Here is a 60948-nt window from a genome sequence, read left to right on the forward strand (position 1 = left end):
ACTGTATAATCTGGACGTGGTTTATGCTTGTGTGTATATATGTTACTAATTGTTGCGTTTTTTTTTAAATAGATATTTATGATTTTCTTAAAAATGGATTATAGGAAAATGAATTCCTAAAAATACAAAAACTATTTGAAAATTCTTTTAAATGCTTGAAAATGATAATGAATATCTTTTGAAGTTTTTAAAATATTAAAAATATTATTTTTGTTAAAGTTTGATGTTTAAATATATTTTCTGAATGCAACTAATTTCAAGATTGCGTATAAATTTCGTAAGTACTCGATAAATCTCAAAACTTTTATTTTATTAGTTTGATAACATTCCGGGATTTATAATAGTATTTCGATGATTTTTCGAAAATATTTAACTACGAGATATACCGATAAGTCAGTTAAATGCGAGTTGAGTAAATTGGTGAGTCAACACATAATTACCTAGAATTATACCACGTGTCCTGATACGTGTTTACATTTGGTTTCTTCCCCAATTTCTTTTCTCCCCTCTCGACTCTCCACTCTCCCTCGACCTCAACCTCTCTCCCTCTCGTAAGTCTCTCTCATCCCTCTCAATTGCTTCTGACTCTGTCTCTCACTCCAACAGTATTGCTCCGTTTCCCCGGAGGTCACCGTCGTATGGTCGCTACCACGTTCTTGTTCCACTTTCCGGCCACTACCGAACCATCGCACCACCACGGCTTCGATTTCAATTGGTATAACCCAGTGTTGCTTTATAAATCAGCTGTTTAACCGTTTATTTCTATTCAATTTGAATTATTCAATTGGTTGTTATGTGTGTTTCAGTGTGAATTGAGCAGAAAATTCTGGGCAGGTGTGTCCTATTCCAGGCCCTGTTTTGCTACTTTAAACTCGAGATTTGCTTCTGAAATTTTTACTGGAGTTAGATGTTAGTGTCTGGAATATGTCATCAAAATTTTATACAAACAGACCAATTTTTCTATTTATTAAAATTCTTAGCGTGGGGCTGGTTCTGCAGGACAGATTCAGATTCCTGACTTGCAGGCCCTGTTTTACTCCCTTAAACATGGAATTTGCTTCTGAAATTTTTATAGTAGATTGGAATAATGTTTAGGAGTGTCTCATAAAAATTTTGTATTAAAAAGATAAATTTTCAATTTATTAAAAATCATAGAGTGAGGGCTGTTTGAACTATTTGTTCTAGTTTTCTTTCTTTGATTAGTGCATAGGAGGAGGTTATACTTGGTTGATCAGTGTTAAACATGTTTAATAGTGATATATGATTTCAAATCTAGCTATGTAAGTGTGCATACTGTGATATTGTGTTTTAATTGATATTGGTCCATTACTTATTGGTTTATTGAGTTGGTTACTTGTTGAATAATATAAGAAAATAGGTGAATAGTCTGATAAATAGAGGAAGTGCTGTTGAATTTTCGTTAGAAACTATATATGTTTTACTTGTTAAAGGATATTAAATAGATAAGAATAAGGTGACATGGTTAACTGAAACATGTTATATGATAACTTATCAATATTGACTTTTAATAGCTATAAAAGTTAATTGTTCAACTATGTGCTATGTGTTTGTCTGACTATGTGGTATGTATATGCGAAGGGTAGATATATGATAGGTATTAATGCTTTTCGAGCTTAGTTAATCCGTCTGATCCGACGACTGAAATACTATTTTGCCATCGTATAGAATTGAACGAGACGTTGATCGAGAAGTGATTGAAATGGGTATTCAAAAATAGCTAAGTTGTGTTGCAAGTTGAAGTTAGGCAGAGATTGCTATAGATAGAATCTTGTCAGAAGCTGGCAGAAAGGAATGATATGGCACTACATAGTGTTATTAGAAATCTGAGCTAGACACCGGAGTTAAGGCAAGTATATATCCAACCTACTTTCTCTTTAAATGATTTTGCTCCTGCAATGCTTTTGTTATGCTTTGAATATTGCAAAACTCCTTATAGAATTAGACTTCTACTAATTACGAGTATTCTGGAATTACCCAAGTATGAAATGGAATACCTTTTGTCACTTATATCTTGCAAATGTATCAACTTAATTATCATCCTTATCTTCTTCAACTGCTAGTTACTTATTATTGAGCTTAGAACCTTGTTTTCTTACCTCCCTTTTAACTACAACAAATTGTGTTCTTGCTTATAAAAAAAACTAGTTCACTTGTTTGTTCCTGACCCAGAAATGAAACCCCATTTCTTGAAAGACCTTAGTTATCATCATACAACCTACCCTGCCATTATTATAAAATACATTGATACACTTGATTCAGTAACCTATACCCTTGATAAAGAATACTTAATTAGTAGAAATCTAATGCTAAGGTGTTGAAATGAATATTTGGTTGAGAATCAATGTTGCTTAGAGATTTTGAACCTTGGTCTTAAAATGAAAAATGATTTGATTTATTTGGTTTAGAAAGGGAATTGGATGAAAATGTTTTATGACCGAGGCGCCGGTCCCAATTGAATTATTAAAGGCCAAAGTGTGCCTAGGATCCTTTATATTTGAGAACTCGTATTGAATATGCGGGTTCGGAGCTATGTCGTGGGCTGATCACTCAGCTTAGCTCGTAGCGTCTTATCTGGTTCCAATTCCATAAAGGAGAAACTTTTTTGTTTAAATCATATTGTGTTGGTATCATTATCTTTATATCATTGTCAGGTTTTACATACTGTTTGATTTATTGTTGGTTTGGATATTATATACTTGCTGAGCATTCTTTTGTTCATTCTTGCTATTTCTTCTAACCCCTTTCAGATAATGTTAAAGATGGTTCGCCTATTTAGGCTAAGCATAAGAGTAAGGCTAGGCGAGGATTGCAAGTGACTAAGTTTCAACCTGATGGTCAGGAAGAGTATCCAAGATCGAGTCTTTGGGACTAGTGGTAATTAGAGTTGTCTAAATTTGATTTAGTTGTAAAAACATGTAATAGGATTTATTAGTTTTACTTTTCTGATTTCAATACTATAGCCTGTTTGCGATCCTGTTTTAAAGGGGGTTAAACTTTGTTCTTTTAAATCTTTTATTAAAGCTTTTAGGTTTTCAAATCTTTGATTTTTATTAGTTTTTCAACAATACATGTTTCAAAAGTGTAAATCAACTTTTTTTAATATCCAGGTTTGAAATACTTGTTTTTACTTTCTTTAGAAAAAAAAATACAGGTTTTCAATTGTTTTTCTTTTAGTGGCACCAAATCCAGACCCCCGGATTTGAGGGCTGTCACACTTCTGGACAATCACAGGGTTACGGGAGATATAAGGGTAGGAGATGTGAATGGACGCCGGACGATCACAATCTCTGTTGATGATGTGAATCGTGTTTTGGGTTTCCCCCGTGCTAACTTTGTTAATCCTCCTGAAGAACCTGAGTTGATGCAGTTCTTCGAAACTATTCAATATCAAGGGGAAATTCATTTGTCTAAGATGACGAAAGGGAAACTAAAGCCAGAATGGGAGATCTTCTTCGACACGCTTGCTAAGGTGTTCTCTCCCACTGACAGGAGGAACTTTCACAACATATCCAACATACTGCAAGTATTTGGAGTATGTATTGCTTTTAATCGTCAAATTGACTTTGGCACAATTATCCTGAAGGAAATTCTGAGGAAGATGGGACCACTTGGAAGTCAGAACGTGGAAACTAATGATAAAGTTGAATGCTTTTATCCACGATTCCTGATGCTGCTTTTAAATGATAAGATGACGGAAGCCGACAAGAACTTCTACTTCAATGCTGAAAGACTCAATGTCAAACAGACCAGTCTTAAGTTGATCAACAAACTGGCTAAAGGAAACAAGTACAACGAAGTTCCACTCATTGTTACTCCATTTATGTCGGAAAGGTTCAATGCTCAAATTGTTCCTTATCAGGTTCAAGTGGCTCAACAACAACAACAACAACAACAACAACAACAACAACAACAACAACAACAACAACAACAACAACAACAACAACAACAACAACAACAACAACAACAACAACAACACGATCAGCACCTTCAACTTCAACTCCAACAACCACCTCAACCTCAAGATCAACAACAACAACAATCACCACATCACACCCCTGAACAATCACCTGTTCAATCACCTATCCCCCAACGACAATTTCCATCATATGAAGATGAGCCTCTACCATTTGATTTCTTCGAAGCTCAACCATCTTCATCTGCACCCACACAACCTACTGCTCAACCACAATACTCTCCACCAAGTCAATCAACCTCACAACCACTGCCATCAGATTCAGCTATCGATCCTGATCTTCAGGCATTCAGAGATGACTTACAGGCAGCTCAGGTACTTACTGACTTCTCATCTAACTTTAATATTGATATATCTGATTATGGTTGTAACTTTGACTTGTTTTGCCAGCCTGCCAGCAATGAACCTGACAACACACAGGTTCATAACCCTGCTGATGATTCATTTCAACCAACTGTCTCTTCTCCAAACACTTCAACCAACACTACTTCAAAACCTGTTAAGAAGGTTGCCAGAAAGAGGAGTTTGAGTAGTTTGATGGATCAACCCGCAGCTCTGTCTTCTCAAAAGAAACAAAGAGTAGAAGCCTCGGAGACAACTGCAGCCACATCCTCGCCTTCCCAAAAGGGCTTGGACACTGATATGGCAATACAGTCTCTGGATTCATTCTCTCAACAGAATGAAGCCATTGAAGTTGACCGTCCAGCCACGGTATCCTGTACAGAGTCTAGCACTGCTCTAGCACTCACTCTAGTGCAAAATCAAGCCAATACACAGGTTACTACACTTTCTGAGAGCACGGTTTTTCAAAATAAAGTTACTATGTATGAAAACTTTGCTGATCACCCTTTCTTTCATGATTAGGAACTGCTTGGCAATGTGCAAGTAGATTTGCCGTCACTGGCTTCCGGAGGACAATTTGTTCCTCCACTACCTTTGAACCCATTTCAGGGAACATTGGTAGTATACACTGGTACAGCTGGAGCTATGAGTGAATCGAGAGATGAAAGGCAAACACCGAGCGATACACATGCACGTGAGGCTAGTGAAACAGCTTTGAGTGTACGTGAGGTGAGTGCACACACTAACCCAGCTCCATTTGAGGAACAAATTGCAAGGTTACAAGCTGAACTTGCCCGGATGATTGCTGAAAATGAAAGATTGAAAGGTGCACAACTGGTCACCTTAGAGAAGAAAGTAGAGGAGGAGCCATCCAGTTCGTACAGGGATGAGCTCAAAGCTGATATCCATTGTTTGACTGTCGAAATGAGATCAAACCATGAGCTCTACATGTCTAAATTTGATGAGATCGACAGCAAATTGGATCAACTTCTCAGGAACTCCAAGTCTGATGCTCCAACCTCCGGAGAGGATCCCTCAACTAAGGGGGAGAATAGAGACAAGGGAGGAGAAGACAAAGGAAACAACTCCAACCAGAGTAACAAAGGGAACACAAACACCAACACTTCTGATTCTGCACCTGGCAGAGAAACTGAAAAGTCAAAAGGCAAACAACCCATGCATCAACAGGAAGACAAATATGATGCCCTTCCTAAGGAAATGGATGATGATGATGTGTTTGATGCCACTCACTGCCAAAATCAAGAAGATGGTGCATTTGATGAAGCATATCTGTTCCAGACTGAGGAGGAGGCTGTAGACCTAGAACATGAAGAGCTTGTGAGAAAGTTTAAGCTGGAGAATGAAGCTAGAAAGAGAAAGCTCAGGGACTTTCAAAAGCTTATAGAGGACAAGCTGATAACTGAGGAGGAAATCAAGAAGGAAAAGCAAAAGATCTATGATGCTGCCTGTGTGCAGAAGAATCTTGATGTTAAGCATAAAGTTGGTAAGAGTTGGGACATTGCGCGCAGAATTTTCAATGGACCTCAGAGGGAACACTTCGATGACAAGAAATTCATGTCTCTTATCTATGATCTAAGGTAGGTAAACCCTGATGAGGATTTATTCATGCATGCCCTTTATCTGGAGTTGTGGTACATTACTGTTGCAGTCAGGAATCTGCTAGATCAATGGGAGCTCATCATTTACACAAGGAGAAACGGGACATTCAGACTCTCAGTTGAATTCTTAAAGTCATTTACAGTAACTGAGCTCTGGGTGCTTCGTAACAAAGTCAAGCGAAGCTCTAATTTGAATGAACTCCTTCGAGACAAGCTGATGGAATATGCTGATTTCAATAGCCCTCAGATTGTCAAGAATCCTTATTGTCTGAAGTTCATCAATGAAGACGTCATAAATACCTTGTATCTGAATGATGAGTCCTTTCCCAAGTACCCTGTGAACCAACTGATCCTTGCATCTACTCTCCTTAGAACCAAGGGATTCGCTTCGAAAGAGAAGGCTGATGTTGATAAAGTTATAGTTGACTACTGTCTTCGGAATGGTATTTCTAAATACACAAGGAAGATGGAGCAAGTCACAAAGACTCAGCCTGCTGACTTTCAGGAGGACCCTGTGGATTTGGAAGTTATGCACCAACTGGCTCTGGCTAATGAAAGGAAGAAACGTGGTGAACCCACTACTGCAGAACAGCCAACCAGGAATGAACCTTCAACTCCTGTTCTTCACAGTTCTGATACTGAAGAAGGAGAAGTTGATACTTAGATTATATGGGGTATTGTAATATATGTTCTAAATGAACACCCCTTTTGTAATCTACTGTTTATGTTTGAATCTGGTGAATGTTTAATGAATACCAGAAACTTTTGCTATTTATCTTTCAATGTTGAATCCTTTGTCTTATCAGTTAGTTGAGTTATCCTCTCGATAATTTGCATGTTATGTTAACAAACAAATAGGGGGAGATTGAAAGGCATATGTTAAGCCTATTTGTAATTAAGAGGAATCAACTCAACTCTGATAAGAAAGCAAGCAAATAGCAAGTACTGTTATCCGGAATCCGTACGACAAACGTCAAATGATTTATTGAAGATTTTATGTCAGAAAAATTTCAGGATGCTGCTGCAAACCACTGGAAGAAGTTCATTAATATGATCAAGCCTCAGTGTACAAATAATCTTTTGTAGCACGTCCAGAAGATCAGAAGGTATAAAGTTTCAATACTTTGTTTATTCAGAAGATTCCATCATTGTGTCTACAAATGAAGAAGAACTAAGAAGACGAAGAATCGACGAACAAGTCACAGCTTAATTGTTTAAATGACAAGGAATATTTAATTGAGCTAGTTACAGATGAACCAGACATTACATTTGTGTATCAGCTCATCAGATTATTTATTCTACGTCAAAAGAAAGTGGTCGTTCATTCAAGTCGAAGATCTTAATTGTCTACAGAAGACTGAAGACTCTGAATAAGAAGAAAAAGGATAATTGATTATCTAATTATTTAATCCACTTCTCAAAATAATTATATATGATGTGTAATTTATTTATTAAATTAATTCTATCTCGAATTAATTTAATTTAGGAATTTATGCATTTAATATAATTAAGTGGATGTTAATTGGTTAATTAATTAATGAAATATAAGCAATTGTTTTGTTGGAATACAAGGTAAGACAATCAGGATGATTGTCTTGCATAAACAACAAGGTAAGACAATCTTCCAGATTGTCTTACCGTGTAAATCCTCTTCTAACACACAGTAAGACAATCTGTCAGATTGTCTTACCGTCCCATACAATTGTCTTACCGTGTGGAGTGTAAGACAATCTGTCAGATTGTCTTACCGTCCCATACAATTGTCTTACCGTGTGGAGTGTAAGACAATCCTACAGATTGTCTTACCGTGCCCTAATTGTCTTACCGTGTCCCTGGGATTGTCTTACCACTTCAGATTGTCTTATTAAGCTATAGACAATGCTTATGATTGTCTTACCTTGTGTTTTTCAGCAAGACAAAGTGCTTAATTGTCTTAGCAACCACTAGATTGTCTTTGCCACCATTGTCTTGCCTAGTTCTTGAGATTTGCCTATAAATATGGTTCATTCCCATTCATTTGTAAGTGTTCAAAGTGCTTGTAAGCTTTCAAGTTGTGCTAAACTTGCTATTCGTTAAATCCGCAGTTTACTGTGCTTTGATCATTCGGTTGTTTTGTTCCACTAAGTTAGAATACTTTCTGTCAAATTTATTCTACGAACTAGTGGACATTAAAACGAACCATATTAATTATATAACGACTTAAAACATTGTTATATTAATTAATCTTAATCTGATTAACAAGTTACATTCCAATCAGATTTATTCCGCCGTGATTATTTTTAAGTGACGATTGTATTCAACCCCCCCTTCTACAATCGTTCCAGGACCTAACAATTTATCCTGATGAGAAATGAGTAATCTTACATTTGTTCTGTGTGTGATGCTTCCTTTGGGAAGTAAAGTGTGATACTCATACCAATTGTTTAGCTGGCCGGGATCCCCAACAGTAGAACGTGTGAACTTGTGAACGTGTTTGAATACTCATACTCATCTTGATATGTGAAACTGTTTTGATAACTATGATGAATTATTGATTTGGATCACCAAGTTTTGTGAATAACACTCAATTGAAATGTACGTATATGCTTACTGGGTTTTATAAGCTCATCCTTTTTATGTACTAACTTTACAGGGAAGAATCCGGGAGAAGGATATTTCAGGAAAGGGTAAAAGTGTGATGAATTGAAGTGCTAGACTTGATTGGATTTGCACGTAGAAATTTAGTAGAAGTGTTGTTCCTGCTAGATTTTGCGGGGTTAAATGCTAAAGAATTAAACTAAGAATGATAAAGTAAATAGACAAAGATTGGTGACGCGGAAAACCCCCGAAGAGGAAAAAACCGCGGGAAGGTTGAAACCTTGCCAAAAAGGTGTTCCGCTATAATTAGTAAGTTGCGTACAAGTGATTGGATGAATGTGTTTACAGTAGAATTGATTGCCTTATCCCATATCCCTAGCCCTGTTTATATAGATCACATGCTAACTAATTATCCTACTTCTACTCCACGTGGGTTTATGGCTTATCACGTACACCAGACTTGCATGGAGATAGGTCAATGCTTATCCACCTGCTTGACCGATTCTTCAGGGATTCAATAGCTCTTCTGCCTTCATGGTTCACGTCTTGTCCTGTCAGCAACCCTTCATGTCACGTCTTGACACCTGCAAATTCCTGTTATAACAATAGCCCCAGATTTTATTGATTTATTTAATCAATTTAATCAATAAAATCTCTCTTAGTGATTCCATCTCCGATACGTTCTTAGATCATATAGCCGTTCCATGTCATACGCCATCACCCACTCTTATTCCGTCCTGCAGGCTCCTTAGACCACTTTGGCTGCTCGTCAATCTTTTAATCAGAATCTCCACTCACTTCAAAGAGCTCGAGGAAGAACATAGTGGTTGTGCTTCTAGATCCTTGTCCTTGATGGATTGGTTGAGTTTCATGCACAGTTTTCGCAAGTTGTTCAAAAAAAGCTTGATGACTTCATTCTTTAAGGCTAAGTGTCCTGAACGTGATATGCGTGTTGAAACCTGATGATGCTCACGTTATGGGTGATCCGAAAGATGGCGATGAGGATCGTCAATCTGCTAGATACGGGATCACCAAAGGCGTCCAGTCTTAGACAAGTAGCTTCTGATATATTTCTTTACGTGATTTTGACGTTGTTAATTGTCGTTACGTTCGTTAATATATTAAGCTTTTGTAGAATGAATGATGTCGCACATCTTGATTGTTTGTTCATGGGAAGCCCCAGTAAGTTTGTTGTCTACAACGTATAACATATGTTGGTCATCGATATGTCGGATGTTGATTTGTAGTATACAATATCTAAATTCAAAGTAAATTATAAATTGTTAAATAAGTAGTCGACAAATTTGATAATTTTCAAATGTTGATGCACGTCATATACGTATTCGACAAACGCATAGTTTTCAATCGTTGTTGTATTCGACATGTTAGATATAATTGATGATTACTAATGTTCTTAAAGTTTGTTTTAGAACAGGAGTCATCAGAGTTTGAGCTGGAAGCTGATCAGAGTTTGATGTAGCTGATCAGAGTTTAGTAAAGTCTGACAGAGTTTGATAAAGTCTGATCAGAGTTTACATAGTCAAGACTCGTCAGAGTTTACACGTGGAAAGAGCTCAGAAGCGGATATACTTCAAGGAAGGATAGAAGCTGAGGAGTGATTTGCTGACTATGGAAACTAAACAGAAAACTGGAGCAATCTTTGATTGATAGAATACATAGCTGATTTATAGGATATCAAATCAGAGATTGATTTTGTAACTGTGTCTATATAAACACAGATTAGGGTTACTCTATAGGAGTTGAGTTATCGAGTACATTGTTAAGAACCCTAGCAGCTCTTAGTGATACAATATAAATCACTGAGAGAGTTTTTGTAACCATCAAAGCTTTGTGAATATAACAGTTTACTACTTTCAATCTCTCATATTGTCATACTGTGTTACAGATTGTGATCACTATATCATATTATATAGTGAGTTAATAGGACCTAACAAGTGGTATCAGAGCCAGCTCTGTTAAGATTACTACAGTGAGATCTTAATCACAATCATGTCTGAAAAATCACAAGCTTCATCCTTTAGAGTTCCAATCCTTAAGGCATCTGAATATCCGGTCTGGAAAGAGAGAATGATAATATTCTTAGACTCTGTTGATCCAGAATACCTTGACAGGATCTTTGATGGACCACATATGCCCACCAAGCTCTCTGTTGGGCTTGCTGATGAACCTCAGAAGATGGTTCCAAAAGAAAAGAAAGATTATACCCCTGAGGACATCTTGTCAATTGGTAAAGACTCCAAGGTGAAACACCTTCTGCACAGTGCCCTTGATAATGCAATGTCTAATAGGGTGATTGGGTGCAAAACTGCTAAACAAATCTGGGATGCCCTGGAAACCAGATGTCAGGGAACTCAGGCCATAAAGAAAAATAGAAAAACAATCCTTACACAGGAGTATGAGCACTTTGACTCAAAGTCTGGTGAGTCCTTGACAGATCTGTATGACAGATTTGTCAAACTGCTAAATGACTTATCTCTGGTGAACAAGGAATATGATCTTGAAGACTCAAACCTCAAATTTCTTCTGGCTCTTCCTGAAAAGTGGGATTTGAAAGTCACCACAATAAGAGACAATCTTGATCTTGGAGAAATGTCTCTTGATGATGTTTTTGGAAGACTGAAGACCCATGAACTTGAGATGGAGCAAAGAAGCAAACGTCATGGAGGCAAATCAAAGTCTGTTGCTCTGAAAGTTCAAGAGGAAGCTGCTAAGAGCAAAGGAAAAGCTCATGTCACAAAGTCTCACATTGAGTCATCAAACTCTGATGACTCAAACTCTGATGACTCAGACTCTGATGACAGTGATGGTGAAATGATGCAGTTAGCAGCATTGATGGTGAAAAGCTTCAAGAAGTTGGCCTACAAAAAGTTCAACAAAGGCAAAAGTTTTTCAAGGAAAGACAGAAACTCTGACAGAGTTTATGATAAGAAGAACTTCAAGAAGAATGAGGGCAAGGAAGGGAAAGCTGGAAAAGCTGACAAGTATACCTGTTTCAACTGTGGTGAAAAGGGTCACTTTGCATCTGAATGCAAGAAAACAAAGAAGGAAAAAGAAAAAGCCTTTATCACCAAGAAAGGAAACTGGACAGATACATCTGATTCAGAAGAAGAAGTCAATTATGCTCTGATGGCAAACACTGACAACAACTCTGAATCTACTGCAAAGGTACCTCATTCTACTCTTGCCTTTGATACTGAAGATATAACTGAGTTAAGATTGTTTCTTAAAACTTTGCATATCAGCTTTAGAGATCAGACTTTAGAAAATGAAAGATTAAAATCTGAAACTCTAAGTGTAAAGAAAAGGAATGATTATCTAGAAAAAGAATTAGTTCAGATGTTGGAAGTTCAGAAAGAAAGAGATGATGCTGTCATTGTCAAAGATGAATTATTAAAGAGGTATGCATCTCTTCAATCAGAACTTGCTAAGGAAAGGGAGATCATTAAGACATGGACTAATTCAGGCAAAACTACTCAGGATATCTTAGGTAGTGGAAACTGGAAGAAGGGACTAGGTTACACTGATAACTCAGAAGCTGAGTCATCAAAAACAGAGTTTGTTAAAACTCAAAAACCTAAGGTTAAACCTGTTAAATTTGTTGCTGAATCCTCTAAGTCTAAACAGAATAGACCAAAATCAGAGATTAACAACAATTTAAAATCTGATAAGCCCAAACAGGTTAACATAGGACTGATGACTCAGAAACAGCTTAAACATAAGCTTAAAGAGGTAAAGTCTGATGACAAAAACAGGGAGCCTAGGAAAAATAGAAATGGCAAGATTGGAATAGACAAGAGTAATAACTACATGCCTATTCCAAATGCACCTAGGAAGACATGCCATAACTGTGGAAATACTAATCATCTTGCTAATTTTTGCAGGAAGAACAAGGACATTAACTCTTTACCTACAAAGTCTGGAGTTAGAAAAAATAGTATTAGATATAAACCACAAGATCCATGTTTTCATTGTGGTAGTTTATGGCATTCTATCTATACTTGCAAAGAATATCATAGTTTGTATTATGATTATTATCAATTGAAACCTTCTTTAAAGGTTAATAAAAGCTCTGCAAGTACAAACTCTGTTTCTAGTACAAACTCTGTTGCAAAGTCTGTTAGCTCAAACTCTAATAATAATAAATATTCTGCTGCAAAAGCTAACAAACTTAATAAGGCCAAGGGATCCAAGCAAGTCTGGGTCCTTAAAACTAATAATTAGTGGTCTTTGTGATTGCAGGGCAACAGGAAGAATATTCTAGTCTTGGACAGTGGATGTTCAGGACACATGACTGGAAATAAGTCCCTGCTGTCAGAGTTTGTGGAAAAGGCTGGCCCAAGTGTTTCTTATGGAGATGGCAACATAGGAAGAACTCTGGGATATGGCAACATCAATCTTGGAAATGTCATCATATCAAATGTAGCTCTTGTTCAAGGGCTAAAACACAATTTACTCTCTGTCAGTCAAATCTGTGACAGAGGATATCATGTTGATTTCTATGGAGAACACAGTGAGATAGTAAGCAAGTCAACAGGCAAGGTGGCAGTGATTGCTCACAGACATGGAAATATTTATGAAATCCACCTGCCTACAAACTCTGAAGGAAAAGAAATTTGCTTATCTACAAGAATCTCTGCAGAAGAAAGTTGGAAGTGGCACAAGAAGCTCTCACACCTGAATTTCAACTCTATAAATGAGCTTATAAAGAAAAAGCTTGTGAGAGGACTCCCTGAATCACTACTCACATCTGATGGATTATGTGATTCATGTCAAAAGGCCAAGCAGAGAAAGACATCCTTTAAGAGTAAGACTGAATTCTCAATAAAGAAACCATATCATCTTCTACATGTTGATCTATTTGGACCAGTTAATGTACCATCCATTGCAAGGAAGAAATATGCTCTTGTCATTGTTGATGAGTATACCAGATACACTTGGGTATATTTTCTTCACTCTAAAGATGAAACAGCCTTGCATCTGATGGATCATGTGAAACAACTGGATCATGGATCTGAAGACAAAGTGAAGATCATTAGAAGTGATAATGGAACTGAGTTCAGAAATTCAACAATTGAAGAGTTCTGCAAAGAAAGAGGTGTAGTGCAACAATTTTCTGCACCTGGTACACCACAGCAAAATGGTGTAGTTGAGAGGAAAAACAGGACTCTTATAGAAGCTGCCAGAACTATGCTTGATGAGGCTAAATTGCCTACTTATTTCTGGGCAGAAGCTGTTCAAACAGCTTGTTTCACTCAAAATGCAACACTGATTAATAAGCATGGCAAGACCCCATATGAGATGGTGAAGAAAAAGAAGCCAAATCTGAAGTACTTTCATATATTTGGGTGCAAATGCTTTGTCTTGAAGACTCATCCAGAACAGCTTACCAAGTTTGATTTAAAAGCTGATGAAGGCATCTTTGTAGGTTATCCTCTGATAACAAAGGCCTTCAGAGTCTACAATCTAAGAACCAAGGTGATCATGGAATCCATACATGTGTCATTTGATGACAAGAAAATTATGGGCTTAACAGATATGGATGATCATGAAAAACTGCATTTTGAAAATGAAGAAATATTCTCTGATTCGACAAACTCTGATGAACAGTCAAACTCTGACTGTGAACAAAATACAGCAAACTCTGATGAAAATTTACAAGTTCATGATGATGAAGCACTTGCTGAGGGGGAGCATCAGAATGTTTCAGACTCTACCCAAGACTCATCAGAGAATGCTAACTCAAACTCATCAGAGAATACTGACTCAAACTCTGATAGCACAAATACAGGGGGAGCTACAGAGAATAATCAACAGAATCAGGAGAGCATGGATCAAGGGGGAGGATCCAATGATGAAAATAGTCAACTTCCACATGCTAGGAAGTGGACAAAATCTCACACACCTGATTTAATAATTGGAGATCCAGAAGCAGGTGTGCAAACAAGGACAGCTACAGCAAATGAGTGTTTACATCATTGCTTTCTGTCACAAACAGAACCTAAGAAGGTGGAGGAAGCTCTTCAAGATGCTGACTGGATTCAAGCAATGCAAGAGGAGCTAAATGAGTTTGAGAGAAACAAAGTATGGACCCTAGTACCAAGACCTAAAGACAGATCCATAGTTGGTACAAAATGGGTGTTCAGAAACAAAACTGACAGTGAGGGTGTCATTACAAGGAATAAAGCAAGGCTTGTGGCAAAAGGGTACTCACAACAGGAAGGTATTGATTATGATGAGACATTTGCCCCAGTTGCAAGATTGGAGGCAATCAGAATCTTTCTGGCCTATGCTGCTCACAAGAGATTCAAGGTATTTCAGATGGATGTCAAGAGTGCTTTTCTGAATGGAAAACTGGATGAAGAGGTATATGTTGAACAACCTCCAGGATTTGTGGATCCAAAACATCCAGACTATGTCTACAGGTTGGACAAAGCACTTTATGGACTAAAGCAGGCTCCAAGGGCATGGTACGAAACTCTGGCTCAATTTCTTCTTGAAAGTGGATTTACTAGAGGTACCATAGATAAAACCCTGTTTTATTTGAATCATGGTAATGATCTGCTTTTAGTTCAAATCTATGTTGATGACATTATTTTTGGCTCCACTAATGCTAAACTCTGTCAAAGATTTGCCAAGCTCATGCAGTCTAGGTACCAAATGAGCATGATGGGGGAACTCAGTTATTTTCTGGGTTTACAAGTTAAACAGACTGAAGATGGGATTTTTATAAATCAAGCCAAGTATACCAGAAATCTTTTGAAGAAATTTGGTATGCAAGACAGTTCAGCTGCAACTACTCCTATGGCAACAGCAACCAAACTAGACAAAGACACTGGTGCATCAGTGGATATCACAAACTATAGAGGAATGATTGGATCTTTGCTTTATCTGACTGCAAGTAGACCAGACATCATGTATGCCACATGTCTATGTGCAAGATTTCAGGCAGATCCAAGAGAGCCTCATCTGATTGCAGTGAAGAGGATATTCAGATATCTCAAGGGAACCACATCATTGGGATTATGGTATCCTAGAGAATCAGATTTTAGTCTAATTGGATACTCTGATGCAGATTTTGCAGGTTGCAAAATTGACAGGAAAAGCACAAGTGGGAGTTGTCAATTTCTGGGTGGAAGACTTATTTCTTGGTACAGCAAGAAGCAGAAGTCCAATTCAACATCAACAGCAGAGTCAGAGTATATAGCTGCAGGCAGCTGCTGTGCTCAAATTCTTTGGATGAAGAATCAACTGTTGGACTATGGGTTATCCTTTTCTAAAATTCCTATTTATTGTGATAACCAAAGTGCTATTGCTATGACAGGAAACCCAGTTCAACATTCTCTGACCAAGCACATCAGTATAAGATATCATTTTATAAGGGAGCATGTGGAGGAAGGAACCATTGAACTTCACTTTGTTCCCACAGAACAGCAGCTAGCAGACATATTCACCAAACCACTAAGTGAAGCAACCTTCACTAGACTGGTGAATGAGCTAGGAATGATATCAGGAACTGAGTAAACATACTGGTCAGATCTTTCAAATTTCAATTGTCAAATTATCATATGTATTGCTCACAAATTTGCCATGATATACTCTGATTGTTAAAATCTGATGACATTCTCTGATGATATACTCTGTGTGTTATACTTTGATGATATTCTCTGATCGTCATTCTCTGACGATATTCTCTGATGTTTGTAAACTCTGAATCTTGATTAATGATCTCATTTTTATTTCTCTGAGAAAACAAACCTGTGAAGATACTATGAAGCATGATATGAATTAGTAATCATGAATCTCAGTTCAGTTCCTTAATCTTGATCTCAATTTTGTGCTACTCCTTTACACTATATGCATGTTGATATCATTGAGACTCTATTACTTCACATATCTTAATTATAAGTGAGACTAACTAATTTGCATTTTCTCTCAGAAAAATTAGACAGTGATTATAGACTCTGATGCTATATACATACCCCTGCAAATAAGCATAGTACTCCTTTGAGATCTTAGATGTCTATATGACAGTGACTGGGAAGACCCAAACACTTACTGGTATTAAGTAATTGCCAAGATTTTATTGTCTATGGTGACCAGTCACAATCTCTGATTACTGGAGAAATACTGTTGCAAAATAATATTTAAAGGTCGTGATTCATTTACACTGAAAAGCGTCCTTGAAAAAAAAAAAAAAAAAAGGGGGGTAGCTTATTTTATATATTTTTCCATCAGAGTATGTCTGTTGTCTATGTCTTGAGAGTTTAAATAAATTATTTTTGTCTACCTTATAATTACGAAATTGTGAAATTCTCTAGTCTCTGATTTAATATGTTAAATCACACACATTATTTCACAAGCACATCATTGAGCTATGGATTTTATGACAAACTCTGATTTTTTGATGAATTTTCTAAAAATTATGTCTTTATTCTGAGGTATTTAGAATTTATTCTCTTTAATTTAAATCTCAGAGTTTAAAATTCGAGGGATTTGATCTTGATTTTCAAAACTCTTACACATTTCAGGAGTTCAAATATTCAGAGAATATGAAGGGAGTATTCCAAACGGGTGTATTGTTAGTGGGTTTACATCAAAAACATTTTAATAGGAGAACGTGTAATCAGCATTTATTACTGCACATGTTTTACTGCGCTCATGATTATTACTCTCTTTTCTCCAACCCACTAACATTCATCTACCAGTTAAAATCTGACAGGTGTCCAAGTGAACAAAGAGCCCAAGCGTATCCAGCTAAACAAAATCTGAAGAGTTTATCATCAGATTTTATCGCTCATTCTTCACTTATCTTTACACACACTCTCTCAACAAACTCACACTCTCTTCTCTCTGCAATTCAAATCTTCTCACACACACTTCCTCAAACACCTTCTTTCTTAAACTCTGTTCTAATGGCCACTACAGCATTCATCTTTGCAGGTGTGGAATTTGTTACCAATAACCATGCCGCTATTCTAAACACTGCCGACGCTCCAAGGGATTATCATCCCATGCAGCAATTTCTGGCACAGAGTGCCATTGCTACCGCTCTCACCGCTCCTGCCAGACTCTCAGGAAGCCAGATCATCAATTTCTGGAGGACGGGCAAATATGACAATGGTGGTGAAGATGGATCACCATCGATTGTGTTTTCATATGGAGGGGAGGAATATTTTGTTACTCCAGCCACAGTCAGAACAGCATTCAACCTGCCAGAACTAGACACTGCTTACATCACTAATGGAGATGCAAATCTGAGAACAATGATGACTGATTTGGGCTACAGTGAATCACTTGACAAATTGGGACAACTGAAGCGCCCAGGGCTCAGAAGGGAATGGAGTTTCTTTTTCGACTGCATCACCAGGGCATTTCAAAAGAAGTCTACAAACTGGGATGCCATTCCAATGGACATGCTGCAGATTGGGTATTCTCTGATCTACTCTACTAATTTTGATTTTGGTAGATTAGTTCTTAGAAATATTGGTGAAAGAATGCATGAGAATAGACAAGTCATATATTTCTCAAGATTCTGTCAATTATTGTTTAATACAACTGTTGGTGAGGTAGATTTTGGTGTTGATGATGAAATCAAGCCATTCAGGCTTCATAAGAGAGTGTTTAAGGACCTCATCTCCAAGGATGAGAAGTATCCAATTCAGAGACCTCTTCTGATTCCAGCTCAAGTTAGAGCTAGGATGGACATGCCCCCAGTACAACAACCACAACAACCTCAACCTCCAGTCTCTCCTACAATCCCCAAACAACCCAGAACTTCTGCATCCAAGTCCAGGAGGGCTGCACAGTCTGATGCAGCCCCCTCCACTGCCAAAAGAACAAGAACCTCTGTTGCTACACATGTTCTTAAAGCAAACTCTGATGTGCCGACAAACGCTGATGAGCCAGTAAACTCTGAGGCTCATTTAAACTCTGAGGCTCAAGTAAACTCTGAGTCTCAAGCAAACTCTGATATTCCAGTAAACAATGAAGCTGCTTCTCCTCCAAAGCAGAAAAGAAGGAGGCTTGTTGCAGGATATGAATATGATGATTTGGAACCTACTCCTGCAACAACCTCTGAACCTGTTCAAACTAGTCCTCAACCAAAGCCAGCCAGATTCAAAAGAAGGGCTCACAAGCCTGCAAGGACAAAGGTACCCATCACAGAGATAACAGATTTCACTCTTGAGGAAGAGCAAGCACCATCTACCACACTACCAGACCCTTCTCAAACTCTGATGGTTCTTCCTCTTCAGGCTGTTCCAATCTCTGATGGTGCTACAGCATCTACTACATCCTCTGAAGTAGATGAAGAAATAAGGTGTGATGAACCAGTTACAACTGAAGCTGGAGCAAAAATGTCTGATCCTCAAACTCCATTATCTGATCATGGCCCCTCCACTCCAATTCCTCATTCTCCAATGAAAATTCCTGAGGATGCCATTGTTCATGATACAGCTCCAGAAAACTACAAGTCTGATGTAGTTGATGAATCTGAAAACGTAGCTATGGAAGCTCTACAGTCTCTTGCTCAGGCTGGTGAAGAGCCTAGCAAATCACAGTCTGAAGCTCAAGAAAAATCTGCCCAAGATACTGTTGAGAAAGTTGCTGATCCTGCATCTGATAATGATGAGGATGATGAAAGTTCAGATGATGACAATGATGAAAATGATAATGAAGTTCCTCAGTCACATCTACAACAAAAGTGGGAGTCTACCAGCCAGTATAATGCCAGGCTACAAACTCTGAACACAGACTCTGAGCCACTTCCCAGGGATCTTCAGGTTGATCCACCAAATGAAGTATGGGATAAACTCTGGCTGAGCCACCAACATTCTCTGGAGCCAGCAAAAGCTGAAGATTTTCTATCTATGGCAGAGAATAAAATTTCAAACTCTGATGTTATGTCAAGCCTCAAAGGCACAATTCTCTATCTGAAGACATTTCATCCTGCTCATGCCCAGACATCTAAATCAATAGATGGTCTCAGAACAGAAGTAGCTAATATCAAGGAGACAAATGACATGGAAAAGAAAAGGACTCTGCTACCTCTGAAAAAAAATGTACAGAAGCTGGTGACTGCAAATGAATCTCTGGACAAGAGGATGACCATGATTGAATCAACTCAAGAAAGGATGTCCAAGCAGCTTGAAGCCATCCAATCTTCACTTTCTCTGATCACATCAATACTGATTCCTGATGAGGATGATGTCAAAAAGGGGGAGAGAGTAGCTAAAGTCAAATGCAAGTCTACTACTCAAACTCTGAAGAGAAAGAAGAAGGATGATGATGATGATGTTGATGATTTCACAAAGCACAAAAGATTTCAATCAGGAACTGATGGAAGAGTTTCAAACTCTGACAGTCAGAAACAGTCTAAGCAAAGCACAAAGTCTGCTCCAACACATAATTTCACATCTGGATCTAAGCAAAGACCAGTGACTGGATCAGACAAACCCATGACTGATGAAGAGCTTGCTAGATTGATTTTTGAACAAGAAAATCCAGAAGCCAATTTGGATTTGGAGTTGATTGCTGCAGAGGAAGCTGAGCTGAAAAAGGAACATGTTGAAGCTATAAACTCTGGAAAAATTCAAAAGCCTGCAAAATCAACTACCAAGCCAAAAGAAAAAGGAATACTGATTAAGGAAGCTACTGTTGCTGATCAGAGTTTACCAGTCAAAAAGGTATACTCTGAAGATGAATATACATCCAAGGGCAAAAGCAAAGTAGATGAGCACCTTGAGAAAGGCTGGGATAAGAAGAAGTCTACAACCTCTGACAAAGATCAAGTTGTAAAGGAAAAGAAATCAGAAGCTGCAATCTCTGACAAAGCTCATGTTGCAGAATCACAACAACAAAAATTAACCTCTGACACAGCTCAAGTTAATAAGAAAGCAAAGAAAGACACAACCTCTGACAAAGCTCAAGCTGTGTTCAAACCAACAACCACTCCATTAGCTGGATTTGCAAAGCCTAGTCTGATGACTGAGATAAGCTTTGAAAAGGGCTCAATTCAACCAATCTCTCATCGTAAAGCAGGAAGAGATAAAGGAGGGCTGGGATCTAAATATGAGAAATTTGATCAGAGTATAGGATCAATGTCTACAGACCCCTCATCTCTATGTGCTCCCAAGACTGGAGCATTACAAGAAAGAATGGACAAATTAGATTCAGTCCAGCTGGTGAAGAATGACAGAGGAGATAACATTCTTATCTACTTCATGTCTGATGGAACAGTGTTTAGAGTAATTGAAGCTGATCTCTATGCTAAACACTGGGAGGAATTGAGATATGTCTCACACATATTTCTTGTAAAGAACAAGTCAAGCCAACACATCTCCAACCTGCTCAAAGATCAAATCAGAAGAAAGATGGGTATTACAGGAAACAAAAATGCTGGACCTTTCATTCCTAAATACCTCAATCATAAAGGACAGCTGGTTGAGATGAAGAAAAATTCAGCAAAAATAGTGACAATAGCTGGAATCAGAACTCTTGCATTTAATGAAGAGTCTGATAAAGCTTACAATATCAGGCTCGATAGAGACTTGAGAAGAAATAAGATATATGATCTCAGAGCTGCAATTTATCAAACTGGAGTTTCAGATCCAGAGCTTAGAGAGATCAAGAGACAGATGATTACAGTACTTGAAGAAGCTGAAAGAGAACTCCTCAGAGGGTATCTAAAGACAGCAAATGGTGTCTATGAAGCTAAGGAGTAAAGTATCTGTAAGTTTTAAAAAGTTTTCTGTTATATAGCTAAACTCTGTTGCATTTGACTTATCTGTTTTGACATCATCAATTATCTGTTAACTTGCACATAACTTATTTATGCACAAGTTGGGGGAGATTGTTAGATATAATTGATGATTACTAATGTTCTTAAAGTTTGTTTTAGAACAGGAGTCATCAGAGTTTGAGCTGGAAGCTGATCAGAGTTTGATGTAGCTGATCAGAGTTTAGTAAAGTCTGACAGAGTTTGATAAAGTCTGATCAGAGTTTACATAGTCAAGACTCGTCAGAGTTTACACGTGGAAAGAGCTCAGAAGCGGATATACTTCAAGGAAGGATAGAAGCTGAGGAGTGATTTGCTGACTATGGAAACTAAACAGAAAACTGGAGCAATCTTTGATTGATAGAATACATAGCTGATTTATAGGATATCAAATCAGAGATTGATTTTGTAACTGTGTCTATATAAACACAGATTAGGGTTACTCTATAGGAGTTGAGTTATCGAGTACATTGTTAAGAACCCTAGCAGCTCTTAGTGATACAATATAAATCACTGAGAGAGTTTTTGTAACCATCAAAGCTTTGTGAATATAACAGTTTACTACTTTCAATCTCTCATATTGTCATACTGTGTTACAGATTGTGATCACTATATCATATTATATAGTGAGTTAATAGGACCTAACACGACAAATCTGTTTATTTTCAAACGTTGATGCATGCATTCGTAGGCTGGCTAAAAGGCCTTTCCCTCTTGAAACTCAGCTCGTAATTGTAATTGTGGTTGGATAATATCCTAGTGCATCATCAATTGTTTGTGGTGTCAGAAATAGTGTCGTTATCGTAGTCGAATAATTGTAATAGGATGGGTGATCAGCCCTCCTATTTTAAGTGGCATATTATAAATCTTATTCACACAATATCATGTCATAAGGAGTAAAAATTATTATGTCTAACATCTATGGTTTGCATGCAAATCACTCACAGGCATACATAATCTATATAGAGTAAATTAAAGCAAGTCATCAAATCATGCGAAGGAAAACACGCTGTTATTCAAAATCAACTAAATATAGCAATCATCACGAAACATAATCCGGGTGGCATAAGCCAAAGCACAAATAAATCTCCTAATCGACTTATTACGCTACTACTACTAAGAAAACAAAGGAAAGATAAGTCGCATTACATGTGATACTAGTTCAAATGTAAGGCGTTTCGGATTCCTGGTGTCTGAATTCCATCCGGGGTGATTGACAAACAGCTGTCGTGTCCAAGCGTTGCATTGTCATGGCAAGGCACTTTGCACATGTCGGCAGACTTATGGATTGTAGCCATTGTATCCCCCTGTGGCGACTTGAGTGCAAGCCCTTGTCATGTGCCGTTCTTGTCTGATGTCTCATCAGCGTCTGTCGTCTGGGATCGAGCTTTTACTCTTGATGTAGCCTGTTCATACTCTTCTCGTCGTAGTTGGCTTGGACTCAAGTCAGCCACAAAGTCTGTCAGATCCATATTGTCGATGCCGATTTCCATTGTTTGATTGATCTGCACTTGAAACATCTTGTTGATAAAGCTCTGATAGCTTTGATGAGTTCCCCCAGCATTCCGCAATCCAAATGGCATTGTCGAATAGTGTCATGCCCTCTTGTCAACAATGAATGTTGTTTGCTCTGGATCTGACGATTTCATCCGGGTCTGAGTGAACTTATTAGATGTGTCGAGAGGCGTCAGTGATTTTGGTGTTGTTGTTGGGTTTATCATGGCATTCAACTTATCTTTAGTCACGTCTGGGACGATACCCGTAATGTCTTCAGCAGAGGTGTTGAGCTTTCTCGCCAAGAACTCTACCTGATTGGCTTCTAAGGTATTTGCTGAGCCGTCATCCGTCGTGACTCTCTTATTGCGTCCCGTCAAGTTTTCTTCCACCACTATCTCAGGCCTTATTAGTGCAGCCTCTGTTGTTTCCTTCACTTCATGTTGCACCGCGTGTTTCAAACTGGTTTTGTAACAATCTCTTGCAACGCTTTGATCTCCCTGAATTCCTTGAATTCCCCATGGTGTCGGGTACTTGATAACTTGGTGATAAGTGGAGGGGACCGCTTTCAGGTCATGAATCCATGGTCTCCCCAGGATGATGTTGTATGTTGAATCTCCATCCATAACCACATACTTTGTTAAGAGATTCGACCCTTGTGCATATGTTGGCAGCGTAATCTCCCCGACTGTCCTCTTAGTTTCTCCACTAAAGCCAACTAGCGTGGTTGTCTTCCTGACCATGTCAGCTTCTGTCAAGCCCATCTGTTGCAGCGTTCCCAGCATCATAATGTTCACTGCACTTCCATTATCAACCAGAATGCGTCTTATCAAACAATTTCCAACTGAGAGTGTGATGACGAGACTGTCATGTTGGGGTTCCGTGACATGTTCCCTGTCAGACTCGTCGAACGTCAAAGCCGGCGTCCTAAAATCCAAAATCTCTGCCCTGAACACTCTTATATTGGTTTCTCTTGCTACGCGTTTTGCCTGAGAATACGTTGTGCCAGACACTTCTGATCCCCCAGCTATGAAGTTGATCACCTTTTGGCGTGGTGAAGGAGGCAAGTGTCCTGGAGATGTCCAGTCTTCTCTGGTATGCGCTGACTTGCTCCCTGTCATATACTCGGTCATATATCCCTTCTTAATTAGGATTTGTAACTCCTTCCTCAATGCCACACAATCATAGGTGCGGTGTCCGTAGTCTCCATGGAAATCACACCATAACTTCGAATCCGGGTTTGACTTTGGCTATTTGTCTTGGGAGGCCATCTCACGGTGTCTCCCATCTTGGTGAATTCTCTTATCAGGGCTGACGGGGTCAGCGTGAAGCCATAGTTGTCGTATGTTGGTGGCAGGTTGGGATCCTTCCTCCAGTCTGTTCTCTCTTGTGTTGAACTAATCCTTGAATCCTCTCTTGTTGTCCTGGCGTAAGGCCTGTTGTCTCGCACCCTAGATGTCGTGATCTTCCTGTTGGGACGGTAGTACTTATCATCATCCACTTGCTTATCTTCTTCCAATCTCACTTGGGCCATGGCTTTGGCCTGCACATCATCCATGGTCTGACATGGATACTTTGTCAAGCTCGTCGTAAAGTGGTGAATCCCGTTCTAGGCCCCTTCGAAAAGCTTCTATAGCTGTGGGGATGTCACAGTTTGTTATTGTGACCTTTTCATGGTTGAACCTCGTCAAATACTCCCGGAGCGGTTCCTTATACCTCTGCACGATCTTGTACAGGTCACTCGTGGTCTTCTCAAATACTCGACTGCTAGCAAATTGGAGATTGAAGGCGTCAACTAGGTCTGCGAACGTCTCGATGCTCCCGTTGGGCAAGCCGACAAACCACTGAAGTGCTGGTCCCGTGAGCGTAGATCCAAAGCCCTTACACATACATGGCTCCCTGAGTTCTCTTGTGATGGGCACAGTAAACATCCTCTGTTTATATTGTGCCACGTGTTCTTGTGGATCGGTCGTGCCGTCGTAGGCCTTCATGGGTGGCACTGCGAAGCGTTTTGGCGTTTCCACCATAGCTATGTCGTCACAGAAGGGAGAGTCCGCGTAGCTCAAAGGTGCAGCCTTCTCCAAGGGTTTGGGCACTCCCAGAATTCATTGTACCATCTCTTTCAAGTCTTGTAATTCCTTCCGCATTGTCTCAGTCGCTCGGTTGTGTAACTTTGACGACTTGTGACCCTTCTTCATTTTGTTGTGTCCCCCATCACGTTTCTCTCCATTGTCATGTCCTCCTGTTTGGTTTTCATTCTCTGTTCCGTTATTCGGTTCCGGGATCTCCTGATTCGGGTTTTCTACCTCGATCTCCCCATCGTATTCTTCTTCTTCTTTCGCGTCGTCCATGTTCAAACGTCTCGCCACACTCGCCAGTGTTCCCTTCGAAGTGCGATTGGACTTTGATCTTGCCGTCGTGAGCTCCTTCTGTAGGGCTTGAGCTTGAGACTGTAGTGTTTCTCTTTCAGACCTCCACGCCTCCTGCTGAGCGTCCATGTCGGCCTGCATCTTTCGAATTGTCTCCATCATCTGCTGCATCGTGGGGTTGTCTCCTTGGCTCGTGGAGCCATGATGTTGCTAATTTCCTATCGTCATGTGTTTCAACGTAGATTCTTTAGCAAGTTTCCCACAGACGGTGCCAATTGTTCGTGCTAGATTTTGCGGGGTTAAATGCTAAAGAATTAAACTAAGAACGATAAAGTAAATAGACAAAGATTGGTGACGTGGAAAACCCTCGAAGAGGAAAAAACCGCGGGAGGGTTGAAACCCTGCCAAAAAGGTGTTCCACTATAATTAATAAGTTGCGGACAAGTGATTGGATGAATGTGTTTACAGTAGAATTGATTGCCTTATCCCATATCCCTAGCCCTGTTTATATAGATCACATGCTAACTAATTATCCTACTTCTACTCCACGTGGGTTTGTGGCTTATCACGTACACCAAACTTGCATGGAAATAGGTCAATGCTTATCCACCTGCTTGACCGATTCTTCAGGGATTCAATAGCTCTTCTGCCTTCATGGTTCACGTCTTGTCCTGTCAGCAACCCTTCATGTCACGTCTTGACACCTGCAAATTCCTGTTATAACAAGTGTTATGTAATCGACGGAAGTATTTTAAATATCTATTTTCGTATTAGACTTGTGTCCTGGACGTTTAGAGGAACGATGTAAGACTTCTGATGTCACGTAAATATGCCTTTAAGTTATATTAAGTTTGAGATTATGAAGATATATTTCGGTGTGTTTAGTAGAATGGCACCCCCGGGTCGGGTGGCTGAGGTTATCTCGGCCGGGGGCGTCACAAACATAATAGTGAAAATACAATATTCTTATAACATGTTAAAATTAAAACATCGGTCACACACACCTCCATCCATCTCCGTACTACCCACTCATTAAAAGACTTTCATATAATCATTTAGATGAAAAAATTATTGTGTGTATTATACATTTATTTTACACAAAATGTGTGCAAATTACAAGTAATGAACATTGTATTGGATTGGACAGTTTCTTCCTATCAATTTTTTATGTTAATAGTCAAATATGATGAAAAGTATTCAAAGTGTGGCGAGTACGGTAGTTAAAGCTAGTTAGAGAATGGCCAAGGGGAGCATGTATAATGAATAATGATTGACTAAATTGATTATGTAAATTTTTTGCTAAGGGGACATGTATATGCTCCAAGGGGATCTACTATAATTATGTTTGTGTAAAATTATACTTAGAGCATCTTCAATGGCGTTGACTATAATTGTTGGCTAAATTGGACCTGCAAGACATTGTGTAAAATTTGCTGAACTTGTAATACATTGTGTGCTTCAATGGTATTGGCTATATTGGTTGGCTATAATTTGAAATTGGTATGTTCTTAATATTTTAGATTATTAAAATATAATATATTAGTTCAATATGGTAATAAATGATATGCAATCTTCCTACAGATTTTGTTAAGGACTTGTAGAGGTTTGACAAATTATATCCATAGGAGGTTTGATATCACCATAGGAGGTTGGCTAAAATTATAGATAACAGTGTATGGTTGGAGTGTGAGTTTTTGGAGAGGTTGTCTATATTTTTTAATTTTGACATGCAAACTCACATTTTAGCTAAGGCGTTCCTACAGTTGGAGATGCTAGCATCTCCAACCCCAAAAGCTCTTAGCTAAAATTGTCTATGTCGCATCTGGGTGGCATCTAGATGGCACTTATAGAGATTATCTAAAAATTATACAATTCCAACTTTTAGCAAAAGAATATAGCCAACCATGTTTGGTTGGCTATATTTGGCGAATCAAGTAAAACCTTAGGTATAATTTTACACAAGCATAATTATAGATAATCCCATTGGAGCATATACATGTCCCCTTAGCAAAAAATTTACATAATGAATTTAGCCAATCAATATAGCCAACTATTATACATATTCCCGTTGGAGATGCTCTGAGAGCTAACTTGGTTCGACAAATATAGTCAACCAAACATGATTGGCTATATTTTTTGCTAAAAGGATGTAGGGTTGAAGTTGTATAAATTTTAGATAATCTCTATAAGTGCCATCTAGATGCCACACAGAGAATTTTAGCTAAGAGCATCCATGCGCGAGCCTTTTTGCCGCCTAGGGACGCGTGAAACGGGATGAGGCTTGATCATCCGCGCTGCAGCAAACGAAAAAAGCGGTCAGGCCTGGCGCAGTGGGCTGGGCGCGAAAGGAAGAGAAGAGAATCTGGCAAGTGCTTTTTCAGTTTGTACAGGTTTTTAAGATTATATATATACACGGTGAATTAACTTTTAATGTTAATATTACCGTTTGAATGTAAAATTATTATATTAAATCTGAACGTTAAAAATATAACGGCTATTTTTATAATTTTTCTTTAAATACTAACTCTTCATAATATGTCTCTCCCACTTCCATCACTTTACAAAAAATATTTTTGAAATTATTTTGTCAGAAATTGAATCCAGATAATCCTCCCTCTTCAGACCAAAATTCTCAAATCCCAAATACCCAATTTTCATATTATTTTCCAAATTCTTATTTTCCAAATCCAAATTCTTAAGTTTCAAATACACAATTTTCTAGCCCACAAAATTTTAATTCGAATGTTCAATCTCCTAATTCTCAATTTTCGTTTTTAAATCCATTTTTTCCGGGTGCTCAAAATCCTCAATATCAATTTCCATTTGTTCCAAATTTTCAAACTCCCCTCGAAAATCAAAATTTCCCAAATTCACAATTTTCTGCATTTGGTGGCACTAATACAATCGATCTGAACGATGATTGTCATGAGGTTGAAGACATACAAGAAGCTATTCGTCAATGAAAATAGGACGAAGACAAGCTCTTAATCAGTGCGTGGTTAAATGTATCAACTGATCTCATGATTGGTACTGATCAAAAAGGTGAAACATTTTGGGAGCGAATTCGTGAATATTGCGAAGAAAGTATTCCCATTCTCATCAAGAGAGGAGGTATTGCAATGAAAAAAAGGTGACAACGGATAAATGAAGGGGCTTAACGATATGGAGCGTGTTATGATCAAGCCGAGCTGTTTCTAACACTGATATCAATTATATAATAATAAGACATTTATAATTATATTATAAATTGAAACAAGTATTATATAAAGAAAGATAAGATTTGATGGGATCCATTTGTAAGTAGAAGTAGGTTTGTGCATTGGAGTATTGTGACCATTTTTTTTAAAGTCCACTTGATGCTTACGTGGCATTAAAAAGGACCCACATGTAAGTGGACTTGGGCTCCCTCTTTGGAGATGCTCTAAGGATCTTTGGGGTTGGAGATGCTTTTACGAGATGCATATTTTTTTATCGTAGAAGTATTGGTTATAAAACTCAAACAAGATTTAATATCTATTTAAACCAACTAGCCGTCTCGACTTGATTCGTGAAATTAAATGACCCGAGTTTGGACAAAGATATAGACTCAATTAAAAATTAAATGAGTCGACTCGTTAAAATCAGTTCGTTTAGCTAAAAGAGTTATCTCATGGTACACAACTACACAACTGAATTGTATCAGTAAATAAGCGTTGTAAAAAGCCCGAACAGGGCTAATACTGACGATGCTTGAAAAGCCCAACTGCCCAAGAAGGTATACCACCGTATATGAAAAAAGAACAGCCCAATAAGACACTAGTAATACAAGGGGGCAAAGCCCAAGAAGACAGTGTGACCACATTGTGTTCGTTTTCATCAGAAACTAAAGCACGCAGAGAAACAGTGAGGCGCAACAAAATGGACAGCAGTGCTGTTACCAGTTGTTCATCGTCATCATCACCGGAGATTGAGATGATAGAAGCGCTAACGAAACGAGGGTGGTGTTTTGGAGATATTGACAAAGTCAAGGCCGTGATTGTTGTTCATTCCGCACTTCACGCCGGAGAGGCCACCGTTGATTTAATCGAATCCGAGCTTTGTAACATGGACTTGAATTCTATCGCCGCTAAATCCCTGCCGGACTCTTCTGTTCTTCGCTCCAAGTCCTCTCGTCTTCTCGGCCCTAAAGTCCTTCAGGCATCCTCCCCCTCCCTCCCTCCCTCTCTCTCTCCCCCTCCCTCCCTCCCTCTCTCTCCCTCTCTCTCTCTCTCCCTCCCTCCCTCTCTCTCTATATATATATGTGTGTATGATTTAGTTCTTTGGCTTCTGAATTATGTAATTGCTAGTCATAATCTATAATTGTCATCACAATTTGCCTAGTTAACAAATTCCCCATACCATTTATTTGCTCGATTGATAAACTCAGCAGCTGTGATTGATTTGTAAGAGATTTCAGCTTGTACACACATATGTGTGTTACTATAATGTAATTGTGTTTTACTGTATTACTTGGGGAGTAAATAACTGATTCAGCCAATATCAACATTTTTGTGTGTTTGGAAACATGTGGTTTCACGTTCGAGTTAATCCTTTCCCTGACTCTTTTACTACTTCTAATGATGTGGATGATTAATTGGTTGAGTTTTTTCTTTGCAGATTTCTGCTGTTAGGGACATATCTCGCAGTATGATAGCTGAAAGTTCAGGAAATTCAAGCAACAAGAGGCTTTTAAGGTTGAAGCTAACAGATGGACACTCTGAGATTACTGCTATAGAGTACACCCAAATACCATCCATTCCCGATGATGTTGTTCCCGGAACCAAGGTATTTAAACAAATTGGTAGTTTTACTAATTAGCTACGAGATAGTGCTCGTGATTTTTAGTAACACTCAGGCATAGTGAGGCCTTATGAAGCACACACATAGTTTGGTGTATCGTCACAATGTTTGCATAGTTCTTCTCCTCAGTCTGACGAATTTGAAACTTAATCTTTGTCTATATTTGTATTCAGAATTTCCTATTATTTTATACCAGATGATCAAACTGATACATTTTTACTTTTACTTGATTTATTCAGTCTTTATCAAAATCAAGTTTTAACTTATATTTTTCACACTTATATCAAAATATTAAATTCTCACTTGCATTATAAGATTATAGAATGATTGGTTATCCTCCGCTATACTAACTCCAGCACTACATGAAAGTTTTTAAGCTTTTATTTTTTGGTTTTTACGTGTCATTAATTTGCAATAATATATGTCAGTGGACTTGAGTTGGTTTTAAAATATCTTTTAAGTATATCCTTCCTTTAAAACGTCGCAGAACTTGATTCAATTTCTTAATTATGTTTTAAGTAGCTACTGCCTTCACAAATGATACATGCTTGTAGATCCGTCTTGAAGATAAGGCCGTTATGCGAAATGGTATCTTGTGCTTAAATGCGAAAGTTATAACTGTATTAGGAGGTGTTGTTCCGTCGCTTTATGAAGAATGGCAAATGAACCAGAAATATTCAGGTTTCTCACGCACATCTGCACAATTAACAAATGATGGTGATGCTGGGGGCCCACCACAGTTTGAGAAATTGCACGTTGGGGCACCTTCACGTCGGCTTAACCAAGGAAAATTTCCTCGTTAGTATTGAAAACTTTCTCCTTTTCCTCTAATCCATCAATCGCATTTGTATAAATGTCTTCATATGCACTTCTTATATATGTGAAGATAGCTTAGGCCTGGTTTACATACCGGATCTCGGTTTAAATGGATATTGCAAAGTTGTTTTCTTGAAAAGCATTGGTCTTCGTGATATTCTGTTTGTATATATGTACAACGTTCATTCTTATTTTGGTAGAGATTATGCTTTTGATTTATATCATGCCTTTCCTCGACCTTTATGCAGTTAAGATTTTTTGCAATCGAGGATGATGGTTCTGCACTGTCCAACTGAGTGTGCAGACATTTAGTGTGGGTGTTTTGTGTGTGACCTAGTTGCACTTGTGGCCAAATATACATATATGACTGCAAAGTACTTGCAATACTTTTAGGTCAATTAATTTTCAGAATTTGTTATTGATGTTACTGAATTTAATAATAATGATAATATTTTTACAATTATTAATCATAAATTATTATTATTATTATTATTATTATTATTATTATTATTATTATTATTATTATTATTATTATTATTATTATTATTATTATTTTTATTGTTGTTGTTGCCTTTGATGTTATTAGGGAAGGTCGAAGAAATCACTGCAATGCAGTTGCTTGGTGATGCAGGATGGTATAGTTAGACTAAAAGTACAAAATTAAAATTAAATTATCAGAGCGTAACTATGTAATGGTTAAGATTAGAAGTAAGCCCAGAGCTTTAATATCAATTCATTGTAACTTATACTGAAAAGTTATCATAAGATGTACTGGTTTATACAGGATTTTTGCGAAATAAAGAGTACTTGTAATAACCATTTATCCACCCTCTGATGTTATCACAAACAAATAATAAGGTAAACTAGCAACTGCTAATGCAACTCTATATCAAAAATAGGATATTATGAAATTCATGATATAAGGACACAATAAAATTAGTTAATTATTCGTTCACATTATTTATATTTATACCAGTACAAATTGTTTAGTGCATCACTCTCTCTGTATCCATCAGTTTCTTACTATGTAATTGGAAAAAGATGTTTAAAGAGACTTCCAGTAATTCTTAGGTAACCGAATAAGCATGTATTTTGGGCACAGGGTAAGTGAATGAATGTTGGTGCCAATTTTAGTTGGGAAACATCATACATGGAAAAAGATTGATTGCTTTATTTCTTCATTTTTTCATCTCACTTCCTAGTCAACTTGAACTTCACTTTCAGTGTACAAGTATTTTTATACTCTTTTTGTATGCATTTTATGATTATTAAGCTGTGTTCCTTTTATATATATATATATATATATATATTTTTTTTAAATTTTCCTTGACAACAATATATTGATTATATATTTTTTTAATTTGGCGCTTTCTTATTATCTGATGAACATAGAGCCACACAACTGCTTCTAATCTTGTACTTACATGTCATGACAGTCAATATTTTTTTGTTTATATCTATATATATTTGACTAAAAACATGTGGGGAGAACTGCTAAGGTAAGTTGCTCTAGTGGAAAAGCATTTGGTTATTTTAAGGAAGTAAGCTGGTCTGACATTGTACAGTTTATCCAGATTTCTCTCTAAAGAGAATAAATTTTATTTAGCTAAAATGAAATTGATGCATAAAATATGATTCATCCTTCCATCCCTTTTTTGTTGAAAATTTGTATTAATTCATGGTTCTTGTTTAAGTTCTTATAAAAATCTTATACAAATGCAGAATTTTCTGAGCGGAGTTCGAATAATCCGAGCCTTGCTTTTCTGGGCAAAGATAAAGGTTCTATATCCGGACAGAGCAGTGAGCCACTGCATTCTGTCGGAAAGGTTGATAGTAAGAACAGTAATGTAGAATCAGTTTCAGTTAACCAAAGGAGTGAAGGAAACAATTCCTCCTCTGATTCAAGACCAAAAGAAGGTTTGGTTTTCCTGTAACTCAATGCAATATAATGCATATATGTTGTACCCAAACCAAATGCATATATTTCTTCTATTTTTTCCTTTTAATATATGTTGTCTACTACAACATAAAAGTTGACATACTATGGGAGAGATAAATAATGATATCAGTTGAAAATACTTTGAATGACTTTGATTATAAAGTTGAAATCCAATTTAAGATGCTGAGTAATTGTTGTGTTATGCGGACTCATTATTTATTTCACCTGGAGTACCCATGTTGGACACTCAGACTTGGTTTGAACACCTGACACTAAAATGCAAAATGAACAAAATGTTTCCGAGTCTGACATGTGTAAATGTTTCCATACTGAATATTTAAAGCTTAGTCTGATTATCTGTAACATAGAGTGGCCAAAGAACAGTGATCAATTAGATTTCTATGTATTTTTGTTACCGTAGTGTTATAGTGTTTGGCATATCACAGTAGCTTTTATGTTTTACAGTGGTTGAGTCGATCCCTGTTCAAAATCAAGCTGCTTCACAAAAGCTTCTTGAGAAAATGAATAATAATGGCCGAGGTGATCGTTTTGCTAGAGGTGGGAAGCATAGAGGAAAGGGAAAATTTGAGGAGGCAAACGTCTTGACTTTAGATGAATGGGAGAAGAGAAAAGCTAGTGCAAACTCATCGATGAAACAAGGGATTCCTGACGTTAGGCAGGATGAGGATCTAGCACGCCAGCTTCAAAACCAATTTGACTTGGAAGATCATGTTAGTCTCCTTACATCATGTTCAGAATATGTACTCCCTTTAATTTTTGAAATATATCTGATTGTGCTTAACAGGAATATATGATTCCACAATGAAAATTCACATATGCTACCTGCTACATATATAATATTACGAAAGAGTTTTCAACTTGTTATCATCATTTTAGCGTGTCTGTCTGCAAGTTTTAAATGAATCTGACATAACTGATTTCTCTATGCTCAGGGACAAAGAGGACCCCAAATGACACAGGCAGATTCTATTAAACTGAATATGTTTAGTTTCGCTAAAGACAATGTTAATGATGATGGTAGATCAGGATTCAGAGGGAGGGGAAGAGGAAGGGGTAGGGGAAGAGGACGAGGGCGAGGCAGATTTGGTTGACTGTTTGAATGATTTTATTGTTGTGCAACTTTTTAACTTCGAGGTAATGTTTTGTATTTTTGTGCATCATATAAGCTTTAAAGCCATTCTTTCAATGGTTATTACAACTTTTAGGTTATTTGTCATCGAGATATGGTATCTTCTATTGCAATATTTAAAGAAGATATATCTTTAAATGTCTTGCTTCGATTGTTCAACTAATGCTTCCTATATTCTTTTTCTGCTTTTGTTAAAATAAAATAAAATCACTAAAAAGTCTAAAAGTCGTGCATAATTCTGATGTATTCTGCCGGGTGTTATTGAAATAAGTGACTTCTACGGAATCTATATATTTTTTTATTGTATTATGGCCAAGTTTTAGTAGCAGGTTATTCCTTTGAAATCTTTTTCTTTTTTTGTTTAAGAGTTGAATACGTAAGAGTATCTCCAACGGTGTTGGCTAAAAATAATTGGCTAAATTGGACATGTAAGAGATTATGTAAAAGGAGATTCTGCTCTGATGGGACTGGCTATAATGGTTGGCTATATCTTAAATAGTATCTTTTTATTGTTTCATGTTGTTATTAATAGAATATATTATTGATATATGGTAATAAATGATGTGGCATATCACTACACATCTCTAGAGGTTCGACAAATATAGCCAACGCAAGAGGTTGACTATAATTATAGACAAGGGTTTTGTACCGTTGGAGTGGTGAAATATATACATGTTATCTATAAATTTTATTTTTGACATGTCACGGAGATTTTTAGCTAAAGACTTTGTAGGTTGGAGATACTCTAAGCAATATATGTTATTGAGTACGCCAATTTATCTGTTGACCAGTTGGCAGTTTGATTGCTTTGATATCTGTTAGCTTCAATTGCAAATGATATGAATTGATTCTAAATACTAGTATCAATTTATTTGTTGAATAATAACATTTTTCCATGGCTGACAATTTGTATAGATGTGATGGATGCCTGATCGTTCTGTGATCTGAATAGATCTAATTGAACACATAGTTTTGGATTTGGTCAACAGTTTTGGTTTTTATTTAAAATTAGAATACATTTTGGGTTAGTTTTGGTTCTTGTCTTGACTGAATCGGTTTTAAGTTTACCGTCCTGTATGCTTCACAAATTGCACAATGAGAATTCTAGTGGAATTGCTAGTAAAGAGGCTTTATCTTTACTCTGTCTCCTTTGGTCTCTCTGTCTGGTTCAGTTTGCTTTTGTGAAGGATTCTACCGGAATTGCTAGTATATTTCAGTTGCATTGGTTACTGGTATTCAAAATAATCTTGCACATAGTATCAGTTTAAAGATTGATTTAAAGATTGATTTGAAGAATTGTTTGATACAATTGTTTTGGTTTTCTTTAATTATTTATTTACAAAATAAGAAGCTTCTGTTCTGAATTTAAATTTAGATATGTAAATCACATGTTTTTATATTAATAGACAATACTCTAAACAGATATAATTGTCTAAATAACAAGTTATGATAGTTAATTGATTGATTTTACGTGTGTTTGAAATATATTATCCTAATTTTTTTTTTCAAACTTCATGCGACATTTTTGGATATGTCATTATTATATAAGAACATACATTTATTAATATCAAACTCAATCCACATTACTCATCCAACAAGCAGAATTTCTTCATATCCAATTAGAAGTTTTTTTTTTTTTTATGTCCAACTTGAGGTATTTAAAATGAGTGAAATTCAAAAGACGTATACTTGCATGCGTGTACTCTCCGTTGGTTCTTAACTAATTTAAAAGTTATAATATTAAAGTATTAAACATATATATTTTCTCAAAAAGAGATAAATAACAAATTAGTTTTCTTTTGAAACAAAAACAATAAACTGGTGAAATGCTGGTCGAAACAACCAAAACACAAAAACACAGTTATAGAGGTGTAGTGGCTGTTCTGCTTGAATCACCCGAGCTAAAACACAGTTATAGAGGTGTAGTGGCTGTTCTGCTTGAATCACCCGAGCTAGGGGTGTGCATGGTGCGGTTTGGTGCGGTTCCGGACATTAACCGTTACCAAACCGATGAATGCGGTTCGGTTCAGTTAATCATCATTAACTGTAACCGCACCAATTAAAACGGTTTTTCGATTGCAGTTAACCATTAGTCGGTTGCGGTTTTTTTTCGGTTTTTCCACTATTATTTGCTACTCTTGTGCATAATGATTTTTAAAAAAATATATATATAATTTTCATGAACATGTACAATATGTTCCGTTAATATTTACTATTGTTTTTATATGATAATATAGGAAACATTACATACTTTCATCTAAAAAACCTTAATACACAATAAAAACTAAAACATACATATTTTGACAAGAAATTAGATGATGTCAAGTCAATAAAATTATCCAAAATCAACTAATCATGAAATTCAAATAAAAAGCTTTCAAAAAGTACATAAATAAAAAAAGTAGAATAGGTTTCATAATAAAATTTGATCAGCAGATTAACAGCAGAAATATTTCTGCTTTGTGGCAAATCACAATAGCCCTAGTTTTCAATCAAGCGCTCCTCCAAATATTTGGGGGCCCGATTATTTAAGTGACTCAGCAAGTATCCAAGTACGGGTCTGTGGAAGAAGAACCTCCATATAAAATTAAATGTGAAGTTTAAAAATGACTAAGGTGCTTTATTACTATTATTATTATTAATATATATATATATATATATTTCGGTTCGGTTAATTTCGGTGCGGTTTTAGCATAAAACCGAAATTAAAACCGCACCACTAATTTCGGTTTTTTATCTCGGTTATTTTCGGTTCTATTTGCGGTTTGGTTTTTTTCGGTGCGGTTTTTCGGTTTTTTAGGTTTTTTTAGGTTTTTTTTGCGGTTTCGGTTTTTCCTGCTCGCCCTTATTTCTGATCCTTGTCCTGCCTAAACTCTGTCTTTACTTAAAATCAAGTCCATTCATCATTTTTTTTTCACTTTTCCCTTGTTTCGTTTCATTCCATCCAAGTTATTTCAAGAGCTTGTAATTTTAATTTACATGTATTAGGAGATTTAGAGTTTGTTTCCCTAAGAATCTTGAATCGTCTGTTCTCTCTCATCATCCTCCTTGGATTGCTCGCTTCGTGGCTGTTTCTTGTACCTGTTCAGGCTGTTGGATCAGCCGTTTGTAATGTTTAACCGTACGTTTCTCCGATCGCGAGGCGCTAGGGCTTTTGATCCTGTCAACGATCGTTGTGGTGTTCCTGACTAGCGATGGATCGATTTTGATCTCTGCGTTGATGATTGGGGTGGCGATCGTGTGTGCGCACGGTGCGTTTTGAGCGTCCGATGAATTGTTTTTGGATGAGCAGGGTGAACTGAATAGTTCGTTTACTGTCGTTCATTTCCGGTGCTGCTAACAATGCTACTGCTTTGGCTGCTCCGATCATCGCGACTCATGGTTGAAGATTTGGACATCTGGTTGTGTAATTGCAAATTCCGGTGACCGCGGTTGTTCCGGGATCAGATCCATGAATCGGTCCAAGAAAGGCATTAATTAATCAGGCCTTAATTGAGGGCGTTTTTTTTTTTTGCCTTAATTGGGGCGTTTTGTGTGCCTTAATTGAGGCATTTATGTGCCTTAATTGAAGGCGTCAATGTTTGACCTGTAGAGTCAATTATGTGCTAATTTGTTGGCTTGTTTAATTATTGGATATATATTTTTTAGTTTTATAATATATAATATGTCATATATATCGACTTATATTTTTCTTGTTTGTTTTGTTTTATATTTTCAGGATGCTTGGAAGAAGACGGATATTTCTTTTCGGACATTAAAGTTTTATTATCTAAATTTCTCCAGGCATCTTGCATGTCCGACAGTTAGATGATAAGCTTTCTTGAATGAAAGAATTATCACGGTAAATGGCTGAATCATATTCGTTGAGATTCATTCTCATTATCAAAAAAAAAAAAACAATAAACTGGTCATAATTACTCAATGAAAAAATTTAAAACATATAAAGGATGAAATATAAGCGGGAAAATAAAACCATAAATAGAAAACCGCATGAGTAAATGACAAGAAGTCACGAGAATCCCGTTTTCCTCGTTTTCCCTGTGGTTCTTGCTTAACTCACAAAACAACGGCTGGCCAACAAAATCTTCTGGCTATCCACGCATGCATTGTTGGAATTCTGGTTCTGCACTTTCTCTTTTCAACTAAAACATTTTATAAATCAAAATTACTAAAGATACTTCTTCAAATAATACACCAAGGCCAATAACATATATACACACATTAAGAGTCAAGAATTGTCAAACAAATTTCAATATGGGTGTGTTCCTATTTCTACAATCTTCAATATATTTTGGTATAATTAATAAGTCTCAAAATGTTTGCTAAGAAAAATATAATTATCGTTGCTATTAAGGTGATTCTAAAAATGTTTGCTAAAAAAATTATAATTATCACTGCTAGATTAAATCATGTGAAAAATAATCATGTGAAAAATAGATGTTAATTTCAATATTGTTTTGCTTTCGAGCTTGTTAAAAATTAAACAAGTTTGACTCTAGTAAATTTGAGAAGATATAAATAATATTAAAAATTTAGATAAATAAACTCACATATGAGAATCATATATTTTAAAAATAGAGTTTTTTTTATCATTTTGATATTTTAAAAGGTCCTCTTATTAATTTCTTAAATATTGATGATCGATTATAAATAACTATCATGAACTCGAATAAATTTTTATGACAGATTACGTCAAACTCTATAACATGAAAAATTATAAAAGATAAATAATAAATAATAAATAATAAATAAATAATAAATAAAGACATTAATATATTTTTTATGTTCCTTATAAAAGAAAAGAGGCTTTAGAATCTTCAGTCCATACATGTGTTCTAACTCAGCAGCGGCGACTACTTGAACACAACTCCGGCGAATCTCCGGCGACTCGAGAATGGAAATTCCGATAACTCAACCGGTGATAGCAGTGTTAATCTCGTCGGCGATCGCCGCACGCTCCTACAAGAAGAAGTCTCTCGACCTTTCCGGCGCTCTAGCTGGCTTTCTCGTCATGACTATCCACTTCGCCGTCAATTATAGGTACTTGAACTCTCACTCTTTGCTACATTCAATTCATTCATTCAATTCATTTGTTGTTTAGTGCTTTGTAATTGATCGTTTAGGTTTGGAGCAATGCTGCTTGTTTTCTTCTTCACTTCCTCGAAGCTCACGAAATTCGGAGACGAGAAGAAGCGCAAGATTGATCCCGAGTATAAAGAAGGAGGACAGCGGAATTGGTATATATATGAATTTCGATACGTTTAGTTGCGTAATTAGATGTACATTCCAATTGAGGACTAGCTTTAGATTCTGCTCACTGTTTTGTAATTTGTTTTGTGTACTTTTGCTTGTGTACGCAAGTAATTGCAATTGCTTGCTTATCTTGGCCAATAGAGGGCGATATGTCGATGTCAACTAATGTGGAGTTAGGGTGTGGCATGGCCAAACGTTGACTAAATATCGCAAAAAAAAAAAAAAAAAAAACTAGGTTAAGTAAGTCGAACAGGTTAGTAGTATAATCTGGCTTGCGGCTCTTTATTGACAATTAGAACTTGTATGTGGTTATCTGCAATTTGGCAGCTATTTGTCAAGTGTTGTTCATAGACCTTGGGTTGAATTGCCCATCTGGTTTCCTTTAATGTAGACATTTGATGCATGCTTTATTGCTTTTCGAGTTAGCTAATTAACTTCCAAGGATTATTCACAAATATAATTATTGGATTGAAGTTTGTCATCTAGGTCGTCAACAAGGTCTCAGATGTCTTAGAACTGCAATATAAATTTGTTTTTGTGTGATATTTACTTGAGTTGCAGCTTGCTAGTTTCATATAGTTATATCTAGCAACTTGAAATTTTAGTAGCTAGAAGCCTAGAACTCAGTGAATCCAGTTCTCTGAACTGATGCCAGTAATTAGTACTGATGGAAACTAAAGATAATTTTTTCCATATTCGCTGTATATGAATAGGAATTTCTTCTGTGAGAACCAAATAAAGGATAACTGGTAGCTAACTTTTTCCATAAGACTTGGTTTGGAGGTTCTATTTTAGACATGAGTCATATGACCAACCACAACTTTCATAAGATTCTAGTAGCTTCCAGATCGACAGACAATCTTTATACATCTCTGTACTTCTTTGACTTCAAGGTCTGTATTGTTTTATCTGAAATCTGGAGAGTGTTTGGATGATATTTTAGCAGAAGGCATGGTCTAAATGAATAAATATATATATATATATAAATATATATATATATATATATATATATATATATATATATATATGATTATTATTCTCATGCAATGTTTCTCCTTGTCAATTTTCTTCGTTGCAGGCTACAAGTACTATCTAATGCTGGAATTGCAAGTCTTCTAGTCATTTTGTTCTGGGTGATGGCCGGATCAGAAGACAAATGCTTAGATTCAACAGAATCCAAGTTTGCAACAGCTCTAATCGGCAGCATCATTGGCCATTATTCCTGCTCAAATGGAGACACTTGGTCATCAGAGCTTGGGATCTTGAGTGATGCACAGCCTCGACTAATTACAACCTTCAAGGTGGATTTTCAATTTGTTGATTTTCCGATATATATATTATATTTCCCATCTCTTCAGTTTCCTTTAGAATACTTTCCATCTCTTCAGTTTCCTTTAGGAGTTACCCCCTCCATCCCAAATTAGTTGTCCACTTTGACTTGTGCACGTACTTTAAAGTGTACTGACCACCATCATTTTTATTTTTATTTTAAATATTTAAAAATAACATATGGAGTTAGGTGGTCTGTGCACCTTAAAATACGCGAGAAAGTGGAAGTGGACAACTAATTTGAGATGGAAGTCAGGGAGTATGTATCTGAGGAACTTTCCATACCATGTTTTGACAACTAATTATTGGTAATCATGTATAAAGTGGTTTCCGTTCTGTGGTCAACTGCTTCTTTCTGGAAAAGTCTAGCACTTTCCAGGCCTCATTTCTCTTTTTTGTCAAGTGGCTAAAGATATGTCTTTTGCAATCGCCTCTTAGTTATGAACCATTTTCTTGCAGTCGCATTTCAAAATTTCATATTCTTAACTTTCAAGCATAGGACCATGCAAGTCCTTTGTTAGCTTGTATAGATTCTTTGTCTTAATTCAGTTCCTCCAATATTATCAGCCAGTTCGAAGGGGAACAAATGGTGGAGTGACCAAAGCAGGACTCATAGCTGCTGCAGCGGCAGGAAGCATCATTGGGCTGACTTTTGCTCTCATGGGATTTTTTACAACAAACTGTATGTTTGATAAATCACTGAATCAGCTACTGGTGATACCACTTTCTACTCTGGCAGGACTATCTGGGAGTGTTATTGATTCTTTGTTAGGGGCCACACTCCAATTTACTGGATTCTGTAGTGTCCGTAACAAGGTAAGTTCCATATATAGCTTCTCTGCACTGTTATCTGTATTTGTCCGTAATTGATATGAATAGATTTCAAAACATATTAATATGTTTAGAGCAATCCTGTCATTGAGTATGATTTCTATCATCATCTACTTAAAAACAGTCATCTGTCGTTGACTATGATAAACGGAATTGGCTAATCCTTTTTAACTGTATTAGCACTTACATTTTTGTTATCTTAATTTTAAGTAGATTTTAATTGACCTCTTCACAGAAGACTTTTGCAACTAACTTCTTTTAAGAAATAAGCTTTTGCAACTTTAAACTTTAGTAATTAAAAATGCCTCTATTTCATATAGCAAAAAAAAAAAAAGAGCCTCCATTTCACTGGATCAGTAACAGAAAATTTGTTTGCTTAAGTCGGCTGTATGCTCTCCTTTTTTTATGTTGATAAGTAGCAGTATTCTCTTGTCATGCAAGGCATACTAAAACAAATGGTGGAAGTCAGGTGGAATTTAGTAATATACCTTGGTAAAAAGCTTCTATCAGTCCACGAGATACTTTAGTTGCATGCTGGCTTGAGGATAACAAAAGTAACAGTAAACAGGAATAGTCAGTAATCCTAGCAATAGCAGTAAGAAAAGCATACAAGATAAATAAAGAAATAAATCGGCAAACAATAAAATCCGGACAAGATTAAATAATGTGCAAAGCACCCTACCCTTCCAAGCTTCCTGAAACAACAACAGAAGAGAGCATTATTATATAAAGCAACCGTTAATTGTACCCTTCTCCGTCTAATTTTTTTTAGCAATGTACGAAAGAGATAGGGGTGGGCTAAAAATTAATATATTGTGAATATACTGATGCACCAAACTTCTGATTACCATTTTGCCAATAAATCATGACTCTGAAATTATGATATTTGCAGATTGTCGGAAAACCAGGACCAACTGTGAAGAAAATCTCAGGCCTAAAGATTCTTGACAACAATGCTGTTAATCTTGTTTCAATAGTTCTGACTGCAATGTTGACGTCCTTTGCCGGCCTATACATTTTCTAAGATCTTTATATATTCGGCTAAACCAGATATCATAGAAAGTATCCAGTTCCTGTTAGGCTTCTTAAAATTGATCCGTACCATGTATCTTCCAATCATTTGACAAAATGTTTATGGAATTTGAACATGTACTCATGGTTTGTGTTCTGGAAGAAAAACAAAAAGGAAGAATGGAAATCCATTTTCAGTGCTAAATCCCAATCTATCTATGCTATTTATGCTATCTTTGGGAATGTTTGATGTAACAGGAGCCGAACTGCATCTTCGTTGTTTTACACCCTCGACTTGTTTAGCTGCCTAAGAGCATTTCCAAAGGGCTCTAGATGAGCTCTTAACTTCAAATTTAAATAGCAAGGCAAGAAATTGAGCTCCAATGGGCTCCTTGAAACTCTTTAAAAATTTAACAGCTCATCATCTCTCTTCTCTTTTAAAGAGCATGTTGGAGCTCATAACATTTTTTTCATGAATATAATATTACTTTCCCTCCAACTTTAGCACCAACATTTCTCTCTTTTTACTTTTTTCTCTCATTTATACAAAAATCTGGTGATATTCAATGATTTTAAATTATGTTTAAAAATTTGATAGCATTCAATTGTGATTATTTAAAATCCATTAAAATGTGATATGTGATTTTTTTTTAAGATCTACATACTCGTAGATGAATTGTATCGAAATACAATAAATCGCATCCAGGATTTCTTTCTTTCAAAAATATTTATCATCTAACCGAAATTCATGCAAGCATAACTCTAGACGTTTAGACTAAAACTTAAATGAATGAGAAAAGAATACTCATAAGTCACGTAACAGCTCGCTTCTAAATTATCCTAAAAAACAAACAAAACAAAATATAAATCAATATACAAGAAAATCACACACACATATAGAAATTTAATTAATGTAAAAATGATAGAAAATCTAATAAAAAGCAAAACAAAAGAGTATATACATCAAAAACAGATAGAAAATAAAATAATATAGAAATATTAATTAATTTCTAACCAAAGGAAAATCCTTTGGTTAGACAGATAAAAAATTAATAATTTAATTGAGGAATAAAAAATAAAGTTTCAAACATAATTAAATGTATTATATATAATGATCATCAAATTGGTAAACAAGCCATAAAAATGGCTACCAAACCGGAACAAAAACCCATTAAAGGCACAATAAAATCATGATTAATGACTCTCATGAATGGTACTAAATATTCATAAATAATATTTATCCAATCGCAATCACAATTTAAAATGTAATTATTCTAATTAAAGCTAATAAAGACAAAAAAAATGAATAGACAATAAAAGAGATCCCGTAATTAAAGCCAACCAAATTTAAAAATAAATTATTGCCTAAAAATCAAACAATCATAATAATTATGGATTCAAAAACGTAACGGATTCAACCACCATAGCATTTATGATAACCACCGCTACACCGCCAAGATCATCACCGACAAAGATTTTAAAGAATTCTAACAAGTTGTGATTTATAAGAATTAGATCGTGTTTCTAGATCAAAATTATACACAAAATCACATTGATCAAAACATAAATCACATCTAAATGATAAATCAAAATCCTAATTCTAATTCACAATACCCAAATCAACATATTTATGAACTTTCAACCAAATCAATCTCGTATTATTACAATCTGAAAATCGATAAACTTATAAATCAAAACAAAACTTATAAGACAACGATGACGGAATAGAACAAACATACTTATAAATCAAAACAAAACTTGTAAGACAACGATTACGGAATAGAATAGAACAAAAACAGTGACAAAAGAAAAAGAGATCTTATTTGCACCTTTAGTTAGTTGTAAACTTGTAATGCACGAAAAACATACATGATCGGATTTCTAATTCTTTTCCTAACCTTGACCAAGAGAGTGACGATCGATTGAGGAGAGAAGCGAAGGATGAGTGCCGGAGAGAAAAATTATCAAAAACTTGATTATACGCAGCATCGCCAATGAACCGCTCGGAGTTGGCAAAAGCCACGTACGAAGAATTACCCACGTACAAAGATTGTGACTTATTTCTGAATTTAAATCCGCTTCTAATTTATTACACAAAGATTTTTAGTTGGAGACGAACCGGCTCCTACAGAGAGTAGTATAGAGTTGTAAAAGTATAAAAGTTTGAGGTTAAGGAAGTTGATGTAAGATGACGGACAATGGCAAGTATGCTCGTTACACAGCTGATCAAGTTGAAGCTCTGGAGCGTCTCTATCATGACTGCCCCAAGCCCACTTCTGTTCGCCGTCAACAACTCATCAGGGAATGCCCCATCCTCTCCAATATTGACCCCAAACAGATCAAAGTCTGGTTTAAAAATCGAAAATATCTTTCACTTCTCCATTTTTTATTTTTTCCTTGTATGATCCTCGCAAGTTCTTCTCCCGACTTTATATGTGATTTTGTTTGAAGTTAATAAAATAATGGATTTTATGTGATTGTTAAGTAAATTTAATGTAATTTTTTTTAAAATCTCACCACATTTGATGAGATTTGAAGCTTTATGCTTAAATTTTAAAGATTCTACATCAATTCTGCAACATTTTACGTGGAATCCACGTAAATCAAAATCAAATACAACTCATTAAAATCTAATAAAATAAATATAATTAATTAAAATCTCAGTTGAGACCCCTGTTTTCAAAAAAATTGTAATCTTACATACGTTTTTCTGAAAATAACTATTTAATAAGATCGTTACAAAGAAATGAAAACTAAAGCTACTGGTCTACTCTCTCTAAAATTGTGTTTTTATGCTTGTAGAGAGAGCACCCTTCCATAACTAACATTCCCGCTCTTTCTAACTAACCTTACCTTGACTTTCTAAAGTCTAAACCAATATTTACAGAATAATATTTACAAGTAATATTCTGATATGATGAATAGTATTTTATATAACTCAATTGATTTAAATTTAAAATGTTTAATATTAGGTTCTAAATTTTAAATGTTTCATATACCCATTGGTGTAGCTTCAAAATACAATCAAATATAACAGGGTTTTTGGTCTACATTAAAGTTAACGCTGGAAACTGGCTATAAACCGAAATACAGACGCAGGACACTGAAATGGCAACATTGGAAACATCTATTCAGAATTCTGTTAGACCACAAATTTTCCCAGGCATAAAAAATCACATTTCATTACCAACACTGTTAATAAATAACTGTGATATTCTACAATGAAAACCAACTTTGATTCGAGTGACTGAGAAGCTTCTGCAATTTACAATGGGCTCACAATTGTCTCTAGTTCTCCCAAAATAAAAGAAATAGAAACAATAAATTGAATTGAATATATATATATATATAAAGAGAGAGAGAGAGAGAGAACATGTAGGACTTCGAGCAACATGAATCAATTTCCAGTGGTCATTGTGAGAGCAGCACGACTATGATTGTCAAGTTGCAATTGGCGCTCTGCAGGAAGCAGACACAAGCTTCCCAATTTCACATTCAACTAAGTGCTTTCTGCTGGAAGCTGGCCAAAGCTTCCAATTCTGTAGGAACGTTTAGGCCTCCACTCAGTTCTTCCCTTAACAATTTCAGCCCCATCCTTGAGTCGAAGCAGATGCTGGCACTCAACTTGACCAAAAGTAGCCAAATCCCCGAGTCCATTTCCTATGACAGAAGTTAGGGAGTCCAGCACACTGTCCCTTGTACACTCCCTCCTGTATTCTAATGTCATGCTAGCAAGCTCATGACTCTCCACAACTGGCAGTGGAGCACTCTGCAACAGCAAACATATTCATCCAATAAATGAAAAATAAGGCGGCTTTGGACATTCTACTTTCCTATTTAAATATATTATATTGACAAAAACATTATTGCTACCCATAACCCAACAGTATGTCAAGAATGACAAATCACTTGGTAAAACTGCCTACAATGAAATAAATAAATTACGCAAAGTAATATATATGCAAGTGATCAAACAGAAACCAACGTTATTCTAGAAACTAGAAACCACTCCTTCAATCACCATTTACAACTACATAATTCACTAGTTTATATGCTGTTAATCACTATTTTATGCAGTAAAATAATCAATTTATTTTTGATAATTGAGAAAATTTACTTATAAATCACTAGAAACCACTCCTTCAATCACCATTTACAACTACATAAATCACTAGTTTATATGTTGTTAATCACTATTTTATGCAGTAAAATAATCAATTTATTTTTGATAATTGAGAAAATTTACTTATGATTGGTATTGGTGGTCGATTATTAATGATCAATTATAGTTGTAGGAGGTTCATGATGGTACAAATGACGAGATGAGGTGTGTTGTGGTGGTAAATAGTTATTAGTAGTGGTAAGTTATGGTGATAAGCGGCGATAGACAAATCATGGTTGTAGATGATGGCAACAGTAATGGAAGGGGTTGATAATGATACAAGGATTTTCATCAATGTAGTATGAGTGAAGATGATGATGATATAAGTTGTATATATGTGTATTTATATATCTATATTTGTCTGATTTCTTATATATAATATAGTGATATCTGATAGACATATGAGTGATTTTTGCAGTTAAAAACAGTGGTCATAATTGGTGGGGCTAAATTCTAGGCTAATTTAGTTTCTAGTGGAGTAAGCCCATATATGTCATTGCTAAAAAAAGAAGACCCTTAGAATTAAATATCGAATCTCATCTAAAATTTGAATTAAATACTAATTTTAAGCTAATTAAGTTTACATTATGAATAATTAAAATGTCTAACATGTTTATCAATAAATATGGATTGAAAATTACACGATTCTATGTAAAATTCATAGTGATAAAACATATATATGTGTGTGTGTGTGTGTGTGTGATTTTGTTCTGGATTCTATATTGGATTGTGTTCAGGATTCTTATAATATTTCATATTAATAATTCGGGTGAGCTTGGATGTAAGTTGTTATATATTGATTTTAATTCATGTCTAATTATGTAATTATAGTCTTAAATAATCATTTCTTATGAAACATGAAGTATAGTGATAGTGTTCTTTGAAGTTCTATTTTAAAGGTGTTTTTTTAGAGTGCAACCCATATATTATTTATTTATTTATTTATGTTATAAGGTAAATATAATTCCTTAAATGATATCTTTGACCCCATAGAAGTGCCATTTTCTCCCCCTTAACAAATGTTTCCTAAATTCTGTTGATCAGTTTAGAGTTTTAAAGCTTGTTCCACCATTCCATTTTACATCAACATTGGTGCAGTATTATACAATATCCCGCAAGTTCTTCTTAAACCCATTACAACAAATAGTACTCTCTACATACTTGTCATGGCGATAAGTCAAGTCGAATCGAGTCGACAAAGTTTAACATTCTCAGCTATATTATTTACAAAAATAGATAAATTCATTACAAACATAGATAAATTCATTAAAAACATATATGATTCTACGTTTCTATAAGTGTCTATACATATATATACTACATCTATGGGACCGTTTGGCTAACCTTGTTCTTCAGAAATAAGGGCTTATTTCTGGAGAAAAGTAAATAAACTCTACTTTTTTCTGAAATAAGCCCTTATTATTTTGTCAAATAACGAATATGAAAGACCTCTATAACATTTATATCCAAAAAAATTATCAATTTTTTTTTAAAACAAAGGCTTATTTTTTTATGAGAGGTGCCCAAACAAGCACTATATATGCTATACACTTACTATACATACATATATGCGTATTATACATCAGTGTGACTCAAGCCTACTCATACACACACACACACACATATATATATATCAGTTTCAAGTTGTTAGGGTTTTAGAAGAAGAAAAAAAATTCTCTTTTCTTCATTATTTAATTTGGGCTAGTTTTTTACTGGATTTTGCACTGTTCGACCAAATAGTTGATATGTTGACCTGAGTCACCTGACTAATCAACAAGTCGTGCAAGTCAACTAATTAGTCAATAACCAACAAGACTAGTTGAGTGCCGTGACAACAATGGTACTCTATGTTAGAAGGGTCATATATTTCAAACTCCTTGATCATCTCACTAATTACTATCACCGTACTCCTATTATATGGTCATAACCTCTACTGAAAACTATTCTTTACTGATAGGGATGTTCCCAGGTTACAGAACTTACTATATTTTTTAAACGTAAAATATATATATTTCCAACATAATAATGTAGAACTCTCAACCAGGTATGGGAGCTGATACTTAAAAAGTTAAGTTTGTGTACAGCTCTCCAAGGTAACCAAAATACATAAAAACCTTTAAGTTATAGACATTGACCTTCTAGGCAGCTTAAGGTAGTGTGTTAAATGTTTCCATCTTGGCCATCTTTAAGTAAAAAATGTGATTTTTTTTGCAAATAAACAAAGAATTGTTCAAAAATAATAAAAATAAAGAATTGTAAATTCTACTAAAACCAGCATGCTCATGAAAACTATATACCTATACAATTAACAGGGAGTACAAGTAGAAAAATCAATTCAAGTATCAAGGATAACGAAACATGTTGTTAGCTCTCATACAATTTTCTGAATATTTATACTTCTTATTACCATTAAGTTATATAACTCAAGGTCAAACTTACCAGGGCTTGAAGATTCGCAAAGTAAAATAAAATAAAAAATAATATAGAATACATAGTATGGTCATTAAAAGACTAACATCTAGAAAGATACATACAAAAGAAAGAACTAACCTCAAGTATCCATCCGACGTATTTGACATTGTTGACGTGCTGATTTATATCCAAATCACTCCATCTTGGCTACAAAATTCAAAATGAGAGATCTTATGGTGGACGGCGAGGGATATAATATGCAACAAATAAATTAAATTAATAGTCTTCTGACAAGCATATTGACTTACAGTTAAGCCAGTACGGATGTAATCTGCATTGCTATCGGTGAGTTTTGGTAACCTTCTGCTATCTTCATCTACAATTGGAGGTGTATCAACAAAATAATTCCCTATTTCTGCTCTGACTTCATCTGGAAGTTTAGACAACTTCCTTGTCTTTTTGTTCATCATTACCCAGCAGCTGTAGTGTGTACAACCAAAGTGCACCAGGACAAGAATCACATTTAATTCCTCCAAACATAAGATACTATGATACTGAAATTCAAAAAAAAAAAAAAATTTGCTTTCAAAAAAATTTGCCAGAATGAATTTGAATATGTAGTGAATCGCGGATTAACACAACAAACTAATTATCTTGCCCACCAACCAACTTAAGCTACGTCCACGCCCTGATTCGGGCACATAACATGAATAATGATTGTAAAGGCCAAAGGGAGTGACTTCCATGGGAATAACAGCATAGACAGAAAAGGACAGGCCCCAGCATAAAAAGCATAAGTTCTAACCTGGTAGCTCTAGTTAATATTTCGCCTGTATTGTAGTCACGAAGAAGCCAATCACGCCGCATACCATTCTTTCCAGAAGGAGCCACCCAAGTATCTACTTGAACAACATCTCCCCTACAAAATTCACAATGGTAAGGTTAGTATATAACAAAATAGTATGCCCAGGCAGTAACTGTTAGCCGAAGTGAGAAGACAAGTCGTTTTTGGTTTGATATAGTGACCATAGCCCATAAGAAACTTATCATCGGTAAGTATCATGTGATATGAAGTCTGACCAAGATATTCAAGTTGCTGCCTTGGATAAGACTCCAAATAGATGCGCTATGGGAGTTTAGCAGTAAAACTATAAACGAGAACTAATGATTGTCACCAAATCCTAGAGGCATGCAATTATGAAAGCTAATATACACTTAAAATGGAGCACACAAGTAGAAGGGTATACTGTATAGACTGGAGATGCAGCTTACCAAGTAGGATAGCGATCTACCATGACCTGCATTTTTGTGACCACCCATATGAGCTTTTTTTTACACATCTCTGGTGTAGAACCAAATCCATCACCCAAGAGCCCCGCATTCTTTACATGGTTAAGTGCTGTTTCCTGCGGAAAGAATTCTAATGAGTAAAAACCTCATGCATACTAGTTAGAAGTACAAGAGTTTATAATACCAACCACGAATCTTGATTTCCCAACATTGGGTTACAACTGATTAGTCATTTAGCTTGGTTTTAATTATAATTACGTAAAGAAAAAAAGCATCCATAAAGTATAAGATAATGTGAAAAGCACATGCCTGCAAATGATTCATCAAAGTTTCCACAGATGCAGTCCGATCAGCCCCTATTTCATAAGATCTGATAGAGAAGTTCTGACGGAAAACCATGCCATTCTGAACAATACTTCCCAAACCAAAAGGGTCAGTAAGCATGTCAGGCCGCTTAGGCTTCCAGTCAAGCATCATCCATTGCTTCTCCGCAGCCAAGAAAATTGTTGTAATAGCAGCAAGAAGCATACTCCAATCAGGAAGCTGGTTGATAAAAGTCCTTGGCGGGGGTGAGGACGTAAAATCATCATCAATCTTTAATCCATCCATCACACCAACTCTTGTACCATTTATCTTGGAAGGAGCTTGCGCATTGGTCTTAACCAAACCACGAGAAGAAACCGATTTCGTCCTGATTCCTCGTGTATCTACACTAGCAGGCAGAGCTCCATGTTTAGCCGGGGGTTTTCCACCCGAGTCCGTTATCTTAGAAGCCACCGAAAACAAGCCAGAACCCATGGCGGCCATCGGAAATTACAATTCCAATCACTCCCAAAACGGTGCACTAGTCCAAATCAAATATATATACAATGTAGCTAAATAAAGATCACCAAACCCCTCTTCTGCAAAACACACAATTACGAGATCAGTTTCTTCAACATTTCATATCAAACCAACCCCATCATCTCAATAATAATCACAATAGTGTATGATACACAACATATAAATAAAACGGCAATTGTATATCGATTTGGTGTTGACAAAACAAATAGCCAACAAAATCGAAATTAAAAAGCAATTAATCACATTTAATAAATACAGATAAACAACAAAATGAAAACAAAACAGATCTCATGGTAAAATATATTATTTTAACATTCTCGAGATGAGCCAGACCCGAAACAGACACGAAACTCTTCCACTTAGCTATCCAATCGCGCTCGTTTAAAAATCATCGAAAACAAATGATACAATAAACCCGTGAGTCGTTTGGGTTTGTGATCGGAGTGAAGCTGCTCTTGTTTTTTGAATGGAAAACAATGAGTGTGTGTTTGTGTGTGTGATTTTATTATTTATAAATGTGTGTGTGATTTTGTTTTCCAGAGAGAGGGAGTTGTGTAATTTATATAAATCCGTTTGAGCAGTGAGGACTGAGGAGGATGAAATAAACAAGAAAATGTGATTAAAATTATTAATAAAGAGAAGTTTTTAAGAGACAACGGCCAGCAGTTTCCAGCCATTCAACTTTAGTTGCAGCTCCCACCTGTCCAACTCTTTTCATTTTCCACGCATTCATTTTGACTTTTACTCTTTTTCCCTCCTCTTGTACTTTGTTCTTCTGAATACTTTGGTCAAAATACTTGGCATGTTTTTAAATTCGGTTTGGCTAGTGTGTGCCCATGGGCCGCGGAAATTTTTGTATTTGGGAGATTTTGATTGGTGTGGTTGGTGTATTTGCAGGGGGTCCACCATTATCATGAGATGAGAACCAATCAAAATGATCCAAGCACAAAATTTCCCACGCTTAGCATGTGCCCATGGGCAAACCATAGAAAAATCGTTTTAAATTTTATAAGAAGATGAATTTTTTGAAACTTGTTGACATATTTTATATTTCGAAGTCTCTCATCATTTCATAAGATTGTACTTAAATCTTAAAAATAGAATTTATTGGCATATTTTATATTTATTTTTGTTCTCTATTTGCTGGTTAGTGTATTTGCTGCTAATATAACTGCCACCATGAACTTCATTCTGTGTTTAACGACACAAACTCTAAGAGTTGAAAAAAGAATGTTCTAGTGGTTCTCGGTTGCATGGATTTAGACTATGCTATAAGAAAGATCATGCTTTTCTTATGGTTGAAAGTTCTGATAAATTGAACTTTGGAAAATGAGAGCGTTTGGATCGCTTAAGTCTAATGATGGCAAAGCGTAACATTCCTGAAGCATTCAGGGGCGATATGTCTGATGACTCCGATGAGGTATCTGTAAAGGATTTTCTTGACAAGCTTAAAAAGCGTTTTGCAAAAAACAAAAAGGCTGAGACAAGTAAGCTTTTCTTGTTCAGATGTGGTATAAAGCTAAAGGAAATACCCGTGAGTATATTATGGAGATGACTAACATCGCTTCAAAACCTAAGGCACTTAAACTTGATATGTCGATGACTTGCTTATGCATTTGATCCTTATGTCTCATCATGCACAGTACGAACAATTTATTGTGAGTTATAACACTCGGAAGGATAAATGGACTCTCAATGAGCTCATTTCACATTGTGTGCAAGAGGAAGATATGTTGAAGTGTGACAAGACTGAAAGTGCTCATGTTGCAACTACCTCAAAGGTTAACAATCGAAAGAGGACTAAGGATAAAGAGAGTGCAGGTGAGACGGTCACAGCCTAAGAAACAAAAGACTCAGGATCAAGCAATTTCATGCTTCTTTTGTAAGAAGTCCGGGCAGGTGAAAAGGAATGTCTCAAATACGTCGCTTTGCGTGTAAAGAAAGGTAGACTTTTCACCTTTTGTTCTAAAGTTAATTTGAGTTATGTGCCTACTAATACTTGGTGGGTGGATTCCGGTGCTACTACTCACACAAGTGTTTCCATGCAGGGTTGCATTTGGAGCCGGAAACCAAGTGATGCTCAAAGATTCATCCATGTGGGTGATGGCAATGCAGTTCCAGTTGAAGCCATTGACACTTTTAGATTATTTTTTGAGACTGGTCAATTTATTGAATTAAGAGAGACTTATGTAGTACCGTCTTTTAAATGGAATTTGATTTCTATTTCTATTTTGGACAAATACGGTTACTCTTGTTCATTTGGAGTTAAAAAATTTAGTCTATTTCTTAATTCTTCTTTGGTTGCGACTAGTTTTTTGATTGATAGTTTATATATGTAACACAATTGCTTCATCTATTGAAACCTTGCATATAATATCTAGAGGTACAAAACGTAAATATCAAAGAAGAATTCCGCTATGTTATGGCATAAGAGTTTTAGACATATCTCGAAATGAATACTTGAGAGATTTGTGTCATACGGAATTGTTGAGCCCCTCGATTGTACAGACCTTAATGTTTGTATTGAATGTATCAAGAGAAAACAAAGAAACAAAAGGAAATTTAGTGCCAATAGATGCACTAAAGTCTTATAGTTGATACATACTGATATATGTGGTTAATTTCCTACAGCTTCTTGGAATGGTCAACAGTATTCTATCACTTTTATAGACAGCTATTCTCGTTATGGGTACCTATATTTGATTCATGAAAAGTCACAGTCTTTGGACATGTTTAAGGTCTTCAGAGCTGAAATTGAGAAACAACTTGGTAAGACAATTAAAACTGCCAAATCTGACCGTGGAGGTGAATATTATGGTCGGTATGATGGATCAGTCGAACCTTTTGCAAAATTTTCTAGAGGGATACGGGATCGTATTACAATATATAATGCCTGGGCAATCACGTTTGAACGGTGTTGCTGAAAGACAAAACAGAAGGCTTAAGGATATGATGAGAAGTATGATTGTTATTTGATATAATTTGTAGCCCAAGTGGAAGATTGTTAGATTATATTTAATAATCTAATAATATTATGTGGGCATACAATTTAAGACAATTATATTTATTATGTTTTTTTTTTTTTGAACAAGGAAAGATAATTCAATAATAAAAAGCCATACGGCATCTACATACATGATCGAAATTGAACAAACGTATAATAATATCGTTGTTGAATCCTTCCATCTTGGATAGGCAACCAAACGATTTTTTGAAGAGATATATACATATTGTAATCCTCCAACTGTTGTTTTGAGCAATCGACCACAGATGTATCACCATAATAACCTTCATCACCGAATCAACACCATGAAAATCAACACCATCAAAATCCTGCAGATCTGGATACCCGGACATGACGAACAGTAAATAAAATCAAAATCAAACTCTCACACAAGGAGAGACCAAACAAAACCCAAATAAATTGGGAACTTATTGAACAAAAGCAAAAGATGAACAAAGACTGTTAAAAAGAAGAAAAGATTGGGGCTTTCCACCGGTAAAAACCGATGGAAGCCCCTCAGATTATAGAGACGGCTACTTCAAGAATGGAGAGAAAAGAGAGAATAGGGTAACCATGAGAAGAGCTTGATTCCTTTTAATTATATTTATTATGTTTATTCTATTTATTGGACTAATTAAGTGATCTAAAGTAAAGAGCCAAGTAAAATCATTTTATCCGGTATGGTTTTGTAATGCGTAAAATACAATAGTAAGTTTGATTAATACGGTCAGCTATATAAACAACAATATAGAATTTTGTTCTAAAACTGTTCCAACTTCTGCTCGTTCATCGATATGGCTAGAGTCGAATCAAGTCCAATCAAGTGTCACAATCCGGCTTGATATCTATATCTGCGGACTCAGATACGATTACAATATACAATTTTTTTGATAATATCACAAAAGATGATATTTGATTATATATATTTATCAGTGTTGTAAAAAGCGCATTAAGCGGCCGCCTAAGCGGAATCGGTCCTAAAGCGCTTCGATTTTGTACTAAGCGGGAGATTAAGCGTTTTTGAAAATTAAGAGGACAATTAAGCGGATTAAGCGGTCGTTAAGCGGATTAAGCGGTCAAAACAGACTTGCTAATTTTTTTACAAAAATTAATTTTGAAATATTAATTTTTTAATAATATAACTATAATTATATTATAAAATTAAAAAAATATATATTTTATCAAAAATATTAAAAATGCATATTCGTAACCCAACATAATATTATTTTTAAATATATTAATATTATAACTAAATATTTTATTATATTTAATTAATCCGCTTATTGACCTGCTTAAAATTCCGTTTAAGCGTCCGCTTTACCGCTTAGGCGCTACAAAATCCTCTTGCCGCTTAGAACCGATCAGCGCTCTACATCACATCAACGCTTTCTAAATTGTTTGTACAAGTGTATTGATAGATAAATTGATGAGAGAGTAGTTTTATTTAGAAGAAGATAGAATTTGGGGCGATAAATTCAACAAAAGTCAATTACAGGCACAGAGCGTTTTCAGAGTGTGAGATGGCAGCAGCAGCAGCGAGGGCCTGGTTTAGCAGCAGCTGCATTCACAATACATATATATGTATGCATCCACATGACGCTCTCGTCCTCGCCGCCAACAACAATTTTAAACTGCAAACACGACGTCGTTCCTCCACCTCATCCATCAATTCCACCAACACCTTCACTTGGGATGACGTCACCCGCATTTCTCAGTCTCAACCTCTTAATCTCCACGCTTTTCTCCACAAAGTCAAGCTCTGCAATCGCGGCGCTGTATGTTTCACTTCAATTTCATGTTTTACTCAGCTTCAGTTTCTTTACATTGCCAATTTAATGTCGATGTTAATGTGTTGATTATTTTATTGCAGGAGAATATCGATGATTTTATTCCCTTTGTCATCCAGAATAATGTTGTTGGTTATGTTCACGAGGGGTAAATTTATCACTAATTTTCTAATGTTGATCCACTTTTAAGCAGCTTCTACACTTGGTATAATTATATTGTCTAATAATTATATTGCAATTCGGCTTTCTTCTCTTATTCTTCTTGAATTTTTGAGGCAGAAATTATATGACAGGATTTATATATTTCACGTGTTACCTTTATCGGTCTCATTTCTAGGTTTATGTTGTCAAAGTTTCTTTTGTTGTTTACACTTGTTGTGTTTTACTTAATGCTACTGATTTGATTCTGTGAAGTAAACCTCAGATCAGTGTTGTTTTGGGCACAATTTTATAAAAAGCGCAAGGCCTAATTTGAAGCGCGACTAGCGAAGCGCCATTAATCGCGCGCTTTTGTGTTGAAAACCAAATAAGATTATAGATTTTAATAAAAATGTATTACTTATTAGATTCCTAACTTTCAAATATAGCTATGCATGTCTAATATAACAAAATTACTAATAAAAAGCATCAATCATTGATGTTCAATAATTCAAAAGCTTCAGAGTCATTTAGTTCGATTTCCGGTCCTTCAAGAGGCAAGAGCCGTTAAAACTTGTAATACAGCCGCCTCTTCTATGTGCAAGACTCGAAAATAGGGTTTCTTTTATTCCCCTTTTAAGGGCACTTTTGTCTTTGACCATCTTGAGCGTTTTTAACGCTAAAGAGATTTTGTGCTTGAGCAGCTTCTTGAGTGCTTATTTGTTGATTTCAGAATCGCATTAAATCTCTAATTTTTAATCGCACATCTTGCGTCTAAGCGCAAAGTGCCATGAATCGCGCAATTAAACGTGCTTTTAATAACACTGCCTGAGATCGAGAGTTTTGGTATGGATTGTCGTGTTGAATATTTGAATTTAGTTGGAATGTTGTCTTTACATTATATGATTAGGATTTCGTTACAGTAGGCGGATATTGTGGCACTCTCCTAAGATTCCCAATGTTGAAGCCATGGAGGAATATCTTAGATGGAAATATGATATATAGTTGAGATGCGACTCATGCCTATAAATGAAAATACTCCCTGGTCTGATAATAATTAAATATGGAACTCAAGCTTTACCATTTATGCGAGAAGGCCCTTTTTACAGACAGTACATATTATTCTAGATCAGCTGGTTTTTCTGTAACCGACTAAATGCTTGACCAAATTTCTTTACTACAGAAAATGTAAAATTAAGTTGTAAGTGTCAATATAATGTCATGCACCTGGTTTAACTGTCTGCATGGTTGTTTATAGATTCTAAGGTGACTGTGCAATGGTACAAAAGCCTTATGTAAAGTGCAGATTGTCACTCTGTTTTTTTACCAATAAGCTGATCAGGACGTTTTAACATTTTTGCAGTTTTGCAGGCCATCTAAGGAAGTTCCCAGATGTGTTTATATTCCCTGAGGATGATTCTCAGGCTATCCATTTTGGGGATCACGTCAGGCTACACCCCGCGCTGACAACTCCTGAGGATAGAACTTACGCTGTTGGAGATGTAATAGAATGCTTAGGTGAAGAAATGATTCCAGGAATACGGAATGAGGTATTCGCTATTATTTTGCCATTTTTAGTTTTATATTTTAGAATTTCATCTATCATACTGGTTATAGAACATGTGCTACCAGCGATTTATAGGACCACTGGATTTCTGTTTATAGTTGCATGTTGTTTGACTATAAGCAGCTCTACCCAGTTATGTCGTCTTTTGGTACACAAGCATTTTTCTCGCTGGAACGTGCTGCAGCACCTTACTTTGGGATAAAGGTGCGTTAAGCCCTTTGTTGAAATGTTATTTTCACTAAATAAGTATATATGGCCAATTAACAGTTAGTTTTTGTGGAAATGAAGACACGAGATTCTTCAAGACATAAGCATTACCTTAAATTTCAGCATAACCAAAGCACAATATATAACTATTAAGTAACCAACTCTCCCAAAACCTCAAGTTTTAAGGAGGAGACCTTAATTGGATCGGACCTGATGCGGAGCAAATAATAAAGGATTTAGATTTAGTTGTTACTTATCTTATATGTAATTGTAAAGATAAACGATCATCTGTGGAGATTGTTTTGTTCCTTACTTCAGCCCTTTACTTCAATATGTCCTACATCTCTACCCCTCACCAGAACGACTGGACAACCAGACAACAGAAAGTACCAATGAGACAAAAAGTGACCATCCCTAAACATTAAGGCTTTAGGAGAATACCTTAATATGGACTTTACATTGAAATTATCCTTTCGATCTGCCATCAGTATTGCTTTAATTGCTTTTCTAATGAACTAGTAGGCCTATGGAGTTCACATGAATGGCTTTGTTGAAAAGGATGGGCAAAAATATCTGTGGATAGGGAAGAGAGATGAATCCAAATCCACTTACCCAGGAATGCTTGATCATCTAGTTGCTGGAGGACTGGTTTTTACTAACCTTAATATAATATTCTTTTTATGGGTATGGTCTCAACTATTTATAGCAAACTGATGTTTTTTCTCTTATTTTCGTCATTATTATGACAGCCTTATGGTATATCATGTGGAGACAATATTGTGAAGGAATGTGAAGAGGAGGCAGGGATAGTGAAATCTATTGCTAGTCAGTAAGTTCTCCCTGACTGTTGATCTGTCATAATAGAGCTTATATAGCTAGGATGTTTTAACTGTATAGGTTTTGATTCATATAAACTTCATATTGTTTCAACATCTTAGTCTTAGCATGTTATTTGAACAGAGCAATCCCAGTTGGAGTCGTCTCCTATATGGATATTGATGCATACAGATACAAACGAGATGTTCTGTTCTGTTATGATCTAAAACTTCCAGAAAGTTTTGTTCCCAAAAATCAGGGTAAGTCATTCACAATACCTTTATACTAATCACAGGTTTACTCCTATTCTGAAATGATAGGAGGAGAAGTTTGCATTCCCTGGTTGAAGTTCTTTGCTTATTTGTTGTTGGTGTAAAAAATGCACCTCCTTAGTGAAATACACAATTATTATGGTTATAATACTTTCTATGGGCTGGTGTATCTGTTATTGTTTATTGTGTTTCTCGTCAAGCACAAGCATAAACATAGAAAAGCTGGATCCATTTTTCTAAACAGGGATGTGTACTTTTTTTATGGTTATAATACTTTCTATAGGCTGGTTATCTATAATTGTTTATTGTGTTTCTCGTTAAGCACAAGCATAAACATAAAAAAGCTGGATCCATTTTTCTAAACAGGAATGTGTACTTAACATCTTGATATCAAAGTGTAAATTTGTATGAACTGTTTTTTTATGTTAAATATGAAGGGATTTGAAGTTAGCACATTAACAACTTCACAAGATCCAGTTATTCTTGTCCCTTTCCTATATAATAGCTTTTTTTGTTAAGTGCTCGTGTTGTAAACAGCACCCCACTATCAAAAAAACAAACAAATGTTTTTTTTTTTTTGTATTATGTGTTCGACATATATATAATCATCTACCAGATAATAGTTATAATTGTGCTGAGCATACGTTATATACGATAAAAATATAACTATGGTTTGACATAATTAAAAGTTCTCTTTCTGTCCCACTTTTGTTTATATTTGGGTTAGGCACAAAGTTAATGAAAAGTGTAAAATATAGTGGAGAAGAGTAAGAAAAGTGGGTACAGTGATTGGACCCATCAATATTAACTCGATAGATTTTGCAATCTTAAAAATATATTTTAGCAAATGTTTGATTTCATGTTTCAGATGGAGAGGTGGGGAGCTTCAGATTGATCCCTGTACAACTTGTAGCAAATGTCATACAGAAGACAGAGTTCTTTAAACCAAATTGCAATCTTGTCATCATTGATTTCCTGTTTCGACATGGGTATGCAGTTTACTTTGCAGCATTTCCATATGTAATAGATGAATGGGTCTACTGCGTGCAAAATGTTGATTTAATAAATTTGATTTCTTAGAGAAGGGGACGTGAAACTAAGATCATACGATGTTGATATAAACAGGTGACAACATGATTACACGTTTTATACCAAACTGTTATAGCTTAAAAACCAGTTACTTACACAAGACCTTGTGGCCTTCTTAGTAGTTCTACCATAAAGTGTTCTTGCAACTGAGTCTGGCTACCATATCTATTTATTTACTGCAGGAAAACTGAATTATAAACAGTTTCAAGCAACTCTTAAGTCTTAAGGGGAAAAAGAAGTCATTACTGTTGTTTAATGGTGCAAAGTCTTTTTCGGGTTTTTTAAGGCGCAGTAGTGCTTTAAGGTTGATTAAAAGTATATATTAAGTTTACCTAATGAAAGACGAGTACATATATTCTGCAACACTAATTATTCTTGGATGCATACTTTGCTTTGACTAAAATTTGGTTTGTGTGTGAATCATCTATGCATAGCTGTAACAAGTACATTTCATTTGGCTTCAGTAAAGTTACTTTACAGGCTAAAAGTAAGTTTGTATATTACTGTTGATAATATTGGCAGGTACCTAAAACCGGAAGATTCTGGTTACTTGGAACTCTTGCATAGTCTGAGGAAGGTGGCTTGATCATAGTATTGTGTCTTTTGTTCCTGATTTCAGTGTTGTGGTTCCTATAGGGTTGGTAGTCTGGTACCGCTTGGAAATTTTGTATAATTATAGATTTTAGTATATATATTAGTTTCAGGGACACCGGTCACTCCTTTATATTGCATATCTTTGTGAGTTACTTGATGCACTTGATTGCATTGACCGCAATAAAGCATCCCTGTGTTATTTTACCTCTTTTCTGCAAGTAATATGTACCTGTTTGTACAACCAATTGGGGAGAGTCTGAAGATGAATTTAATATCTGGAATTGGCCTTCATGGAAGCTAGAAGATGAAAGCAGTGAAACTGTATGTGCTATATTTGTTGTCAACTGTTATAGGTTGTTAATGATGTGCTGTTTTTCTATATTAAGGTTAACCTTTATCTGTTCTTATCTTTATAACCATCTAATTATC

The 60948-nt window shown here is 35.9% G+C and overlaps 5 protein-coding genes and 1 long non-coding RNA gene across 8 annotated transcripts; 5 read left to right on the plus strand and 1 right to left on the minus strand.

The window, feature by feature from the left end:
* The first annotated feature begins 840 nt into the window (after window positions 1-840).
* Window positions 841-3187, plus strand: LOC135151166 (uncharacterized). Its single transcript, XR_010289712.1, has 3 exons — window positions 841-1867; window positions 2769-3049; window positions 3173-3187. It is a non-coding gene; the product is annotated as an uncharacterized LOC135151166 (long non-coding RNA).
* A 246-nt stretch (window positions 3188-3433) lies between these two features.
* On the plus strand, window positions 3434-5938 carry LOC135151524 (uncharacterized). Its single transcript, XM_064090016.1, has 4 exons — window positions 3434-4309; window positions 4385-4573; window positions 4859-5065; window positions 5189-5938. The coding sequence occupies exons 1-4, from the start codon at window positions 3434-3436 to the stop codon at window positions 5936-5938; spliced, it is 2022 nt and encodes a 673-aa protein (XP_063946086.1).
* Window positions 5939-29016: 23078 nt separating this feature from the next.
* Window positions 29017-35153, plus strand: LOC108211002 (uncharacterized). 2 transcript variants are annotated; one of them, XM_064088737.1, is made up of 7 exons: window positions 29017-29367; window positions 29827-29994; window positions 30564-30807; window positions 32548-32742; window positions 33230-33495; window positions 33718-33919; window positions 34830-35153. In XM_064088737.1, exons 1-6 carry the CDS (start codon window positions 29089-29091, stop codon window positions 33874-33876), a joined length of 1311 nt encoding a protein of 436 aa, XP_063944807.1. In that variant the 5' UTR covers window positions 29017-29088; the 3' UTR covers window positions 33877-33919; window positions 34830-35153. The 2 variants fall into 2 exon arrangements, with proteins under 2 accessions (XP_063944807.1, XP_017237969.1); XM_017382480.2 differs by lacking the exon at window positions 34830-35153 and having other exon boundaries at window positions 33718-34058.
* A 3568-nt stretch (window positions 35154-38721) lies between these two features.
* Window positions 38722-42543, plus strand: LOC108211108 (protein PGR). Its single transcript, XM_017382618.2, has 5 exons — window positions 38722-38954; window positions 39038-39151; window positions 40246-40468; window positions 41064-41312; window positions 42220-42543. Exons 1-5 carry the CDS (start codon window positions 38809-38811, stop codon window positions 42349-42351), a joined length of 864 nt encoding a protein of 287 aa, XP_017238107.1. The 5' UTR covers window positions 38722-38808; the 3' UTR covers window positions 42352-42543.
* A 2960-nt stretch (window positions 42544-45503) lies between these two features.
* Window positions 45504-51666, minus strand: LOC108215198 (palmitoyl-acyl carrier protein thioesterase, chloroplastic-like). Its single transcript, XM_017387583.2, has 7 exons — window positions 51379-51666; window positions 50512-51104; window positions 50185-50318; window positions 49718-49831; window positions 49221-49392; window positions 49051-49119; window positions 45504-46107 (listed from the first exon to the last, which is right to left on the minus strand). The coding sequence occupies exons 2-7, from the start codon at window positions 51007-51009 to the stop codon at window positions 45838-45840; spliced, it is 1257 nt and encodes a 418-aa protein (XP_017243072.1). The 5' UTR covers window positions 51010-51104; window positions 51379-51666; the 3' UTR covers window positions 45504-45837.
* Window positions 51667-55441: 3775 nt separating this feature from the next.
* LOC108211076 (nudix hydrolase 20, chloroplastic) lies at window positions 55442-60723 on the plus strand. 2 transcript variants are annotated; one of them, XM_017382567.2, is made up of 9 exons: window positions 55442-55824; window positions 55920-55984; window positions 57338-57524; window positions 57665-57745; window positions 58271-58396; window positions 58498-58577; window positions 58709-58824; window positions 59705-59825; window positions 60448-60723. In XM_017382567.2, exons 1-9 carry the CDS (start codon window positions 55570-55572, stop codon window positions 60509-60511), a joined length of 1095 nt encoding a protein of 364 aa, XP_017238056.1. In that variant the 5' UTR covers window positions 55442-55569; the 3' UTR covers window positions 60512-60723. The 2 variants fall into 2 exon arrangements, with proteins under 2 accessions (XP_017238056.1, XP_017238057.1); XM_017382568.2 differs by having other exon boundaries at window positions 55457-55824; window positions 57346-57524.
* The last annotated feature ends 225 nt before the right edge of the window (window positions 60724-60948 follow it).

The sequence above is a fragment of the Daucus carota genome, chromosome 3 (assembly GCF_001625215.2).
Source record: "Daucus carota subsp. sativus chromosome 3, DH1 v3.0, whole genome shotgun sequence".
NCBI classification, from domain to species: Eukaryota; Viridiplantae; Streptophyta; class Magnoliopsida; order Apiales; family Apiaceae; genus Daucus; species Daucus carota.

Excerpts from the sequence above, each read along its gene's own strand:
- LOC135151524 (XM_064090016.1), top strand. The coding sequence starts at position 3,434 with ATGACGAAAGGGAAACTAAAGCCAGAATGGGAGATCTTCTTCGACACG. Across the intron at positions 4,310-4,384 it reads ATGACTTACAGGCAGCTCAG|CCTGCCAGCAATGAACCTGA; the intron begins GTACTTACTGAC and ends TTGTTTTGCCAG. Across the intron at positions 5,066-5,188 it reads CAGCTTTGAGTGTACGTGAG|AAAGTAGAGGAGGAGCCATC; the intron begins GTGAGTGCACAC and ends ACCTTAGAGAAG.
- LOC108211002 (XM_064088737.1), top strand. The coding sequence starts at position 29,089 with ATGGACAGCAGTGCTGTTACCAGTTGTTCATCGTCATCATCACCGGAG. Across the intron at positions 32,743-33,229 it reads TGATTCAAGACCAAAAGAAG|TGGTTGAGTCGATCCCTGTT; the intron begins GTTTGGTTTTCC and ends TATGTTTTACAG. Across the intron at positions 33,496-33,717 it reads AATTTGACTTGGAAGATCAT|GGACAAAGAGGACCCCAAAT; the intron begins GTTAGTCTCCTT and ends CTCTATGCTCAG.
- LOC108215198 (XM_017387583.2), bottom strand. The coding sequence starts at position 51,009 with ATGGCCGCCATGGGTTCTGGCTTGTTTTCGGTGGCTTCTAAGATAACG. Across the intron at positions 50,319-50,511 it reads CTTTGATGAATCATTTGCAG|GAAACAGCACTTAACCATGT; the intron begins GCATGTGCTTTT and ends TTCTTTCCGCAG. Across the intron at positions 49,393-49,717 it reads ATATTAACTAGAGCTACCAG|CTGCTGGGTAATGATGAACA; the intron begins GTTAGAACTTAT and ends TACACACTACAG.
- LOC108211076 (XM_017382567.2), top strand. The coding sequence starts at position 55,570 with ATGGCAGCAGCAGCAGCGAGGGCCTGGTTTAGCAGCAGCTGCATTCAC. Across the intron at positions 58,397-58,497 it reads ATCTAGTTGCTGGAGGACTG|CCTTATGGTATATCATGTGG; the intron begins GTTTTTACTAAC and ends TTATTATGACAG. Across the intron at positions 58,825-59,704 it reads TTTTGTTCCCAAAAATCAGG|ATGGAGAGGTGGGGAGCTTC; the intron begins GTAAGTCATTCA and ends TTCATGTTTCAG.
- LOC108211108 (XM_017382618.2), top strand. The coding sequence starts at position 38,809 with ATGGAAATTCCGATAACTCAACCGGTGATAGCAGTGTTAATCTCGTCG. Across the intron at positions 40,469-41,063 it reads GACTAATTACAACCTTCAAG|CCAGTTCGAAGGGGAACAAA; the intron begins GTGGATTTTCAA and ends CAATATTATCAG. Across the intron at positions 41,313-42,219 it reads TCTGTAGTGTCCGTAACAAG|ATTGTCGGAAAACCAGGACC; the intron begins GTAAGTTCCATA and ends TGATATTTGCAG.